We start from the raw sequence: 72,089 nt of genomic DNA, 5'->3' as shown, positions 1-72,089 counted from the left end.
TAAGAGGGTTCCCCTTTCTCCACATCCCCTCCAACACATGTTGTTTCCTGTCTTGCTAATTTTGGCCATTCTAACTGGTGTAAGGTGATATCTCTGGAGAACAGTGTGGAGATTCCTCAAGAAATTAAAAATAGAACTTCCCTATGACCCTGCCATTGCACTACTGGGTATTTACCCCAAAGATACAGATGTAGTGAAAAGAAGGGCCATCTGTACCCCAATGTTTATAGCAGCAATGGCCATGGTCACCAAACTGTGGAAAGAAACAAGATGCCCTTCAACGGACGAATGGATAAGGAAGATGTGGTCCATATACACTATGGAGTATTATGCCTCCATCAGAAAGGATGAACACCCAACTTTTGTAGCAACATGGACGGGACTGGAAGAGATTATGCTGAGTGAAATAAGTCAAGCAGAGAGAGTCAACTATCATATGGTTTCACTTATTTGTGGAGCATAACAAAGAGCATGGAGGACATGGGGAGTCAGGAGATGGGAGTTGGGGGAAATTGGAAGGGGAGGTGAACAATGAGAGACTATGGACTCTGAAAAACAATCTGAAGGGTTTGAAGAGGTGGGGGAGTGGGAGGTTGTGGGAACCAGGTGGTGGGTATTAGAGAGGGCACGGATTGCATGGAGCACTGGGTGTGGTACAAAAACAATGAATACTGTTATGCTGAAAATAAATTAAAAAATGATTAAAAAAAAAAAAAAGAAAAAGAAAATAGTACCTAGGGGCGCCTGGGTGGCTCAGTCGTTAGGCGTCTGCCTTCGGCTCAGGTCATGATCCCGGAGTCCTGGGATCAAGCCCCACATTGGGCTCCCTGCTCCACAGGAGGCCTTCTTCTCCCTCTCCTACTCCCTCTGCTGTGTTCCCTCTCTGTGTCTCTGCCAAATAAATAAATAAAATCTTAAAAAAAAAAAAAGAAAAGAAATAGTACCTAAAATATAATCTTCCAAGAAAGATATTGGCCTTTCTACATGGCAATAAAATCACCCAAAGAACAAAATGAAATTACCTAGAAAATAACTTTAAAATATTACTTGCTACAGAACAGGAAACATAGGATTCTATCAGAAAGAATCCAAATGTGCCCTAGGGTGCATACTTAGTATCTCGTTCCGTTAGCCTTCTGTGAATTAAAACACAGGACCATTCTTAAAATTGAGAGAATTTCCCCGTGTTCTCAAGGTTCTCTCTCTACCACTCTACCCACAGAAGGCTACCAGCTACCAGTCAGGAAAAGGCATATAAAAAACATTAGCTCATTGTAATGAAAAATCAAAACTAAGAAAACCCAAATATGTTTGTATCTATCCTAAGAATAAAAGTAAAAGATTTTGTTTTAACTTTGTCTATTTGTTCACTTTTGTTTCTTTTTCCTTTTCAATGATTTCATGAAAAACTCAGGGTTTATTCTCCCTAAGCCCTGAATCATTTTATATTTAGACAAGCTGAGTCTGGCTATCTCAGGAAAAATCATGCTTTAGACTTTTGCAATATTTCTAACTTCAAAAAATTACCAGTGTTCCTGGAGTCTAAAATGACTATACCCAGAGGAGCTAATTTTCATCTGTGCTTTGAACTTATACAAAACCACAGCTGCCTTTATCTATCTGGCTTATAGGTTAATTTACCACAGGGTGTTCTGTTTGGTTCTCTCTGGTGTTATTTAGCTGATAAAAACTGGGAAATATTGTGACTATCTGTGTCTTGCCCTTATTATACTGTCCAATTTGGTTCAAATCATCTCACCTCACCCTCCTTCTCTCTCTCTTTCTCTATCTCTCTGAAATTAGGTTTTGCTGTTGCCAAGAATAAATTGTTCCTTAGGGAAACCAGTAAAAGTCTTGACTGTGTGTCACCTTGAGCACAAGTGTACCAGGTAATTTTCGTTTTATCCTCAGTTTAAAATCACTGCTTCCAACTCTTGCATATCTTTGAAGGGAGGTGGGGAGCATTGGGATCATTATAAAGTCAGTTATTAGTCACACTTTCAACCTTAGTGTATCTACTACCATGGAAAGAGACTATCCTCAATCGGCAAGAATTAATATTTAATAGAGCCATTGGAAATAAAGCATATATCCCCCACTGACGATAAATAAACAAACAAACCCAAGAGACAAATCTTCATTTCAAAGGGAGAATACGAGACTTTATTTGCTGGATTAGGGTTAAAATTTTAGCTCTTTCTGGATTTCATCTAATTTCTGGATCCCTCATGAAACCATTCCTTTATTACTTGCAGCTGTAATGCCTCCCTAGGGCTGCTCCCCTAGGTGCGGTTCCTTGCAAAGGGCTCAGGGAAAACATTTCCAGTTAGTATAAGCAGAAGAAAGGACAACCTGCTTTTTTTAAGAAAAATAAATCTCAAAATTTCAAAATGGTAAACTATGGTAGACACCATAACACTAGCAAAGTTTACATACCCTTCACATTGTCTAAGCCACTCCATCAAGCACTGTTTTCTTCTAATGTTCCAAATTCAGACACATAATGAAGGTGGAATTGTCAGTGAGGAAATAATTAAAGATCCAAGCATATAATTCAGAAAAGAATTTGAATAAAACTCTATGAGAAACATTTAAACAGGCCAAAGAGGGGCACCTGGGTGGCTCAGTGGGTTAAAGCCTCTGCCTTCGGCTCAGGTCATGGTCCCAGGGTCCTGGGATCGAGCCCCGCACTGGGCTCTCTGCTTGGCAGGGAGCCTGCTTTCCCCCTCTCTCTCTGTGTGCCTCTCTGCCTACTTGTGATCTCTGTCTGTCAAATAAATAAATAATCTTTAAAAAATAAATAAATAAAATAAACAGGCCAAAGATGCACCAAGGTATCGCCATTGTGTGTAGTTATTAACAAGAATGAGTTATGTCTGTTGGCTAACCTAAAAAAATCCCAGCTATGATCTATCAATTAAAAAAAAAAGTTACTGTACAACAATGCTTACAGTATGACCTCATTTTTGTAAAATGAAATAAACAAGCAAACAAAACTCAACATAATAGAAGGCTGTAAGTTTCTATAAGTATAGAGGAAAATACATTAAGTATACATAGTTAATGGTTAACACTCATTACCTCAGTTTATTATCTTAAAATTAAACAGAACAAAAAAAGTAGGAAAAAAAACACTACAAAGGAAGATATATGCATCATACATATGAAAGAATATTCTATTCAATTCAGTGAACATTCGTTGAGCGCTCAGGAACAGGCATATTGCTTAGATATGGTGCACTGGGCTACCACTAATAGAAAACCCAACTCAAATTGCCTGAAGTAAGAACACTTATTGGCCTGCATAACCAGAAGCCCACCAGTGATAAAGGTCTCAGAAGGGACATGATCTGGGACTCCAGCTCCATTTCACTAACATTCTCTTGGTTTTCCCTTTCTCTGCATATTGATCACCCACCGTCTGATAGGAAGGATAGGACTTATTTCCAAGTATCACATGTCCAGAAGGAGAGAGAATTGCTTCCCGAGGAGATGAAGTAAACGTTCCTGTCAAATCTCTCCTTGTGCCTCACTGGCCCAGTTGTGCCACATTCCCAATCTTGAAAAATTCATGACAAAGAAGATGGATATTAGATCAATCAGGGATAGTCTTGAGCGAGGCATGAAGACAGCCCACTGAGGAACATGGGCTGAGTTGGGGAGAGGACAGGAGTAGATATCAAAACAGGGTTCCATTAGCAAAGAGAACAAAGAAGTGACGACTATGGTCAAACATGAACAATAGCAGCACTGCCCTTACCTAGTAGAGTTTACACATTCCAAAAGGCAAGCAATAAAGAAGCAATTATGACTGGGAGAAGCATTATGGAGTATATAGTGCTATGCTTTGGGAACAGATAGCAAAGGATTTATCATTGATAATAAGAAGATAATTCAGGCATTATTCTAATGTGATTGCTCGATAAAAAATTATTTTTTATATTAATGGTCAGGATGTATAAAACATGAGACTTCAATATAAATACTCATCATCTGTAACACTGCTAAAGGTTTCCACCTCGCAAACACGGAAATTCTGATAAATTCTATTTCACATTATTCCCATCACAAAAGAAACATATATGTAAGCTGGGTTTTATACTGCATTAGTGAATATGTTCTTAACAGGAAGAAAACACCTGTTTTACTAAGTTTCAATGAAAATTTAATTTTCCACTTCTAATTTGTATTACATATATGAAGACTGGAAGAATTTTGCACAAATTAGTTTGTGGCTCCAAACATTTCAAACACTATATTTCTGGTGCCAAGCAAGCACTGAAAGATGCATTCAGACAGCACTTTCATGTTATTCCTGGAAGACATTCCTACACTAGATTTGCTAGTAATAACTTCACTGTAAATGCATCCCACTAAACCAGAATTAGTGTGTCCCCGATTCAATTTGGATCCCAAACTACCTACAAAATTCCCCAAGCATAAAGGAAGTATGACAAAGGTAAGTCAAAGTAGAAAGAGACAATGGTCTTGGAGTGAATGAAAAACTATACATAAATATTACCATTACGATATTTTACACTTGTACACTGCCCAAATACAGATGACCACAGGAACACATTGCTAAATTCCCACCCAAAGCTTTGAAAGGGGCTCAGGCAAGTGAGAAGCACTGAAGTTTATTTAGGCTTCATTAGCTTTATGGTAAAGCCAGCTCTGCCTGGGAGAGAAAAGTAGGCTGAGAGAAGACTACACAAATATAGGAAAGAGAGAGCACAATGATAGTTGAGGGCTTCCTATAAAGGAGAAGCCTGGAGTGTGACACACAGGAGCAGGAAAGGAGCACAAGTCATTTCAATATAGGCAAGTTTGCCTATGTAGAAACAATATAAGTTTGCCTATGTAGAAACAAGAGGTTGAGAGAGGTCTCCTCTTGTTTCCGTAACTTTCCATAGGAAGTAAAAGGCAAGGCTGTCTGCAGAATGTGAAAGGGTAGTTGTACCTAAGGAATAATGGTAAGGCTTATGAATAATCATTTTGGAACCTATAAAAGAGATGACAGGGCAATGGGGAAAATTTGCTAAATAGTGCTGAGGTCAAAATAAAATTGAAGAACATAATCTTGACATGTCACCAATCTTTAGGGTTGTGTGATAGTTTCCAGTAGAATACAGCAGCTCAGCTGAGAAACCAAATGTAATGGAATTTTGTTGCTTTTTGACCACCCAATATTCATAGACCATCATTTTATTCATTGTACCCCAATTTCTCTCTAGAGAACCATTTAATTCTTCCCCCACTTTTAGCCCACATACTCTGGGCCCCAGTGTGGAGCATGTTCCCTAGACACAAACTAGATTGTTTTCTGTCACTTACAATGGAAGAAGTCCTCACTGAATTCCAGAAAGAAAGAAGGAAAGAGACAGAGAGGAAGGGAGGGAGAAAGGAAGGAAGAAAGAGAGGGAAAGAGGGAGAGAGGGAGGGAGGGAGGAATGAAGAAAGAAAAGAAAGCAACCATAAGTGGCATAGTACAGGTAATGGATCAACAGGATAGAACAGGAGAAGATAGAAGAGAAAGTAACTAAGGAGTATCTCGTCTTCTATTTGTACCTGGGGACTGAGACCATGTGCCTCTTGCACCTTCCCCAATAAAAGACTTGACAGGAAAAGAAGAATTCAGAGAGTATTATTTATTGTGGCTTTCTAGAACAGCCTACAAAGAAAAGATTCACTTAGGCTGAAACTGGCCCATCTGAAAGGAGAAAAGAATGAAAAAAGTATGGATATGCAAATGAAGACCACTTCTGTTTGTGGTCTACAATCCAAGATGGCTAAAAGTCCAGTGAAATGAAACCAGGAGTTGGAAAAATGGAATGCTTTCTTGTCAGCTAAGGTTCATGTCAGGAAAGGCAGGTGGGAGTTGTTCTAGGAGACCAAAATTGAGATATTTTTCCCACTCAAATATTTGCTGTTACGCACTCTAGACTGACAAAGAGAATTAACCTAATTGCAAAAAGCTGGGATGGAGCCTGCGAGCAAAAGGCAAATTACTGGACTCTTACCGCAGCTATGGTTTAATTTTATCCCTAGGCAGAGAGCAAAATGGAAGCCATTCAGCTGAGTCAACTGCATGAGCCAGTGTCTGAGACTAAGGCAAGGCCAGTATCTACAAGACTGAAATTCCCATGCCCAATTCCACAATTCACAAAAATTCACAATTCATATTCTGATATGCCATCTGACTTTGGAATCCTAGATCATGGAGCTCAGGGAATGAAAAGGGGAGTGGGAGGTGGAAACCTTCATAAGTTATTAAGGAAGTTGCTTTGCTTCAGTTCTAAATCAACTCCCAGGACCCCAAAATTTTACTAACCTGAAGGCGACTGCTCCAAGATGATACTATTAGATGGCTCATCCTCCCCATACCCATATGAGATGTAGCTATGGAAAGCAATGGACAAAGGAGAACTTCCTAAAGGGCAGAAAAGAGATCAGTCACACTGTTTATTAAACCTTTTGACTCAGTAGATCTTGGTAGGGCTTTGTACTTTCATCAGCTAGATGGGCTTATTGCACACACGCACGCACACACACACACTTGAAATATAGTATTTTAGGGGTAAAAGAATCTGAGATACAGGCAACTTTGGGCAATGACCTATATCAATGATTGTCACTCATTCTGCCTCCCCATAAATTTCACAACCTGGGGTACACAGATCATCAATGGCATAAGGAAACCAAGCACTAGCCTAGAAAATCTGAAAATCTGTGTTCTAAAATTATCAAAAAGGGGTCCCTGGGTGGCTCAGTCTATTAAACATCTGCCTTTGGTTCAGGTCATGATCCCAGGGTCCTGGGATTGAGCCCCATGTGGGACTCTCTGCTCAGGCGGAAGCCTGCTTCTCCCTCTCTCTCTGCCCCTCCCCCTTGTCTATGTGTGCTCTCTCTCTTAATAATTAAAATCTTAACAAAAATTAAAAAATAAAAAAATAAAAATAGAAGTATCAAAAAGGAAGCTGGGCCTGCATATGGGGTAGTTCTACCGGGCCACGATTAAATAGAGAATCCCATCATCTCAAGTGGTTTCCTCTCTTTGGGAGACTGGCCAGAAACAGGGGTCACTGCTCACTCTACTGTGGCAGAAAACACTGTTTTCACTAAAAATCATTTCTTCTTCATCTGGGCGAGCATTGAAGGAAGGTGTACACATGTGGCTGAATTCTATCCAATGGAATGTGGGGGGAGAAGTGATGAACACCACTTCCAGGCTTAGACCATAAAAATCTGCTAGGTTTCCAAGCATGGTACTTCATTAATACAGTCTGCAGGATGTTGGCACAATGGAATTCACATGCTGAAGATGGTAGAGCTTCTATCACCCTGGATTTCTGGGTGATTACTTACAGCCAATCAGAACATCTGAATTGGGCTGTTATATGAAAAACATCAACTATTCTTGGGTTAAGCCACTAATTTGAGGGATTTGTTGTCATAAAAACTAGCACTAATTTAATGAATATACAGATTGATGTTTGTGTCACATTCATGAGGCCAGAGTAATACATCCAGAATTATGATTGGACCAGGGGAGATGATTAACCAGGGTCACCTGAGGAAGCATGGCTAGAGAATTCTAGTTGTAATAGAAGGAAGCAAAACTAACTGCTGGAAAAGTATCCCCAAAAGTCAGGATCAAGTGAGGAAAGCATTCATAAGAGAGGAAATAACAGGCAGCAAGCCAGGAGGCCCATGAGTGAGTTGGGTTGCTAAGCATGAAGACGATCAGAGCATGTGGTGTAGTTGAAGGCAGAGATGTGAGGGCAGCAAAGGTCTATTTGCACAGGTGCCCTTAGCGGGAGGCCTGAAAGTATGAAGGAACTGTGCAAATCCAGACACTTTCAGCCCTATCTCTCACAGCCAGTTTTGCATCCCATTAGCTTGCTGAAGCCTCAACCCACTGGCTTCATTCCTCCAAACCCCATTTCTCAAAGGTTGGTTCACTTCTCAAGTTCATTCATTCATTTATTTATTTATTTATTTTTAAGATTTTCTTTATTTATTTGAGAGGGAGACAGAGAAAGAGAGAGAGGAAGCAAGAATGGGGGCAGGGGCAGACAGAGGAGAAGCAGGTTCTCCATTGAGCAGGGAGTCTAATGCAGGGCTCAATCCCAGGACCCCATGATCATGACCTGAGCCAAAGGTAGATGTTTAACTGACTGAGCCACCTAGGCGGCCCTCAACTTCTTTTATTTAACTTAGGTCTGTACCTGCCACACACTGATAACGTTTTCATGTTCCATTTCCAAGTCCTCAGCATATCTATGCTTCATAGTTGAACTTTTCTGTAAGCCAATAATTGTTGAGAAGGTTACTGTGGGTAATTGACACCTATCCAGAAGAGAAAGCAGCTGATGCTTTTCACTCTAGTGTTATTCCTAACACTCTCACTCCAAAATACCACTGTTTGTTAGCCCCTTCTGGGATTAAACTAAACGCACCTAGAGGAGCATCCATGGTGCAGAAGGGGGCAAATACCCATGAAGTCCCCTGCTTTGGGGACATCAGGACTTCATGACAAGTGCCACAAGCCTCTAGGCATTCCATGATCTCTTCACCAAGCTAAAATTCCTGAGGAAGGAGGCATCCAACTTTTTGTTAAAGGTCTCAATAGAGACTTTGGCAGCCTCAGTCCCTCTCCACTACCAAAATCTTTCCTATCTCTAGTGGTCCCCATGTCTGAACCCCTTCCCAAGAAGAACCCCAAAACAAAGAAACTACCATCATTTGGATTATTCCAAGATCTCAAAGGTCTTTTGTTTGCCCTGGCCTCTAGGAACTGTATGTCTGTCTTGCAGGATTTCTGCCCTATCTTTGTAAGTTCTCTAAGGACAAGAACCAAAAAATGCTTAATAAGAATCTTTGGTTCATTTTCTATGCTGCTTCTTTGCAAATGAGTAACACATGACTTTAGATCACAATGAGAATATTCACATTTATTTTGCGGGGTCCACCTAAGCAAATTATCGGCACTGAGTAGTGCTTAGCGATGCTGAAACTTGGATACTCCAAGATGAATATGTGATGAATAATGTAGACAGATCACCAAAGCTTATGGCCAGAAGATCATAGAAGAGTTGAGGACAAACTGAGGGCAGGCCCAGAGGCAACAGGAGGAATCACAAAGTCCAAGGTAGGTCAAATAGGACATTCACATTCTAAAGGAAAATCCATTATGAATGAGGGAGAAATAAGGTGAAGGAAACAAGAAAGCCCAGGTAAGAGGATGGACAGATGGCACTGCAAGATGATAAAACCTGAATATCAGTGTCCACACAGATGAGGCTTTGAATTTTTGCATCTCTACTTTCTGTGTCCGATGGCCTCTTAAAATTCAGTTAACCACTTAGAGCCTTAAAGGACTTGTAAACTACAATGATAATATCTACATCCTAGAGTCATTCTAAGAATTAGAGACTATATATTTATACAGATATATTATGTGCATCATACAGCAGGCATCAATAAATGGGGGCTGTATGCATAAGATTATTGGTTGTGAGCTTTCTGTGGCATTGTAAGCAGTAACAGTCTCAGCCAGAAGCTGATGACTGAAGTTGGCTTTGTTTGTTTGTTTTTTTTTTAGTTTTAAGTAGGTTCCACGCCCAACATGGGCCCTGAGATTGAGTCTCTTGCTCTATGGACTGAGCCAGCCAGGCGTCCCAAATCATTATTTATAACACTTAACTTGCTTCAGCCAACAATGAATCTTTGTTTAGTATTTGAACATTTTAGTATTTACTCATTGAACAGAATAAGTAAACCCCTTTTCTCTGTAAAAGTCCAAGCTAACTGCCATACATGAACCATAATGTTACCTGTTTTTATGTGACCATCCATCTTGGCTTTCAATTGCCAGCATTTTTAAAGATTTGTTACTAAAAATAAGTCGTCTTCATTTCTATACCATCTTACCCTGATTTGGCTGCCTTTTTTTTCCTCCTAAATTCTTTTTTTTTAATTGAACCAACCCTTTGTTCTGGCACCATGTTAATATACCTTTTGGTCTATTTATACATGTCACATCTTGGGCTGACTTTTTATTCCAAGTTTCTTCCTGGCAAAGACAATGTTCACAGTTTGCATACTTAATAAATGTTACATAATAATAACCATTAAATGTTCCTTTAAAATCTTAAGCAGCTTTTTATCTTTAGCTTCTACTTTGAGATAATTATATACTTCCCCAAAACTATTTATAGTTCCCATCAGGAAGAACAGCTGAAAAAAAAAAAAAAAAAATGTGTTCCCAGTCCTGCCAAAACTATGGTAAAAGTGATTTAAACTCTGAATTTCTGTTGCAAGTGTTCAAATGGCATTCAACATATGGGTGTCTGAATCCAACAATAGAAAACTTTTCCTAACCAAACTCTTCCTGATGGAGGTGGTTATTGGACACATTTTGCCCATACACCATCATCATTCATTCACCAACAAACAGATATGCAAAACAGTTACAGAAAAACACCTTGTCCTTGCTGTTCTCAATCCATCTGGATCTGGGCTCCTCAACCGCACCGTGAGTCATGACCTCCTCCTTCCCTTTGAAGCCTGAGCACCAGCATATTTAGTCAAGACCACAAGATGTAGTCAGAGATGACCTTACAAATTAGAGGAACAGAGGACCTCCTCCACGACATGACTTGCACATCCCAGGGTCCAAAAAGTATATACATATGTTTACTACTCTTGGGGTTGCCAGGTTTAGCAAATAAAAATTTAGAACCCTTATCCATTCTACAACCATCCCTACATCCCTATCCATTCTACAACCAACCCATTCTACAAACCAGCCTAGCCACAGTGTCTGAAAACCCCCAGATGAGAATCTTCAGTCAGGGAAGCAGGTCTAGCTAGTGGGATGGTCACTGGGTTTGGAGACTGAAGACAAGGGCACTGGTCTCAGGTCTTGTCACTTAGAAGCTGTTTGGTTTAAGTAAATCCGTTATGATTTTTACTGCCAAGACCCTATTCTCAAAAGGTCCATTTCCTGACTTTTGGGAACCACTACGCTTTGTGAGTCCCCATGCTAGGTGCTGGGGAAACAACAGATGAGCACAGTGCTCTGGCCTCAGAGAGCTTCATGTCCAGTGGGAAAGAAACCTATGAACTCAACAGAGAAACGTGGGGCTGGAAATCAAGACCTAGCGCATGTCTTCTTTTGTTTTTGTCTTTTGGCTTTCATTGCTTCTAGGCCAGATTACGTTTCCCTTCAGGGTGCATAGGGTGCATCTAGTTTTACTAGGTGTTTGTTTTCATGAGAAGCCTTTTGCCCTCAAGAGGTCAAATAGAACCCTCTGCTTAGCAATAGTAGCCTCCACACAGATGAGCATGACACCATGATGTCCTAGCATCTAAGTCAATCATCGTTTCTGAGATTACAGATACCTCTGGGGAGTCGTACAGGAAAATGTTATCTTTCTTCCTGTCAGAAAGAAGTGTCTTCTGTGCCCTTTGCAGTTACCCCGCTCATCAGATGATGGTCCTGGAAGAGGAGATGAGAGCAAAAGGAAATTCTCTGGCTACTGATGGTTTCCGAAGGGGTCTCCAGCATCTACAAAGGAAAAGTTCTTGCAGCATAGACCCAGAAAGACAGAAAGGACAGCAATGCTTACCAAAGCAAATGTGGGGTATGCAGACCCAGCTTAGGTTCCCTCTGAAGTTTAAGTCCACACTGAGAACAAACTTCTGGCCCACATACCGGGAAGCAGCAATTCCTGGTCTCATCACATTGACCTGCGGGTTCCTTTGTCCATGAGTTCAAGTTCAGCGTTTTTTTAGTGGGAAAGCTTGGATGATAAACTAAAATAATAATAATAATAATAATAAATTTTTTAAAAAATTTCTTTAAAATGTAAACATTCTATTATTCTCCTTTCTACTAATAAACATGCACCTATGCAATTAAGGTACTGTCCAGGACCACAAATTACTCAATCACTGGTTTTTCCAAACCTTGCAACTTCATTGTCCAGCCCTTCTCTCTGTAACAATGAAATCTCACTGACTGGAAGTGGAAGGAGCTCTGAAGTTGGAAGCTGTCGGCTTGGTTTGAATCCCAGCTCTGCCTCCTTATTGCTGCAGGAATTTGGGTAAGTCGTCTAGTTGCTTCAAACTGTTTCTTCATCTGTTTATTGGGGTATAATGTATTTGACAACCTCTAATAGATGTACTATCACAGATGGTCAATAAGATAAATTACGCTATTTAAAACATACTTTCATAAATACATAATAACAAAGTACAGTGATGGGTTTGGGTAGTTTCTTTCTCTGTAAGAATTCAGTTGATTAAGCAGTTCTAATTACTATACCAATCCTTAGTTAATGGGCATCTTAAAACACTGCCATCTTATGTCAGGCTGAGAGAGATCTGGTGACACAGGAGGAGTGTCCAAGTGGGAACAAGGACCCTGGAGCTCTTGATTTTATCACCTCCACCTGCTCACCCCCAGTCTTAGCTACTATACCTAAATGCTGGTACATTAGACAAATCAGTACATCATTGAACCCAAGTGGTGCACCAAGGTGAAAACCTTTCCAAAAGGGATTCTGGGATCTATGCAATTTAAGGGAAGTACTGGGCATCAAAGTGTCCCCAAAATTTCTGCCATAGTCAGCAAATTCCACGAAGGTTCTGTGCAATGGGAGATGGTATGTCCAAGGCTGCCAGGGGCCCGGTCAACTTACCAGTCTCTTTTCTGGTGTAGCCAAATACAGTTAATGACTGTATTTGTTCCTGTACCAGGAACAAATCAATCTAGGTTTTATGTTAATATTCACAACTTTGTGTGTAGGTTTTGCTGCTAAATTATTCATTACCTAGGGCATGCAGAGTAATAATCATCCAGTATGATGCTCAGTAAGCTCTTCTCACTAAGGACTCAGTTCTCTCATCAGAGAATAATAGAAGCAAGGTGACGTAGAAAAATGAACTCTGGCATTTGGCCAAAGCTGTGAATCTAAGCTATGCCTGAAAAAGTTACTTTATCCCCTGGCAACAGTTTCTTCAGTTGGAAAATGGAGAAAACACTGTGAATTAAAATAGATAAAGTATATTTTGATTTAAGTGGCCAAAAATGGCACCCATCATTACTATTAGTACACTTCTATGCTAAGAGTTAGTACTGTTATAATTGTTTTCAAATTCATGGGGTGTCTGGGTGGCTCAGTGAGTTAAAGCCTCTGCCTTCGGCTCAGGTCATGATCCCAGGGTTTTGGGATGGAGCCCTACATTGGGCTGTCTGCTCCACGGGGAGCCTGCTTCCTCCTCTCTCTCTCTGCCTGCCTCTCTGCCTACTTGTGATCTCTGTCTGTCAAATAAAAAAATAAAATCTTAAAAAAAATTTAATCCTTTAAAAAGACGTCATCCTGCACAGTATCACAAACATAGAAAGGAAGTTGGTTTACATAATCTGATCAATTGACTATTTTCCCTTTTGGGAAGTTTCAAAAGAGATACAGTGAAAATCAAAGATAAATACTGTGCCCTGTGATTATGTGGATTTGAATCTAGTACAGTCAGAATGTGCACTCCACCCTCTGCCACAAGCTTATCCCAATTGTTTCACTAACCTCAACACAGACTGAATTTTTTGGACTAGCAGTACAACATCATAGGAGGATTTTATTATGTTTTAAATTTGGATTTCACCCTTGTAATGGTCTTTTGCTGCATCAGTTTGGCTAGGCTACAGTCTCCAGTTCATCCATCAAACACTAATCTAAGTGTTGCTGTGAAGGTATTTTGTAGATGTGATTAAAGTCCATCATTAATCCACATTAACTAAGAGAGATTATCCTAAATTATCTGAGTAGGCCTGATTCAATCAGTTGAAAGGCCTTCAAAGCAGAACTGAGGTTTCTCCCAGGAGGAGAAAATTCCATCTTGGTCAACAACTTCAGCTAGTACCTGTGAATTCCAGCTTGCCCTACCTGAACACCTGCCTTTGGGATTCAGATTTATCTAGCCAGTCCCACAATCAGTAAGCCAATTCTTGTAATAAATCTCCTAAAAAATATCTTCTACCAGTTTGGCTTCTTTGGTTAAATGTTAACTGATATAGCCATAAATTTTTTCTTTTTGCATTAAATCTAATTGACTGCACCTTGATATCTCAATTGTTCCTAAAGCTTCTCTTTATTATATATACATTAAGCAGGGTTCATGGCGGATAAGAAATTTTTTTTTTTTCTATTTTCATGGTAGATATGAATATGTTTTTAATTCACATGTTCCTCTACTTTGCTATATCTTTCTTTCCATTTCAGGGAAAAAAAACTATCAAATGTAGATTCAATGGCAATCTTCTTTTGTAACTTAAAATGAAATATGTTTATTGCATAGGCGTGAAAAAGAAGAGAAAATACAATGCTCATATCTAATTTGCAAGAAGCTGAAACTCATATACAAAAACTGACATTTCCTATAGATTTAAAGGTGAATTTTAGAAAGAACTTGGGTTTTACACATGGAAGTGCAATCTGAAATCATTTTATCAAAATAGGAGCAGACATTGTCATAACTTTGCCAAGTGACAAACCAATTTTAAATAATTCAGGAGTAAAATTTCCATAATTCTCCTAGAGAGAATTCCTTAAAACCGTTTCTTAATACTAGTAGTCTTCTGCCAAGTTTCATCTCATCTTTAACTTCTCTAAGAACTTCTAAAACTAGAATATAATTATATACATACAGGCTTTGAGATCTAATTTGAAAATAAAAACCCAAAGGAAGCAGGATTTGAAACTCAACTCAAATTTTAATTTAACAGAAAGTATTACTCATGACAAATCTTTCTAAGATAAGATGAAGTAGTCCTTTAAAAAAAAAAACTCTACTTTTAGAAATGTTAAATATTTATTCATTTTCTTAATGGGAGCTCTTTTCCTGGTTGTAATAACAATATCCACAAATAACCATACTTTATTCCATTCTTGAATTACAACTCAAAATCCAAAGTGGTTTTCTTTTTCCATATGAGTCAGATACTACTGTAAAATAAATTAATTTTAATTACAAAGGACTAGTACCATTATATAGTTAAGAAATGTATTACCATTGACCTGTAATAACAAACATGTGCTTTGATACTTTTATTATTTGAAAACTGAGTCTTCAATGAAGGCAGTTTAGCAGGACTATGGTTGTGAAAATAAATTTGAATTAAGCAGTCCTTTAAACTTAAAAACCATAGTAGAATAAAATGTCAAGCAAGTAGAAATTTTTCTATGATATATACATAAATATTTTCATGTAAACAAAAGCAAAGATTAAGAACAAATTAAATATCTTTGTCAGCAACTGAAATCATACAATGAGTAAAAAGATTATTTTATTTTCTTCATGCTTCCATTGAACATGACTGGCATAGGAAGAGCAATGGGAAATTCAATGAATTTTACATTCCCCTCATACTCTTCTGGAGATTATATACAATAAAGACATCTCTCTAGAAGAAAATAAAACATTAGCAGAACTAGACTCTTGAAAGTCATGACTTTCAAATACTAAATGGGCTCCCTTTGCTCTAGCATGAGACAACATGGCCTATCAGTATTTTGCCAACTGAGAAAAGATACAGCTAATACCGGCGAGACTCAGCACTAACACATGTGACAGCAAATTAGGCACAATGATGTGTAGATTTTCCTCTCAATGTGGATCCCCCATGCTCTAGGAGATAATGGCTTCCAATACTAACATTTTTGTGTAAAACAGACAATCTTAAAATTGGTATATTTTCAACAGGAGTGTTTCTTGAAGCACCCCAGGACCCAGGGACCTGCATGGAAATCAGAGTGCTCAAAGACATAGTGTGCATTCTTGGGCCCAACCCCAGCTCCTCTGGGGAACCCAGACCTCTGCATTGTTAACAAGCTCCCCTAGGAATACTTGGACACAAATTCCTATTAAAGTTTGAATATCACTACTCCAGGCCACTGGGGATTTCTTTTGACTCTTTCCCTTGATCGCAGATATTTCATGATCTCTCTCATGCCTCTTACTTATTCACCAGAAGGAAAAGGAAAACAGAAATATTTCTGATTATATCTGTCAGTGGCAATAATCAATAGTGGCCTTTTTCCCCCTCAAGAAAACACAGGGGAATAGGCAAAATAGGATTCTGCACCTAAATTTTGCAAAGGTACATCAGAGTATATTTTTTTAAAGCTTCCAAAATGTATACATAACAAACACATTCAAAATGGTTTGTGAACCGCCCCCTATCAAGAGTCTCCGGTGCAAACAGAACCACTGCTGGATGGTGGTGCTGAGGTCCCACTAAGGTCCCGCACAGTCTTCTCTCACAAACAGGGAGCATCTCAGCAGGCATCTCGAGTTCTCGCTCTTGCTCTAGCCCAACAATGCACTGCCTACCGGGAAGCACAGAAGTACCCAAGAACTGCTCATAAAAAAGGACAAAGGAAACAAAGGTTAGTGTCAACTCCTATCACTAAAGGAGTCTCAAGACCCACTGCCAATATGGGAGATGAATACGGATCATGCTGACTTTCCTCAAACAAAGTCTCATTTCAAAGAGACTTATTATCTGCTTGCAATCCAGTTTATATTGAAAGTGGAAAGCATGATACACTTCGCAGGTGCACCTATGTATCTACTACTACAGTGTTTATATTCTGTAAGATTCCCTAATGGACAAAAACAATTTTAACCTATGAATAATACAAATTAGAATCCAAAGAGGTAGGTGACTGTCAGCAAAGGCTGATCCCAAGACAACATGCTGAGTAAGTCCTTTGAGTCCCAAAAGAGTTCTTTAACAGGAAAATGAGTTCTAATACCATGACAACTGCCTTGAGAGCAGGCTTCCCCAGGTCACGATGTCATTGATCTTCCAAAGTCCTAATTCCTGATACTGTGCTATGTATGGGCTCTTCCGACATTCAGTAGACATTCCATTTGGAGAAACAGCTAGTAAGTAAACTGCAAAGAAATAATACTGGAGACCAAAGATTGATGCTGACGTCAGCCGAGCTCTTCACAAATCTCTACTCTCACATGGAGGAAAGCACATTAGAGTTGGGCAAGATTCATCAAATCCAACTCTGTAGTTGTAAAACTGAAGAAAGAAAGGCTCATTTTTCCCACTGGCTCACACAGTACTAAAATGTTGAAAAGATGCTATAAAAAATCCCAAAAGTGTTCACGTTAACTCAGCTACTTGGCCACCATGATGTGGCAAAAAGGCTATACTTTCAACCCTTATGACTTTGGTCTGCAGCCCCATCGCCATCAGCTGCTTTATAAAGTGTGTCAGTGGCCACAGAGCAAGGGGACAAAAGACTCTGGATATACCTGGGGCAGGGGGTGGGGGAGCGTAGGTGGTCAGCAAGAGAAAAAGAACTTGAAACCCCAGACCTGCCCTATTAAAACTTGCTCTATGTTCGGACCAGAACTTATCTTTGCTTCTTTGTAGAAGACACACTCTTGAGCACTTTCACAAACTCCAGCTCTGTTATGGGCAAGCCCTCAGGCAACAGTGCTATTTTGTCCAGAACATTTAGACATAGCTGGACAACTGGAAACCTTGGACCCTGAAGGCCAAGACCTACATACAGCTGTATTTAACTTCTCTGTAATTGTCAGTCACTTATTTTGCAAACCAAAAAAAAAAAAAAAAAAAATCACTGTATTTCTTTATAGCCTTACTTGTCTAAGATTTTTAAGTTCCACTGTAAAAGGGTTGAGTGATTTTTTTCTATTTTCCACACTTCCTGTAATGTTTTCATTTTTTTCAGTAATACAAAAAATGAATCTACTTTTAAAAGGAAGATTTTAGTGCTAATAAAAAATGCTACACAAAGTTCCCTCTTGACTATGAAATACTTAAATCTGAATGACATGTCCACGTGGCAGAGAAGACCAGCAGTCCCAGGATGCTGACAGACTTTTTTGGATTCCAGCTCTACCATTAACCTTGGGCGGGATTTTCATCTCTCTGAGACTTACTTCCTTTGTAAAAAAGAAAAAAAAAATACCTACCTCACAAGATGCTGTAAGGATAAAGATGCACAGTGCCTGGAAGATGGTAGAGGTCTAATGGTAGGTCCTTCTCCCCACTGGACTCTGTGAGAATCATGGAGTGAAAGGAAATACCACAGCCCACGCCAGCTACACCCTCACTGCATCCTATTTAAATTCGCAAGGATGCTCCGTCTCCTCGAATTGGCTCTGAAGCATCACTATTGTGCTTAGAAAAATGTCTACATTTTTATGTTTTCTCCTTTAAAACTGGACATGCAGATAAAACATTTCTTAAAAACCTATCTTCCTAGAAATGATAATGCAGTGTCCCCTAAAGCACAACATGTCATGTGTAAAAACAATTCTGAAAAACATGACTGAATTAGTTTGTACATTATTTCTTAAAGTGCACCAAAGTAAATATTAATGACCTTTAAAATGTCACTAACTCCCTTGGGTTTTTTTTTTTTTTTTTTTTAATAAAAGTGAATATTTATCTACTGAGATGTGTGTGGTTTTGGCTCCCATGTGATGGCAAAAAGCAGCAATGTCTTCCAGGAAAAAAAAAAAAAATGACAAACTCAATTAAGCATACCTTAGCAGCATACAAAACACCTACAATTCAATGTAACCACAGGCTCAATAAAGCACAATCTTGATTCCTGCTTCAAAAACAAAATCAGTTAAAGAAACAAAACACCATCTCCCCACCCTAAATCAAGGATTTCTCTTGAACCCTGGAGGTAACATTTGTGATCATTTCCCTATTGTGTATCCTTGGTAATAGAATTATAACTAATCACCATTCTTCCTTTACACTGCGCACACACACGCACACACACACAAACCCTATAAAAACCGGTAAGGTATACTTGCAGAACCCATGGGATAGAAAGTTCAAAGTCAGATAAAGAGCAACCAACACCCCAAATGTCAGGCAGTGCCAATATTCACACCACTGTCCGGTGTTCCCCACACACATAGACAGCACTGGGACGTATCCGCCGCCTCGTGTGACCAGGAAGACGTGGCAAAAACTTGAAGGACTTGGGCATCATGTCCAGGCAGGCGTCGTGGAATTTCTTAATCCTCCAGTAGTAAATCAGTGGGTTCAATGCAGACTTGAGGTAGCAAAGCCAGAGTAGCCAGGTGCTAATCTCAAAAAAGTTGTGCTTATAGTAAAAGTGCTTACTGAACGTTGCCACAAGGCTGTAAGTGGTGAATGGGGCCCAGCAGACGATGAAGACAGCAAAGAGAATCAAGATGGTGGTGAAGGCACGCGTTTTAAAGCCCATGTCAATGCTCATCTGGAAGGGTCTCTGTAGACTCATGAGACCCAACTTGCTGGCCTGGCTGAGGCATATACCCTCCGGGTAGCTGTGGATCCTCAAGGCATTGTGCCGAAGGGTGTTGAGGATGCCCATAAACGAATACAGGATCACCAAGAAGGGAATGAAGAAAGAAACCAGAGAAATCAAAATCACATAAGCTTGGTAACCCGGATCAGTTGTATATCCAAACACACACTGCGGGGCTCGGGAAGGGATCTGCAGGTCAGGTTTTCCTACAGCCAAAGGAAAAGCTATACAAAAGGAGGCCGCCCAAGACACTGCAATCAGAATCTTAGCCCTATATGGATTTAGTTTATCCTGCCTCTGGACTATAATAAGGAACCTATCGATGCTAATAATGAGCAGGATGGCTACTCCTTCTATCACAAACAACCAGAAAAACATAGCAGACACCCTACAGAAGAATTTCCCAAAAATCCATCTCGTAGTAAGAATAGTTACCAAGGCGAAGGGCATGTTCAGCACGGCCAGCAACATATCTGCAAATGCCAGGCTGGCAAGGAGGATGTTAATTGCAGAGCGCATGGCAGCTTTTTGGTAAACCATCAGGCAAACGACCAAGTTCCCAAGAAAAGACACAAACAGAATAAATATCATTACAGCAGAAAGGATGATCTGGAGAGGCAAGTTTAGGCTCTTAAAAACTGCTGGTGTTGGGGGTACAGCTGTGCTATTCATGGTCAAAGAACTCATCCCCGTGGGAGCCATCGTTTCCATGCTGTATCTGAGCAGCGGGCCAAGGCCGGGATGTTGAAATGGTGGAGGGACCGTAATGTTCACGTAAGTGTTTTCATAGACTACAAATGTTGTGTTGGTTGCCCCGGTATGGGACACAGTCAACACTGCAGAGAAGACCATGGTTTCAATAGGATGGAAGGTGCTGGCAGAGTTATGGGTGTTCTTCAAGCATTTCAACACAGAGCAGCAGTATCATGTTTCATTGATGGGTTTGGAAACACATTCTGGAAAACAGAGAGCTCCATCTTCCACAGCAGTCCTTTTGCCTGAAAACAAGCCCAAAACACAAAAAGCCAATGAGAAATGGGCTTTGTAAATAACATTTGACTTCTTACTTTTCACCATAAAGGATCAGTTTTTTAAACCTTGAAAAATACTTAAGCCTCTGGCCTAGCCTCTGGCCTAGCCAGAGCTAAAATATGGTTGTACTGTTTTATATTTGTCAACCACGATGGAATTTTCATGACATTTGTCTATAAAGTGAAAATGAAGAGAATCAGAAATGTATTATTGCCTCAAAGGCAAAAGTTATAACCTTCTGTTAATTTTTCTTTTAAATTTCCAATGGCAGCATGGTCTTTCCACAGTCACTATTAATATAGTCTTTAGTACCTGGTTCTCCTGAAAGTACTAATATCCTTCCTAAAACTCTTCAGTACGGGTTCATATTCCATTTTTACATTAACACAAAACTATTCAGCAAAGAACACTGAACTCAGTTTCCCATTGATTGCATTGTAATCACACACTTTTGTTCTAACAGCCATATAAGAAGGCACTAGGTTATTCTCTATAAACGTCTGAAAGAAGTTCCTGGCTTTCCATTTTTGCATGTTTCTTCTCAGAAATCCCAACACCAACCATACAGGAGAAGTTATTCAAGAGGAGAAAAAAAATTGTATGTAAAAAGTCTGGGTCATATTTTCAAGACTTTTCTTTTCCTAAGCTCTCTTGTTTCTCACATTCTGTCTTCTGTTCAATGTCCACTCATTTCCATCCTTTAATTTCTGATTTACATATTTTATTGTCTCAATTTCTTCTCCCTAAAACCAACTTGATTGTGTGTTAGCAACTTGATAAAAGATATCAAACAAATAACAAAGATGGAGATTCTAAAGGAGATAACCAGAAAAACACTAAGATGTGGAGAATGTATTATAAAACCTTTCAAAAATATTTGGTTATCTTTTTTTTAAAACTTTATTTTTAAGTAATCTCTACACTCAACATGGGGCCCAAACTCACAACCCTGAGATCATGCATACTCTACCAATTCAGCCAGCCAGGTGCCCCAAAGATATTTGGTTATCCTGCTCCAGTTTTATCCCCTTTTTCTTATCCTTACCCTCAACTTATTATCAACTTTTGCAACCCTAGAATTTTCCATAAGGAACTTTCTTAATCTACTATCTTAATAACCCACTTTTATGGCAAAAGCTCTCTCTTCTTTCCTGGGGAGGCAACCTCTCTCCAAAGAAAGACCTCTCTTTGGGTTGATTAGTAGATTCCTTTAATAAATCTTGAAGATTGAGGGAAAAATAAATGCATGGAAACTTAAAACACCACTGTAATTTGCTCATTTTTTGAGCTTAGAATAAAGTCATCAATTTTAGGGTAAAATGCAAGTAAGTTCACTTTTTCATTTCTTGGGGTATGAAAGATGGAGGCATCCCATTTGCAAGACCCAAGATCCAGCACTCTAGCTAAATCACAGGCTGTCTGCCATACTTGTATCTCTCTACAATCCCCTCTTCATTGTCCAGGGCTGCCTTTATGAATAAGAATACTAATATGTTTGCTCAAATAGTAATTTTCTATTTACTCCTATTTTTATAGCTTAAGTTCTTTGTCCCTATTAGCTTTCATCCATCTTCAGATGTTCACTTTGAAATGCAAAATATACTTAAACAAGAGGACACACTAATCTATTAATTCTCAAACTTTATTAACCACAAAGGTCCAATGATTAGGGGGCAGTGGTAGCTGGAAAGCTTTACAACATAATCACAATAAGTCTCTTTAAAATTACCTAAATATAATAATTAACTAATTAAAATGATCTAAATATACATACAAATAAGAATAAAGACTGTGCTTGCAACATAAATCAGTTTCAACACAAGTCTATCTCTAAAGAAAAATTATAAATAAGCAAATGTGTATCGTAAGCCTAATAATTCTAATTGTGCTTGACCAAGTAAAACAAACATGTCTCCATCCTGAAGTGGTACACACTTCATAATTTATTTTTTCTCACTGAGGTATAATTGACATGTAATTTTATTTAGTTTCATTTGTACAACATATTCGATATTTATATACATACTGAGAAATGATCACAATAAGTTTAGTTCACATCCATCACCACAGAGTTATGAAAAAAATTTTTCCTGTGATGAAAATTTTTAAGATCTACTCTCTCAGCAACTTTCATATATGCAATACAATATTATTAACTATAGTCATCATGCTATACATTTTATCCCCATGACTTATTTAATTTATAATTGGAAGTTTGTACCTTTTGACCCCCTTCACTCATTTCACCCTCTTCTACCTTCTGCCTCTGGCAACTGCCAATCTCTTGTTCTCTTGTATCTCTGAGTTCGGGTTTTTCTTATTTTTTGCTTGTTTGTCTTAGACTCCACATATAAGACAGATCATACAGTATTCGTCTTTGTCTGACTTGTTTCACTTAGTATAATGCCCTCAAGGTTCATCCATGTTGTTGTAAACGGCAAAACTGCATTCTCTCTATGACTATTCCATTGTGTATATATACCATAATTTCTTTATCCATTCATCCATCAATGAACACTTGAGTTATTTCCATAACTTGGCTATTGTAAATAATGCTGCAATGAACATGGGGGTGCATATCTCTTTCTAATTTAGTGTCTTTGTTTTCTTCAGATAAATACCCAAGAGTGGAATTGCTGAATATATGGTATTCTATTTCTAATTTTTTGAATTTTCATACCGTTTCAATTTACATTTCCACCAACAACGTATGATGGTTCCTTTTTCTCCACCTCCTTACCAATACTTATTTCTTGTCTTTTTGATAGTAGCCATTCTAACAGGTGTGAGGTGGAATCTCACCAGTTTTGATTTGCATTTCCCTGATGATAAGTGATGTTGAACATCTTTTCATTTACCTGTTGGCCATCTGTATATCTTCTTTGGGAAAATGTCTATTCAGATCTTCTGCCCACTTTTTGTTAGGATTGTTTGGGTTTTTTTGCTATTGAAATTGCATGAGTTCTTTATAAATTTTGGATATTAACTCCTTATCAGATACATGATTTCTAAATATTTTATCCCATTCAGTAGGTTGCCTTTTAATTTTGTTGATGGCCACACTTTGAAACACTTGGTTGTTCAATCATGTTGAGGAACAAAAACAAAACCACAATTTAAATATGTTTTTTAGGTTGTTATATAAACATATATAGTCATAATATTTTTCTGCCATCAAAGCCCCCCTTTACTATAAAAACTTCCAACTTAATTCATTCCACTATTCATTCACTAAATATGTAAGTACCTAGTACGTCCCAGGCACTAAAGAGACAGGAATGAACAAATGGTTTGAACTTCTGGTTAAAAAGGGCAGACCAGGGGCGCCTGGGTGGCTCAGTGGGTTGACCCTCTGCCTTTGGCTTGGGTCATGGTCTCCGGGTCCTGGGATCGAGCCCCCCGTCGGGCTCTCTGCTCAGCAGGGAGCCTGCTTCCCCCCCCTCTGCCTGCCTCTCTGCCTACTTGTGATCTCTGTCAAATAAATAAAATCTTTTAAAAAATAAATTAATTAAATTAAATTAAAAGGGCAGACTGATCACAGACCCTGTATCTCAAAACCACACTGAAATGACAGGAAAGGGATTTTTTTTTAAACAAAATGTACAATCCTAAAGGACAAAAGGTATGAATGAAAAACACATCAACAATTAAGGAATTTTTTTTTAAGTGTCATAAGATAAAAAGCAGATGGAGTAGCTGACTGAACAGAGCAGAAAACTCTCTATCCTCAGTATTTTCAGGGAAATATGCTTAGAAGTAGCTGACACACCCTGTAGGGCAGCTGTGGATTGGAAGGCACCAGTTCCCACAGAAAGTGTAGGTAGCGCTAAAAACTGTTACACTGACTGAAAATCTATCTCCAGTGCCAGGAAGGAGAACAACCCTCCACGCCCAGGTCTCCCCTCCAATGAGCAACCACATGAAAGCACACACGCCATTACAGCAGCCCAAGTCTGTGGCACAACCAAATCTGATGAGCATAAACTTGAGACTATGAGTGCAGGGCTGAAAACAGGGAGACTGACTGAATGTCATTCCACAGGAGAACCTAGCCTTCTTCTCTACCCTGTTCCCACAGTGCCAGCAGCCTGGTATATGCTATTCATGCAAGGCTAAAATGTTTGTATATTCCAGTAACTAAAAAGCCCAGAGAAAACATTTCTAGATTCTAACATTTGATGGTACCCCAACAAAATTCTAGCATGGTGCCCAATCACCTTGTATACTGAAGCCCATCTACTCTCAAGCCCAACCCATGCACGCAGACTTTCTTTTTTTTTTTTTTTAATTTTTATTTATTTATTTGACAGACAGAGATCACAAGTAGGCAGAGAGGCAGACAGAGAGAGGGGAAGGGAAGCAGGCTCCCCGCTGAGCAGAGAGCCCGATGTGGGGCTCAATCCCAGGACCCTGAGATCATGACCTGAGCTGAAGGCAGAGGCTTAACCCACTGAGCCACCCAGGCACCCCACGCAGACTTTCTAATCAGCTTTTCGATGCCTATTAAATAGAACCTGAATTTATAGTATCAAGGAACATTGCATGCATGGATTTACAATGCCTTCTCCCTGGTATCTACAGTATTCCTCATTCATTACACTTCTGGCTCACCACAGTGTAAATGTAAATATTCTCTGGCCTTCTTCCTTTCTTAGTGGGAAGCATAACAACCAAAGCAAAGCTTTGAATAATCACAGCAACTACGTTAAAAGATTCTTTCCTCCAGGACTTCTCATCAAATACTACTGTGATCTGGAGTTTCTGTTGAATTTTATATTCGATTAAATAAAAGTTTTATAATCAAAATTTGCATTTCCAAAACATAAAACAAAATTTGCATTTCCAAAAGAAATGGGACAGTAGCAACATGAGAACTAGAAAAGGAGCGTAGTTTGATAATATCTGCATAAGAGTTTAATGTTAAATCTAATCTAGACTAGCCTTTATTTGTCATTTGGTGGAAACTCTTACTACATTTTCCGAATAAGAAAAACTTAAAATTCTGTGTGAATGTGTGCATACATGTATCACCCCCCATACGTATGTGCTCATGTAAAACTCACATATGGCAAAAGTAACTGGATTTATGATTCTTCCCCTTTTCTTAAGACATCTCCAGGAACAAACACAGAAACTGGGGTAATAGGTTAATAACAGGAGTATACTGTTTCATGTTTGGACTGTGCCAGAATGTCACAATTCCTGGGGTGTTGGTGGCTAGAATGGACAGTGGAGGTTGTAGTATTCTCTAGTCTCCCCGCTACTGCGGTGCTTTAGATACTTGTTTATTCTCTGCAAAGAGTATATACTCCTAGAAGGCATAGACTGGTTTTGTTAATTTCATGTTTCCCTATGACTACTATGCTTTACATACAACCTAATACACTTTTGGAAAATTAAATTCGTTTGTACCATGTTTTGGGAGATCAGGGAATTTCTTTACTCATTTTAGTATTTATTTATATGAAAAATGAACATAATTTTTAAAATGAATTATTTTTTAATTAATTAATTTATTTGAGAGAGAAAGAGAGAGAGAGCATGTGCATCCAAGAGGGGAAAGGGCAGTTGGAGAAGGAGAGAGAGGATCTCCAGGAGACCACTGAGAGTGGAGCCCAAATCAGGGCTGATCTCACAACCCTGAGATCATGACCTGGGCCAAAACCAAGAGCTGAATGCTTAAACAACCAAGCCACCCAGGCACCCCTAAAATAATCAAATGGGTTTTTAAATGAGAGTTGAACCCTATACCACCCTTCACCAATCCACTACCATTTTCTGATGTAGCCATTTTTCATTATTTTAAAGGACTTTCAAGTATTTATTCTTTATATATCTAAATAATATGAAGAAATTAGTACTTTTGATTATCAATATTATGTATTAAATCTTGACTTCCTATTAGAATAGATGAGAGTTTAGATGTCACAGCACCTCCAACTTATTTCTCCTCCCTTCCTACGACCAAAATCTTACTTGAAATTTTAAATTACAATAGATATGAATGTTAACATTTGCTGATAAGCCAAGCGCATATTTTCCTATCATGTATAAATTTTGGACTTCCTAGAATGAATAATTTATTTATTCTTATTTTCAACTTTTAAAAATAACCATCGACCATTTTTTTACCTGCTCTACAAGACAGATTTTATACTTAAACATATTTTGTTTGGAAGGTCAAACTTATCAACTACATTTCTTATCTTATAGTCATAGGTTTTGTCCTCTTAACCCTCCCTGGAGGAGTTACTTTCTGGATCTGCTACGCAGACAGCAGCCTGAGATACCCCTTTACTACCATCCTGGAAATCCTCCTGTCTGCCTATAGCTCTTAGCTTCCACATTTCCTAGGCCCTTTGTCTTCCACTTCACTGCTTCTTTTGTTTACTTCCTTCTTTCCCAGGAAATGTTTGTCCAATCATTTTCAAAGGAAGAATACAAGGGAGGTAACTTCTGAGTCCCTGTATGTTTGAATTAAGTTATTATTCTGTCCCTTCATTATCTTGGTTTAGAATTATCCAGTGAAAATAATTTTCTCTGAGAATTCTGAAAGTGCTCTCTATCAATGGTTCTCTAAGGTGAGGGTTCATAACCATCACCTGGAGCATTTGTTAAGCCACAGACTGCTGAATCCCAACGCCTGAGTCACCTACTCTGTAGTCTGGGGTGGGTCCCAGAATTTGCATTTCTGGAGGAAGGAAAAAAGTGAATAGAGAACTTTAAATTCCAGACTCAAGGATTAGTGAAAAACCAAAAAACTTCATTAACCACTGTGAAAGAAACTTCTATCAGCTATAGCCCCAGAGATGAAGTTTCCAAAAACTAAACCAAAGTTCAATCCTGTGGGTGTCTGATCAGAGAAATAAGAGAGAAATAATTAGAAGCTTATCAAGTCCTACTTGATATTTATTAGCATCAAGGTTATAAAATAGAAAGTAGCAGCCCCTCAATCAATTCCCAAACTTGAGCCAGTATACACACCTAGAGTCTCCTGAGTAAAAGGAAACCAGGCCCCTTGAGGAAGGACCTTGCTACACAGACAAAAACACTGTACTATAAATCTTCCTCCCATTCTTCCTTAAAACACCTGCAGCCAACTACCAGAGTGACTATACACTGGGGAAGAGGAAATAATCAGAATTTTGTGGGATTGTCCAATATGGCTCTGAACTGGCCCTCATTCCCGAAGACCCAAAATGGTACCAGATGGCACCATTCAAAAGGCTTATGGAAATCACATAATTAATGGAGTTTGGGCTCGGTTCCAACTCCCACTCGTGCCAGAACTCATGCCATCCTTATTTTCTGAAATATGGAGTTGGAACAGACATAACAATGGGAAGATTCCCTCACTGGTTCCTTGATGTGTAGGGCTACAATTGTTTAAAAAAAAAGAAAAGAAAAAGAAAAAAGGTCAAATACAAACTCCTAGTGCTGTCTCTACCTGTGAAAATAGTCAAAAACACTTCACTCTTGCAGAAATTGCAGATGTTAGGATCACTATCAAGGACCTGAAGGATGAAGGTGATCATTCCTGGCACATCCACATTCAACTTGCCTCTTGGCCTTATAGAAAACAGATGGATTTTGTAGAGAGCAGATGCTGTACCAGATGTGACTCCATTGCTGGAGTAAGTCAACACAATCCCCAGCTCTGGCACACAGCGATTGATCTGGCAAATTGTTATTTTTTTTCTCTATATGTGTTAGCAAAGAACACCTGAGCAGTTTGCTTCCAGCTGGCACCCTGCTGTCCTATCCCAGAGCTATCAACTCTTCCAGCATACTGTCATAATCTAGTCCACAGGGATCCCACTTGTCTCTCCATTCCACAGAACACTATGCTTACCATTACATGCTGAGTGAACAATAAACAGTATCTACTCTACAAATATTGGTTAAGATACATATGTGCTAGAGGGTGGGGAATGATTCCTACAAAACTTCAAAGGCCTGCCATCTTAGTACATTTTCTAGGAGTATTGTACTATGTCAAAATCTCTCTTCCTAGGTGATGGCTGGCTCTCCCTCTCACTAGAGAACCCCGCCCCTTAGTAGGCTGTTTCGAATTTTTTTCAAATTTCGAATTTTGAAGGCATCATATACCTTATATGGGTATGTTATTCTAATCCATTTATCAAGTAGCTTGAGAATCTGTCAGCTTTGAGTGGGACATCTGAGGTTTGAGTGGGCTGCCAGGGCAGCCAACTTTGCCACTTGGGCTATACGACCCAGATTCACTGATGTTTAACATCTCTGGGACAGATGGGGATTCTGGATGGCATTTGGCAAGTCTGCTATAGGTGAATCACAACACAGATCTCTGGGATTTTAGAACAAAGCTATGCAACGAGAGCACTCCACATGAATTTGGTGTTGACTGACCTTCTGAAGCCATAACGTTGGGTGTGCACAGAGCATTTCAACCTTAAGTAGAAGTAGCGTATATGAAATCAGGCCTGGCAGGTCCCAAAGGCACAACTAGGTAACATGAGCAAGTGGCTCTGATTCCCATAGCTTCTATTCTTGCTGCATTGATCCTCTCTTCAAACTTCATCTGTAATATTCTTAAAGAAAATAAATTCTTTTCTCCTGAGTTTTGCTAGGAAGTATAATGTCAAAGAATGCCTTAAGCTTTTTGAATACAAATTAGCTTTTTAAATATTTCACAGCACCTCTATGAGATTATTACTATTAAAATTCCCATTTTAAGGATGAGGAAACTAAACTATGACATGACAACAAATTAGATAACTTAAAAGAAAAGGATAGATTCCTTAGAAACATACAACTTATGAAGACTGAATTATAAAGTTAACAGAAAACCTAAACAGACCAATAATGAGCAAGGAGATTGAATCAGTAATCAAAAACCTCCCAAAAAACAAAAAAGCTCGGTCAGTTAAGCATCTACCTTCTGCCTGGGATCAAGCCCCACGTTGGGCTTCCTGCTCAACAGAGAGCCTGTTTTTCCCTTTTCCCTCTGCCCCTCCACCCCTACTTATGCACGCGTGCACGCTCTCTATCTCAAATAAATAAATAAATAATAAAATGCAATAACCACTTATAGCACACTTCACCCATGGAGAAGAAGTTGAGTAGCAAACCATCCAGACTGTGGGTTATATCAACAATGGGTCCAGCACAGGACTAGGCTCAAGCTTCTCATGGCTCCCATCAGAGACCTCTGACCGCTCCCGGTCTCGTCTCACTGTACCCATCCTAAGCGAAGGCCTTGAGTCCACTGAGCCCAGGCTACTGGGAAGAGTCAAAGAGCACCAATTAGAAACAACTACTGCTCAAAATCAATGAAACAGAAAGCAAAAAAATAGTAGAATAGATCAAAGAAACTAGGAGCTGGTTCTTTGAAAGAATTAATAAGATTGACAAACCTTTGGCCAGACTTATCAAAAAGAAAAGAGAAAGGACCAAAATAAATAAAATCATGAATGAAAGAGCAGAGATCACAACCAACACCAAAGAAATGCAAACAATTATAAGAATACATTATGAGCAACTATATGCCAGCAAATTAGACAATCTAGAAGAAATGGATGCATTCTTAGAGACATATGAACTACCAAACTACCAAAACTGAACCAGGAAGGAATAAAAAAACCTGAACAGATCCATAACCAGTAAAGAGATTGAAGCAGTAATAAAAAAAATCTCCCAACAAACAAGAGCCCAGGGCCAGACGGCTTCCCAGGGGAATTCTACCAAATATTTAAAGAAGAATTAATGCCTATTCTTCTGAAACTGTTCCAAAAAACAGAAATGGAAGGAAAACTTCCAAACTCATTTTATGAGGCCAGCATTATTTTGATCCCAAAACCAGACAAAGACTCCATCAAAAAGGACAATTACAGACCAATATCACTGATGAACATGGATGCAAAAATTCTCACCAAAATACTAGCCAATAGGATCCAACAGTACATTAAAAGGATTATTCACCATGACCAAGTGGGATTTATTCCTGGGCTGCAAGGTTGGTTCAACATCCATAAATCAACCCATGTGATACAATATATTAATAAAAGAAAGAACAAAAACTGTATGATACTCTCAATAGATGCAGAAAAAGCATTTGACAAAGTACAGCATCCTTTCTTGATCAAAACTCTTCAAAGTGTAGGGATAGAGGGTACATACCTCAATATCATCAACGCCATTTATGAAAAACCCACAGTGAATATCATTCTCAATGGAGAAAAACTGAGAGCTTTACCCCTAAGGTCAGGAACACGGCAGGGATGTCCGTTATCACCACTGCTATTCAACATAGTACTAGAAGTCCTAGCCTCAGCAGTCAGACAACAGAAAGAAATTAAAGGCATCCACATCAGCAAAGAAGTCAAACTCTCACTCTTAGCAGATAATATGATATTTTGGGTGAAAAACCCAAAAGACTCTACCCCAAAACTGCTAGAACTCATACAGGAATTCAGTAAAGTGTCAGGATTATAAAATCAATGCACAGAAATCAGTTGTATTTCTATACACCAACAGCAAGACAGAAGAAAGAGAAATTAAGGAGTCAATCCCATTTACAATTGGACCCCAAACCATAAGATACCTAGGAATAAACCTAACCAAAGAGGCAAAGAATCTTTAACCAGAAAACTATAAAGTACTCACAAAAGAAATTGAGGAAGACACAAAGAAATGGAAAAACGTTTCATGCTCATGGATTGGAAGAATAATTATTATGAAAATGTCTATGCTACCTAAAGCAATCTACATATTTAATGCAATCCCTATCAAAATACCAGCAATTTTTTTCAAAGAAATGGAACAAATAATCCTAAAACTTACATGGAACCAGAAAAGGCCCAGAATAGCCAGAGGAATGCTGAAAAAGAAAACCAAAGTTGGCGGCATCACAATTCGAGACTTCAAGCTCTATTACAAAGCTGTAATCATCAAGACAGGATGGTACTGCCACAAAAACAGACACATAGATCAATGGAACAGAAATGAGAGCCCAGAAATGGACCCTCAACTCTATGGTCAACTAATCTTTGACAAAGCAGGAAAGAATGTCCAATGGAAAAAAGACAGTCTCTTCAACCAAAAAAAGTCTCTCCAACAAAAGAAAATTGGACAGCCAAATGCAGAAGAATGAAATTGGACCATTTCCTTACAACACACACAAAAATAGACTCAAATGGATGAAAGACCTCCATGTGAGACAGGAATCCATCAAAATCCTTGAAAAGGACACAGGCAGCAACCTCTTTGACCTCAGCTGCAGCAATATCTTCCTAGTAACATCACCAAAGGCAAGGTAAACAAGGGCAAAAATGAGCTATTGGGACTTCAACAAGATAAAAAGCTTTTGTACAGCAAAGGAAACAGTCAACAAAAGCAAAAGACAACTAATAGAATGGAAGAAGATATTTGCAAATGACATATCTGATAAAGGGTCAGTATCCAAAATCTATAAAGAACTTATCAAATGAAACGGGCAGAGGACATGAACAGACATTTCTGCAAAGAAGACATCCAGATGGCCAAGAGACACATGAAGAAGTGCTCAACATCACTCGGCATCAGGGAAATACAAATCAAAACCACAATGAGAAACCACCTCACACCAGTCAGAATGGCTAAAATTAACAAGTCAGGAAACAACAGATGTGGGCAAGGATGCAGAAAAGGGGGAACCCTCCTACACTGTTGGTGGGAATGCAAGCTGGTGCAGCCACGCTGGAAAACAGTATGGAGGTTCCTCAAAAAGTTGAAAATAGAGCTACCCTATGACCCGCAATTGTACTACTGGATATTTACCCTAAAATGATCTGAAAGGGCATATGAACCCCAATGTTTATAGCAGCAATGTCCACAATAGCCAAACTATGGAAAGAGCCTAGATGTCCATTGACAAATGAATGGATAAAGAAGATGAAGTGTGTATGTATATATATATATATATATATATATATATATATATATACACACACACACATACACACACACACACACACGTATATATGTATACACACACGCAATTGAATATTATGCAGTCATCAAGAAAAAAAATGAAATCTTACCATTTGCAACAACTTGGATGGAACTAGAGAATATTATGCTAGGCAAAATAAGTCAATCAGGGAAAGACAATTATCATATGATCTCACTGATATGAGGAATTTGAGAAACAAGACAGAGGATCATAGGGGAAGGGAGGGAAAAATGAAATAAGACAAAACCAGAAAGGAACACAAACCATAAGAGACTCTTAATCTCAGGAAACAAACTGAGGGTTGCTGGAGTGGAGGGAGGTGGGAAGCATGGGGTAGCTGGGTGAGGGATACTGAGGATGGTATGTGCTATGGTAAGCACTGTGAATTGTGTAAGACTGATGAAACACAGACCTGTACCCCTGAAACAAATACATTATAAGAAAGAAAGAGAGAGAGAGAGAGAGAGAGAGAAAGGAAGGAAGGAAGGAAGGAAAGAAAGAGAGAGAGAAAGAGGAAGGAAGGAAGGAAGGAAGGAAGGAAGGAGAGAAAGAAGGAAGAAAGAAAGAGAACTATTGCTCTAGAACTCTTCTGTTCCTTAATGAGTGAAGTAAACACATAATTGGCTACTTGGAAAAACCAGGAGAGGACTCATGGAATAATCCAAGTGTTCTAGCAAATTCCTAAATGACAGAGCAGAATAAAAACAGGTTAGAATTTGAAATATTGGCCTTATTTAGACTGTCTGCCTCTGTCTTGAATGAAATATAAATCTAAAAGAAAGGGGAAAAAGACTTAAGAGAAAGGAGAGCGCTAGTCTTGACTTACAGAGCATCTCTTTCCCACTCTGGTACAGAGGCTGTGCTAAAGAAAAGGTCTCACACCACTGTATTTTTCTGATACTTGCCACACTTTTAGCCAAAAAAGGAATTTCACTCATCCCCAAAGCCTTCCACTCTTCACCCCTACCTTTCCTCTCATTCAAGAAAATAATTAAATGGAAAACAGAGAGGAAAGAAATTACATATCACACATAAATCCATATTCTTTGCCTTTATTAGACTCTGACTACGTATCTACAGATTCCCATTAGAAAAGAAGAATGGCAAACAGAGAACACCAGATGGAAGCAAATATTCTGAATATACTCCTGAGTTCTGTTACGAAGTAGGTGGAACCAGAAATAAAGAACCAAGCAGTTGACCTCAGAGGTAGCTCAAATTTTAACTTTATTTCATTAAAAACGACAGGAGCAGTCACTTTCATTGGGCAACCTGCTTTATAACTAAAAAGAATAGTCCAGAGATAAATTTATACCACTATAAAGATATCTACATTTTTTTTACTGGATTCTGTTATTTTTTGGTTTATCTGTAGGTAGAGTAAAAGGAAGCATTGAACAAACTAACCAGAAGAAAACATGGAGTGGAGTGGATGGGGTAGGAGAGGGCTTATTTGAAGTTATTTTTATAAAGAAAAAAAAATCATCACTGAATCAAAATTTCACTTATTTTCAAAGTATATCTAACTTAAAATCTATATGCAATAAGGCTAAAGGGAAAAAACACTGCATGCACATTTTAAATGTGAACTATAAGCAGTGTTCTATTTATAACACTGTTCCATTCCCCATATATTTCTAATTCCAACCAGAATATTCACTACAAAAAAGAACTTTTCTTACTAGTGTTCCAAAGAACATTTAGTTCTTCCATGGACATTTAAAAAATTAGATTAATAAGCATGAGGATTTATTTGCATTCATGTTACTTTTCCCCATAAACACTGAGAAATTAAACTAAATGTCAGCAAGGGTCTGTTTCAGAGAATATTCTAAGTGACTTCTGATGACAATTAAAACTGAAATTCAAGCAGCAAGAAAGATCAGCATTTAATAGAAAAGTAAATTAATTGTAATTACAAACTAGGAAAATATATTTTTATGTGGTTAATAGAAGATTAAGCTTCTGGAACCTTTCTAAAAATACACGAAGCAAAAAAAAAAAAATGATGAGCCCCATGGTGACAGGTTTTGTTCATATTCCTTTTGTCTCTTACTTCTAATTCGTATTCCTTGGCTCACATTTGTTAGGTCCTTGTTCTGCTGAGAATCTTTACCTGCCTTGAAACTATTATTGGGAAAAATGCAGGCCAATTTAATTTCATCAGCCTTTTTGAACAGTTCACAGATATGGTACTTACCTACCACTGATGTTTCTCACAATGGTGGTTTGTCTGCAAATTCAACATTTGGAAGAACATACCAAGGCTTATTTAATAATGAAACTAGAATCTTAAATCGTACTGCCTAGATCTATAACTGTGTCATTAAAACTTGAATATCTCCTCTTCTCACCTATAAATTATCTGCATAGGGTGAGGGGTAAAAATAAGTTTCATATCTTCAGGGAGTAGACAGCATTCTGACTAAAATCCACATGCTAATCAAAAACAATATAATTTCATCTGATTTTGAAAAACACAGTTTTTTAAAAAGGTTTAAAAGCTCGGTTCTTTTCTTCTGTGCCATAAGCAATCTCCTCTTTGCCTAGTGCCATTACCCCTCGATGCAGGTACCTGCCGAGTGTGTGTGTTTTTGTTTGTTTGTTTGTTTGTTTGTTTTTAAAGATTTTATTCATCCACTTGACAGACAGAGATCACAAGTAGGCAGAGAGGCAGAGAGAGAGGAGGAAGCAGGCTCCCCGCTGAGCAGAGAGCCCGATGCGGGGCTCGATCCCAGGACCTTGGGATCATGAACTGAGCCGAAGGCAGAGGCTTTAACCCACTGAGCCACCCAGGTGCCCCCCGAGTGTGTTTTAATGTCCCAAACCTGACCTCTGAATTCTGGCCTCATGTATCCAACTGCTACTCCCTTAGCATCACCCTCTGGACATCTCAAAGACACTTAAAACTCTGCATGTCCAATTAGATGTCGGTCCCTCCCCACTCCGAGTTACCCCACACCAGTGTTCTCATGCTCAGTGACAACTGCCACCCATCTGGTTATACATGCCAGAAACAGGAGTCACCTTGACATCTACCACTCTCAGCTATATAACTCAGTCCTTTCCCCAAGAATGATCAATTTTGACTGCTAAATATTATTCTTATGAAGCCACTTTTCTCCACGTCCTCTGCCATCATCATTCTGTTCCAAACTACCAAAGACTCTCATGAGGTAGGACTTTTGCCCAGGTTATTCGCAACTGGATTCCCAACACCTAGGACTGTGCTACCGCACAGTTCATGTTCAGTAAACCCTTGTCAAATGAAGAAACCACCTCCCGCTACCACCTAACCCCATTCCCCGTTCACTTTACGAATTCTTATCCTTCGATTCCTATGGAAGTCTCTGGATCACTGACCAAACTATCCACCACCCCCATCCTACTGTCTCATTTCAACATGTACTTCTCTATGATAACACACTCCAGTCAGCAGTCATTTTACAGGGATCCATCTCATCTTTTGATTCATACCTGTGCCTAAGCCTGCCATGCCCCTGTCCCAACTAGAGAGAAAAATCCACGAAAGCAGAAATGGGACATTTTTTCATCAGTACTGTATCCTTAAACTCTCTTTTTTCTTTTGCTCACTTTTTTTTTTTTAAGATTTTATTTATTCATTTGACAGACAGAGATCACAAGTAGGCAGAGAGGCAGGCAGAGAGAGAGGAGGAAGCAGGCTCCCTGCTGAGCAGAGAGCCTGATGCGGGACTCGATCCCAGGACTCTGGGATCATGACCTGAGCCAAAGGCAGAGGCTTTAACCCACTGAGCCACCCAGGCGCCCCGAGGGAAGACTGATTTTTAAAAGTAATTTGGGATTCTTTTGGATTCAATACACTGTGTTAGATATAAATACTCACCAAGTAAAACACCCATCTCTACGAATCCCTTCAATAAAGTAACAGAACTGTCTCACACTTGTCAAGATTTAGAGATAATTTTACACTTAGAGAAAAAAGATACCAAAAAAGAACAAAAGAACATTTCCTTTTCTTAATCATCTACGTTTGCTTCCCATTTCTATATATTTCAAATGCTGGCAACTCTTTAAGGAACTTTCAACCTACATGACCAATATTTAGAGACCTAGTTAACTCAATAAGACATGACACAGTCACTTTAAGTGCTACTGATGAAGACTTTAAAAACATGGAGAATTGCTTATATTGTAAAATCATAAAAAGTGGGATGTCATATTGCTTCTATAGTATAACTATAACTCTGTTTTACATACATGCACACACATACACACACACATACATACACAGAGAGAAGCTCAAGGGAAATAATTACCTAAATGCTGTGTCATATGTAAATTGTGGTAGGAATGTGGACTTCTTCTTTTCTTACTGCATTTTTAATGTGCTTTTATTATTTCTATGAGAAAGTAAAAATAATTAAATTGAACCCCATGGAATAATTTCAATATATTTGAAAGAGTGCATAAAGCCACGCCTCAATGAAATTCTTATAGTAAAACCTCAGCCTATAAGAATTATTCACTGGAACTGAGTAACCCAGCTAAACTGAGGTTAGTGAATGAAATTCACCAACCTTCCAACATATTTCGACAAGTACTATTTCCTAAAGCACACTTTCCTAGCCTCTTTAGTTACACTGCCATGTTATTAAAGAGGCAGATCAGATGTGTAGGACATAGGGCTAAAGGACCCAGCTTCAGGGCTGCTCTGCTACTGTACATCTTGAGAGCTCCTAAAAGGCTGCAGAAAGACAGGTTCGGGATGGTTTGCACTCCCTAGTGGGACAGAGGGTTGTTCCTGGGAGTCAGTGAACTGTATGTAAAGCCCACACTGCGGGACATGTCTCAAGGAGGTTCCCAGTATATGCTTTCAGAGGCTAAAGCAGCGAAGAGAAGGGAGCTAGCTATTCAGCTCCAGCTTCCACCACCCCAACAGAGCTATTCCAACATCTGCTTTTGATCACTCCTCTTGCTCAAAGTGTCTTCAGCCTCTCCCTCTCCAGTGCTGCTGTGTCCTGCAGTATAGGAGGCTGGTGCTCCATGGGGAAGACATCTCCACGGCGTTGGCTAATGACTCCTCTTTCCTCCTCCTTTTCCTATCATTTCACTCATATTCTTTGATGTGACTCAAAGAATAAGCCTTTACTATGAAGCCACTTGCTAACCTGTCCCTTGTATGTAAAATATCAAATGAAAAATAGGCAAATCTGAAATATTGGGACTTGTTACTCAAAGGAGAGTCAGCAGCATCTGTGTCACCTGTGGGCTTGTTAGCAATGCAGAACATCAGGCTCCAGAGCTGCTAAATGACAATTCGTATTTTAACAGGATCCTGAGATGGAAAAACAGGCATGTTCGTAAGGCCTCTTTGGGCATATTTTATAGTTTTGACTTCCGAACCATTGAGGTATTTTGTATATTCAAAAAACATTAAAGGGGTAAGAATGTAAAGTCTCAAAATTTAATACACACAGAAATAAATGAACCTGAACCTATATGACAAATTGATAATCAAACTGAAGAAAGAGTTTATCTTCTGTACATAGTACACTACTGTATGCCCCTAGAATACCCTGTTTTCTGGGGCACCTGGGTGGCTCAGATGGTTAAGCGTCTGCCTTTGGCTCAGGTCATGATCTCCGGCTCCTGGGGTCAAGCCCCACTTAGAGCTCTCTGCTCAGCAAGGAGTCTGCTTCTCCCTCTCCCTCTGCCTCTGCCACTCCCCCCAGCTTGTGCATGCTCTCTCTCACTCACTCTCTCTCTCTCTCTCAAATGAGTAAGTAAAATCTTAAAAAAAAAAAAAAAAAAAAAAAAAGAATATATTCTAAGGGCAAAAAAAAAAAAAATCTGCAAAGAAACTCTGGACTTTAATTAGCATAATTGTTAGTAGTGATACTGATATTTGGTAAAATTATTTTATTTATGTAATATAGGATAAAGCATTGTATATTTATATCCCCTCCCCACCTAGCTCTACTCATTGAAAGGGTCTAGAAGCCACCATATTCTGGATATACAATGAGCACATTCAAGTCTTGGTTTCCAAACACCCTGACCATCTAAAGGAACCAAGGCTCCTTAGGAAGATGGTGACCCCAGGTCTGGGATAGGAAAAGTATGAGATGGGGCTGAAGTGCCTCAGAGAAGTGCTCAAGACTAGAGAACCTGACAACCTCACTTCCCTCTCTAGAAGCTTTGAGGATCTTTTCTTTAGAACTTAGTGTTCTTAAATTTCATAAGAATTAGTCTAAACTTGAAATTGTCTTCATCTAGTTTGCTGAGCTCTCAGAACTTGTCACTGTGAATATTCAGATAGTGTCTCAGAGCACAAAATAAGTTTCTATTATTAATTTGATCTTTTCAACGCTTCATTAATTCTGTCATATCTTTCAGAATTCTAAGTGGGTAGATAGTGGACCAACTTGATAGAGCCTATCTCTGCCCTTCTTTTAAGTTTTCTGCCTCCTTTTTGCACTGCATTCTAGATTTCCTTATAATCGTCTTTCAAATTTCCCATAGTACTATTTTAATTTCAGCAAACAAATGTCTGATTTTCAAGAGTTCTTCCTTATTCTTGAACTGTTTCCATTTCCCTCCATCCTGTTATTTTTAAGATGTCATCTTCTTAAAACGCCCCTCAAGTTTCCTTTTATTTCCTCTCCTCAATTCCTTAATTAATCTGTATTTCTTCTAGGAACATTTGTTCTGTTTATGCTATCACTCCTTTGCTGCTGTTTCTTTTCACATATCTAATGCATATTTCTGAGTAAAGGCCAGGGTGACTTGTGCCTGCTGTGGGTTTCCTCTACTATTCTGCTGGTCTCTCCTATCATAAGGCAGTTGACAGAGAGTTCTGTGTGTGGAGATGTTGGGCTTGTCAAAAGACTGACTTTATTTTAAGATAAGCAGAAGTTGGGCCTTCAAATACCAAGAAGACAAGGACTTTGTCTGGGGCAGGTGCACTGCCCTTATCAGCTCCAAATCTCCACCAGGCACTTCCTCTGATTTCTTGGGAAAAGAAGACTCCAGTTTTCAATTCAGGGGTAAAATGATGAGCTGCTCTATTCCACACAGTAAGGTTGCAGGTAGAAGAAAAACATGCGAGTGTGGGGCACAGGCTTACTATTCATTCCACCTCCTTCATTCACTGCACTCGGCACCCTGAATCTTTCTCTTAAAATACCTATTATGGCCAATGGAAGTCTACAGAAAACAAAACGTGATGAACTTTAAAAAAATCCTCAGGGGTTCAAGTATTCTCAATATTCCTGCAAAGAAATTAATGAACCAACCCACCTGTTTTTATTCTTTCTCTTTTTAGAAATCTCCGTAAAATTTGAGATGGAAAGAAAAATCACTGTGCCATAAAAAGCATTTCATTTCTCATTTTATAGACATGACACATTCTTGAGTTTCCCCAACAAGTTTGTTTTACCTTTAAGATGTCTTCTATTCTTTGATTTATCTCTGGGCAGTAGCTATGGCTTTTTTTAATATAAGCATGAGCATTAAGGACGGCAAACATATGAGCATCTGCATAAATCTACCAGATACTCCATTTGTATTAAAACAAAGCCTTATGTGAAGATTGGCATTAGCTCAAATGTAGGATATAAAATAAAATTATTATAAAAATTCAATGAAAAAAGAAGACAACTCTGGTATTATTTATGCTAATTCAAAGTAAATTTAAAAAATTTTATGCACAATGACATCCAATGGTATTCAGAAAATAATCCAGACTTGTTCAGCCTCCAACCTTCTATCTGAAACATAACAATATAAAAATCTACTTGTATATATACATATGCCAATTATCTATATACACATGTGTATTTTTTTCAACCAAAGGAGATGTATGGTGTTCTGGAGTGCTACATGGAAGTATCTCCTACCCACCCCACATTCCTTCTCCTTTGCTCTCTTTCCTGACAGTGGCGAACACAGCAGAAACCATACTTGTGATAACATTTCTCTTCAGGCTGACGTCAGAGTGAGCTAAAAGTAAGTATCTCCACCGCTCTGATATTCCTACTGATCCACAGCAGCCGTGGGAATCTGTGCCAGCTTCAGAGTGGTCGATTTCTAGCCCTCAAAATTTGTTTGCACCCGCTTCCCTTACCTGCAGGCCATCATTTATGACTCAGCACTGCTGTCTCTGGCCCCATCTCCAATCCTATTACCTTTACTAATAACAACAACCAGTTAACCTCGGCTTGAAGAGTTCACTTCTAGATGTCACATACTTAACTAGTGCTTACATATTAGATAAAAACTATTCTGGAACTCCACAAATATTAATATAGTTAACAACTCCAGAAGGTGGGCATCAGAACTGTCCTCACTAAAAGATGAGAAAGCTGAATTACAAACTAGGCAGCTAGCCCAAGGCTACCCAGCTGATGAAGAGCAGCGCTATGAGCACCTGCACAAACTGGCTCTAGTCTGTGCATCATCACCCCATTCGGGAGGGGGTAAAAAAAGTCTTATTCTAGAATGAGAGAAAGAATTTAAGATGTGCAATTACAGCTACCACTCCTTAAACACCCACCATGTACCAGATCTTCACAGGTATTATTGCTAATCCCAACAAACCACCCTTAACGCAGAAGTTATTTTCCCCATTTTGAAGACAGATAAACTGAGGCTCAGAGCTTGACATGCTTCCAGTCATACAAACAATGGGAGAGCTGGAATTGGAACCCAGGGCACCCCAACTCCAAAGTTCCTGCTCTTTACGAAATGCTTTATCCTCGTCACCCAAGGAAAGAAAAAGGAGACTTTTATTCCATTTAATACAGCAATTTGTGATGTTAAAAATGCTGTCCCTAGGGCACCTGGGTGGCTCAGTGGGTTGGGCCTCTGCCTTCAGCTCAGGTCATGGTCTCAGGGTCCTGGGATCAAGCCCTGCATCGGGTTCTCTGCTCAGCAGGAAGCCTGCTTCCCCCTCTCTCTGCCTGCCTCTCTGCCTACTTGTGATCTCTCTCTCTCTCTCTCTGTCAAATAAATAAATAAACAAACAAATAAAATCTTAAAAAAAAAAATGCTGTCGCTAGATCTAGTCTATTCTTCTGGTCTAACACCTTGGGGATTTTATTTTTAGACCAGCCTTCCCCAAAGGCTTCAATTTTCTTTTCAGAACACCACTCCCTGAGGGCCAGAGGCAGCATGAGAGCAGACACTATGTTTTATGCAGAGTTGATGAAATGACCAAAAAAAGAAAAAAAGAAAGGAGAACAGTAACTAAAACAAGGACATTTCTGGGAGTAAAATCCTAACTTCCACAATTAATAAAGCCAAAGGATCCCTGATGTGATAAGGAAAATTCCACTATCCCTCATCCTCAGACACCACTTTCATAATGTTGACTAAAAATTAAACTGGATGATTTCTTGAAATCCAAACACTTGGTTAAAATTGGATAAACTATGTGAATGGAGAATGCTTTAGATTTTTAAAATTTTTATGGGCATGCTTTGGAACTCTGCAGTCTAAAACTGCCTTACCCTTAAACTCTTTCAAAATGCAACCAGTAAGGTCGCCATTCAGCACTTAGATGGTACTTCCAGGAATGACACTAATTTAACTTCATGTGATTGGGAGGTAAGACATTTAATCCCCACCTTTTACATTTGTGGAGGTTTATGAAGAGATACTATACTTATCCTTAAGGGATGTGGTATATCACAAAGGAGAATGTGACCCCAAGTTAGTGATTTGGATGGATGTGAAAAAGAAGGTAATAACTCAAAAATGGGATAACTCATGACCTAGACTTGAAGCCATGCTCCTAGATGAAATGATATAAACCAATAACTGAAGAAATTTTTCACCGTGATCAAGCACTGAACACAGCATGACACAGCAAACAATCTTCTAGAACTCCTGGCTCCTATCTCTACAGGACTATTTAATATAATCTGTTTCCCCTTATTATCTGGTGTTACACTGTACACCAGATACCAAGAAAGAATACAAAAGAAAAGGAGATATAATCCTTACCTTCAAAAGTGTTGAAACATTATATAGAACAATGAAAGGTCGATTATTAAGTCCATTAGAGATAAGCTTGTGGCTGACCAATACTCCTACCAAGAACTGAAAAAGCTGGATAGTTTTTAAAGAACTTCTTTGAAGCATCTAAGAACTAGCAAAGCAAGGAGAACTTGAGGGGTCAAGATCTCAGAGAGAAGGAAGCATGGCAATGTGAGGTAGCATTGCATTTGATGAGACTTTTCCCCTGAGATGTGAGCCAGCTCTGAAATGCCAGGCTCAGAGGTTTTTCTCGAGGAGGCTAAGAGGCAGAGAGCCTGAAAAGTGGCAGCTGAAAGGCTTAAAAGCAGCTGAGAAGCTTAAAGCTGAGTAAGAGAGGCAGCTGGGAGGCTGAGACACTGAACAGAGCTCAGTCTGTCAGTGTCCAGCAGCCAGAAGCTGGTGTCCAGGGCTCATGGGAGGGTGGTAGGAACGACTTCCAAAGGGCTTCATTCTTGGACTAGGCATGGACAGGAAATCAAAGGCTCTCATAACAACCAACCACCAACCTAATTAATTAGCTCAAGTTTAGGTTTCTTAATTAAGTTTCCAAATGAAGTTTACTTTTTGAGACAGACACAAATGGAACATCAAAAGCACTAACTATGAGGAAAAGACTGGTAAGTTGGCCAAAAAACATCATTTGAAAATGAAAGGCAAGTCAAAAGGAAGATATTTGCAATCACATAACTGACAAAGGACTCATACCTTGAAAATATATACATTTTTTTCATGCTGATACATTTTTAAGAAAAACACAAGCAGGGGCGCCTGGGTGGCTCTGCCTTCGGCTCAGGTCATGATCTCAGGGTGCTGGGATCGAGCCCCACGTCGGGCTCTCTGTTCTGCAGGGAGACTACTTCCTCCTCTCTCTCTCTCTGCCTGCCTCTCTGCTTACTTGTGATTTCTCTCTGCCAAATAAATAAATAAAATCTTTAAAAAAAAGAAAAACACAAGCACATCCAGTTGAGAACTGAGCAGAGGAACTAAACCAAAACTTCACAGAGGAAGATACCCAAACAGCCACACACACACACACACACACACCAAAAACAGGTGCTGTCCCTCATTATTCATCAGGGAAATGCAAATAAAAACCACAAAAAGACAAACTGAACAGAATGGATAAAATTAAAATGACCACAAACAGTGAGTGTGGATCACCATGAGGTACAAGTGGAACTTTCATACATGACTGTTGGGAGCAGATACTGGTTAACTGTCTGTGGAAAACAGTTTGTCATTTATTATAAATTTGCAGTCATACCTGCTCCATGACCCAGCAACCCCACTCCTGAATATATGCTGAACAGAAATATTAACATTTCTGCACCACAAGTCAAGTACAAGTATAATCCTAGTAGCACTCTCCAAAATACCCAAACATTAGAACAGCAAATACGTCCATCAACAGAAATGTGGTATGTCTGTATAATGAAATGCCGTACAATCACGAAAATGAACAAGCTACTGCCATGCACCACATGGATGGATCTCACAAATATAATACTGAGCAAAAGACAGAGACAAAAGTTCAAAACAGACAGAAATTCAAAAACAGGAAAAATTAGTATTTGGTATTGGATGTTATTGGTTATCTTTGGGGAAGAGTAGAACTAATGACAGGGAAGGGCCTTCTAGAAGGTTCTGCGGTTCCTGGGATATTGGTACATCCATGGTGGTTACACACATGTATTAATTTTTTTCAAATTTCACTAAGCTATGCCCTTGATTTATACATTTTCCTGCTTATATATAATATTTTTTAAACGTCCATTAAAAATAATTAAAAGTTTATAGAAATTTTACTTCTCAGGACCCATTCTTAAGAAATATTTTTAGGGGCGCCTGGGTGGCTCAGTGGGTTAATCCGCTGCCTTCGGCTCAGGTCATGATCCCGGGGTCCTGGGATCGAGTCCCGCGGTGGGCTCGCTGCTCAGCAGGGAGCCTGCTTCCCTTCCTCTCTCTCTGCCTGCCTCTCTGCCTACTTGTGATCTCTCTCTGTCAAATAAATAAATAAAATCTTTAAAAAAAAAAAAAAGAAATATTTTTAAATACCCTCTGAAAGTCCAAGTAATGAAAATATATATAAAATCTTCCAGACCTTAGGTTAGGCAGAGAATTCATAGATAAGACACCAAAAACAAACCAATCCATATGAAAAAAAAACTTACAAATTGGCTCTCATTAAAACTCAAAATTTGTGCATTCAGATAACATAATTAAGAAAATGGAAAGCCAAGAAACAGACTGAAGTATTTGCAAAACACATATCAAAGACTTGTATCCAGTATGTGTAAGGAACACTCACAAGTTAGTAATACTCAAACCTGAGAAATGAACAAAAGATTTGAATAAACATTTCAATAAAGAAGACATACAAATACCTAAGAAGTGTATGAGAGGATGTTCAACATCATTGTCATTAGGGAAATGTATATTAAAACTACACTGAAATATTTCACATCCACTAGAATAACTATAATAAATATGACAGACAACAACAAACATTGGTAAGGATATGGAGAAATAGGTACCCTCAGATATCACTGGTGGGAATGTCAAATGGTGGAACCATTTTGGAAAAGAATCTGGCAGTTTTCCAAATAGTCAAACACAAAACTCCCAGTACAACTCAGTAATTCCGTTCCTAGGTATTGGCCCAAGGGAAATGAAAATGTGTGTCCACACAAAGATTTACCCATGAACATTCATAGCAGCATTCTTAATAGCACAAAGCTGGAAACCTAAATGTCCATCAACTGATGAACAGATGGACAAAAGGATATAATTATCCCTACAATGAAATAATGTTCAGCAATAAAAAGGAATGAAGTACTAACATATGCTACGTCATGGATGAACCTCAAAAATATTGTGGTAAGCAGAGGAAATCAGTCACAAAAAGCCACATACTACATACTTCCACTTAAAGAATCGTTTAGAAACGTCAATTGTATAGAGACAGAAAGCAGATTAGCAGTTGCCTGGGACTAGGGATGGAGGAGGAGATTAACTGTAAATGGGTGTGAGGGACCTTATCTGGGGAAAGAAAATGTTCTAAAATTAATTATGGTGATGGTTGTACCACTTGGCAAAATTACTGAACACCACTGAATTATGCACTTGAAATGGCTGAATTTTATGAAATGTTAAATATATCTCAATAAAGCTGTTAAAAAATTTCATGTACACGATAGCAAGAAAATAAAGCCAACCTAAAGGTTCACATTTGTGAAATAGTTTGAGCTAATTATGTGATTTATCACAGAGAACACTGTACAGCCATTAAAACGTTTTTGAGGGACGCCTGGGTGGCTCAGTGGGTTAAGCCTTTGCCTTCATCTCAGGTCATGATCTCATGGTCCTGGGATCGAGTCCAGCATCAGGCTCCAGAGCCTGCTTCTCCCTCTGCCTGCCACTCCCCTGCTTGTGCACCCATGGTCTCTCTCTCTGACAAATAATTTTTTTTTTAAATCTTTAAAAAAATAAAAAAATTAAAATATTCTTGAAGAGTATTTAATGACTTAAGAAAATACTATGCAAGCATGCTGAGTGAAGAAAACAAACTACAAAGCTGTATATATAGTATGTTCTTGCTATTTTTTTTTTAATTTTTAAAAGGGGTTGGAAGGAAACACATCAAACATGAACAGAGGTTTCTGACCAGTAAGTTTTTTTTTTTTTAAAGATTTATTTATTTATTAGACAGAGATCACAAGTAGGCAGAGAGGCAGGCAGAGAGAGAGAGAGAGAGAGAGAGAGAGAGAAGCAGGCTCCCTGCTGAGCAGAGAGTCTGATGCGGGGCTCGATCCCAGGACCCTGGGATCATGACCTGAGCCGAAGGCAGAGGCTTTAACCCACTGAGCCACCCAGGCGCCCCTGACCAGTAAGTTCTTAAATAATACTTTTTTTCTGTACTTTTCTGTATTTTCCAAATCTTATGAGTTTTCCTATTGTCCAGAAAAAACTCTAAAAAAAAAAAAGAAAAAATTCTGCTTGAACAACACTTCATATATTGTAAATATATATATGAACAGGTCTTTTCAATGATCATAAGACATATTTCTTTTTTATTTCTTAAAAAAAAAAAAAAAAACCTCTACTCCCTTAGAAGATATTAAGAAAGCAAAATAAGCATCTTCTTATCTCATCATGCCTACTGTCCATGGTTAAAACATAATACAATATTTAAAAATATAGAAACTGGTAGGAATTACTCAAGTGTTTCTGCTGCTATGCAAGAAATGTATTCTCATCGATAAGGGTATAACAGACTTATGAACAGAATTTTGTTATCCCCAAAACCACAAATTTTAAATATAATTTATCTAGTCACTACTTCTAAAAAGTAATCCCATATTTCCTCCAATTATTTACCTACTAAACTGTATTAATCTTTAGATCACCTTTCTGGTTCCCTCAAACATCACCTGGGAATCAGTGCAACTTCAAAGCAAACAAACAAAAAGCCTCCCTATTTTTATTTTCATCCTATTCCACAAAAGGTTTGTTTTGTTGTTGTTGTTTTTTTAAATCCCTCTTTAGCATAATCTGAATTTCTGGGTACAGCTCAACTTGCTCTGTTCTTTAAAACTGTTCTCTTAAGTAACTCTGTTTCCATCTGACCCCATATGCCTATCTGCGTGAGAATTAGACATTTAAACTTTTTTTTTTTAACATTTTATTTATTTGACAGGAAGAGAGAAAGCACAAGCAGGGGGAGTTGCAGAGGCAGAGGGAAAAGCAGGCTCCCCGCTGAGCAGGAAGGCCAAAGAGGGGCTGGATCCCAGGATCCTGAGATCATGACTTGAGCAGAAGGCAGACACTTAACCAAATGAGCCACCAAGGCGCCCCTAATTTTTCATTAATAGTCGCAAAGAGGAATAAGAGTTTGTTTCCAAAGCCTTCAAATAACTTTATCAAATCAAAGTTCAGTGTTTTCCAGCATCATACCGGTATCTCTTCCAAAACTGCTGGTACTCTCTTCTCCACTGTCTGTTACTACAAATGATTCCGGCATGTCCTTCAGAGGTAAGAAAAGGTCAGTCAACGGCCTCCGTAAGCTTTCTATTGAGCACTTCCCTGCCCTTCCCCCAGATGCCCACCATGTCCACATCAGCAGTGGTCAGAGTACCTGGAGTATCGTCAGGCAGGTTACCTGATCTCTCAGTTCCTCAGAAAAATGGAGGTGATCATAATACACCCTAGTTCACGAAGCCATGACAAGCATTAAATGAAACCAAATGTAAAGTACTGACATAATCAGTGCTCAATAACTATGGCTACCAGTTCTACTTTGCCCAAAAAAGAAAACCATGTCCTCCACAACACCAGCACTTCAGCGACACTTGGGGAACTCCTTCCTCCATCACCCTTGCAAATGACTATTTTCCATATCTCACCCCAAACTGAATTTAAATCTGTTTCTCACTTCAAGATTCTGCACTGTGATTCTGACATACCTTTGTTTCTCTTCTTCTGACCTTCTCCACTCCAGCTTCTGCCTCCTTTATTCAGAACAGTGAGTTGTAACAGTCTCTTTCACAGCAAAACAGATACAGCTTCTCTTGTTCTTTTCATGTTAGAAGTCTACATATTCCTTCCTAGACCTTTCAGAAGCAGTCACTACAACCATGTCCAGTTTATTCCTATATATCTAGGTACAACTATGATATAGCCTATTTGTTTTTCACAACTTTTTTCATGACTGTGACTGCCCCTGAGAGCTCCAGCCAAGTCAAAATTCAACAAAAAATGTCAAGGGCATCAACCATGTGCCAGGTACTGTGGTAGCTGGTAGAGATTCATATGGCATGCTACCTATCTACTAAAAACAAGAAGGAACAAACATCTAAGGATGTTTGACATATACCGTTTGACTATACCATAGTCTCTTTCTTTCTTCCTACATATCTGGGCAATGTCACTGCCTAAGATAGCTCAAACATCATCTCTGGGCTTAAGACAGTTTATGAATATACTCCCTACCCTACCACTTACAACCTCACCTCACCTGCAATGACTGGACATTATGTTCTCGTTCAGTATCATAGAAATTTCATAGAATATAGAATCAGAAGACCTAAATGATATCACCAGAGACCTCAAATAACCTCTCGACTGTATAGATAATGGTCAACTGTCTTATTTTTTTTTTTAAAGACTGCTAAAATCATTGTCCCTTGGTCCTGTCATATGAAGATATAATTCATTACCATAACAAATTCCAATAATGAACATAAGGGAAAATATGCAATCACTAACTTTTTTCATGAGTGGGAAGCTAGAAGATAACACAGGAGTATCAGCACAGAATTAAAGATCATTCTGCTCTTAGGATGCCATTTCAAAATAAGATTGCTGAAGAGCAGTGTTGACTCATCCTCAAAAATAATGGCAGATCTGTTTGACCTTGATTCACTGCCACGATCAAAATAATTCTGGTTAACTTGGAAAGATTCTGAAAAATCTAAAGGTCATACTTAAAATACTTAGAGTTCAAAAAATTTATGAAGTAAGACTTTAGTTTTAGTATTCAAAGTAGCTACAAGATAAAGACAAAGAAAACGTCAAGAGCGTCATTATGTGCCAATTGAAATTACCTTCACCTGCATATTTTGCCCTGATGTTCAGTCTTCCACGATGCTACCCATGTATTTTAAAGATTTTGTTTTTAAGTCATCTCTATACCCAATGTGGGGCTTGAACACACAAGCCTGAGATCAAGAGTTATGTGCTCCGCTGACTGAGCCAGCCAGGGACTCCACTACCCATGTACTTCATATAAATCCTTGACATATTTTTTCAGCTTGACTTATACACGTCTTTAAATGAATTTCTTGTTTTTTTCCTTTAACAAATAGTTATTAAGCACCTGCTTTAAGCCAGCTTCTGACTAAGCACAGCATACAACAGAGAACAAAACGTCTCCTGATCTTATGTAACTCACAAGTCTAGTGTGGAGACTCATTGTGATGGTTAATTTTATGTGTCAACTCAACTAGGACAGAGGGTGCCTGATTTAAACGTTATTTCTGGGTGTGTCTCTGATGGTGTTTCTGGATGAGATTAGCATTTGAATTGGTAGACAGAGTAAAGCAGACTATTCTCCCCAATGTGGTAGGGCATTATCTATCCATGGAAAGCCTGAATAAAACAAAAAGGCAGAGGAAAGGGGATTTTGCACTCTGCTGACTGTTTGAGCTGAAATACCAGTCTTCTACCCTCGATTTATATTTACACCACTGGTCCTCTAGTTCTCAGAACCACACCATCAGCTTTCCTGGGTCTCCAGTCTGCAGACGGCAGATCATAGGACATCTCAGCCTATATAATCATATGAGTCAATTCCTTATAATAAATCATATGGCTTTCCTACTGTCTGTTTCTCTGGAGAGCCCTGACTCATACCAAACACACACAAACACAAAATAACCAATGGAGTATGTGTGCTGTAAAGGAAAATTCAGGAGTCTCAAAGAGAAGAAAACAGAAAACATAATTCCTCATTTACATGTGTACATATATTCTTGCAACATCCTCTAAATCTCATGTTCTGTGACAGTGTGATATTATCCACTATGATGAACCCAAAAGTACTAGGCTAGAGACTAGTATAGTTTAGTTTTAAAGTTTCATTTATTTTGTATTCTGTTTTATTTCTTAGTGGGTACAGGGCAGGAGAAAAAAAGGTCATAGGGAATAAGAAGCAAAATAAAATAAAGACTAAAAGCTGGAATCTTTCATTGAAAGAATAAATAAAACTTTACAAAATGCATGTGGTCCTGAGAAAGTTTTCTAAAGCCAAATTCTTGACAAATACTTTTTTTAGGGGATGTGTCCAAACAGGGGCAGGGAGGGGTAGAGGGAAGTGGGGAGAGAGAGAAAATCTTGAGCAGGCCCCCTGTGCTGAGCGCAGAGTCCAACACAGAGCTCCATCTCACAACCCTGAGATCAGGACCTGAACCAAAATCCAGACTCCACTGCTTAACCAACTGAGCCACCCAGGTACCCCTTGACAAATAATTTTAAATTCTTGGTTCTTGAAACCTCACTAGCCAAAGAACTCCACTAAATCCTACCATAAAGCAGAATTCATGCATCAAAGTGACTATCTCCTCTAGCCCAATCTATTTCCATTTCTGTTATTTCTAAGTTGAAATTCTCAATCAAGTTTGCTATACATCCAACAATGGGAGAGGATCACTCTAACCAAAACGTGTTACATAATTGTCATTCTAAATTCAAAGTACTGCATATAACTTCCCAACATCCACCCTGTTCCTTCCCACTCCCCCTGCAAAAAATCATGCCACAGCAAAAAAAAAAAAAAAAATTAAGATTATTTTATTTTAGAGAGAGAGAAAGCATGCAGTGGAGAGGGGCAAAGGGAGAGAGAATCTCAAGCAGACTCCCCACTGAGTACAGAGCTCCATCCTGGACCCTGAGATCATGACCTGAGCATAAATCAAGAGTGGTACACTTAACCCACTGAGACATCCAGGCACCCCTTAGCAAAGAATTTTTTAAAGAAAATCTTCAATATTCATTTTGAATCTTTAGAAATAAAAAAAAAAAAATCAAGGTGGTAAAATGGTTGTATTCTAAACTCCAAAGAACAATTTCTTATCATGCATCACAAAATCATAGGGAGAAAGGATCTGGGTTGTAGTGTTTGCTTCTTAGTGGGTTCCCTACTGATAGGGTACCAGTGATGCTGCCATTCAATAAGGTGCCTGTTGCTAGTCCTCCAGTCCTCTGCTCAAAGATCACAGCATCAGTAAAAGCCTTACAAGTTCACAAGGTGCTGATGCAATTGACATACAGCTGGTAAGACCAAGTACCATAGGGAGTTCACTAGCCCAATGTCAACTGCACACACAGAGTCAAAACTGCAATTTCTGGATTTGCTCTTACACACACACACAAAAAAAAAGGGGGGAGGAAGAAGAGCACTAAATACTGCTGTACAAACATCACTGCTTACATTTATGTGGGGTTTTTCAGGTTGTATTATACTTTATTCATTCCCACATCTCACTTGATTTCCCCCTAGCAGATACAGCCTATCAAAGAAAGAGTGATGCCCAGAAAGTAGTGTATGTGTGCGTGCATGCAGGTGTGTGTGTTCAATATTTCAATAACGGCAAGAACCATTGCATTAGAATGGCCCAAAAGTAGAGTCTGCCTAATGGTTGATAAAACAAATGTGAAAATTCTTCTTAAATGCAGAATACTTTATTATGCTGGATTTGAATAGAATATGCAGAATTTAACATAGATTCTAGAAGGGACAGCATTGAGTGAAATGATCAATGCAAGTCTCAAGTTTATATTAGATAAATTGAAAATGCCCTTTCACAGGGCCACAAACTAAATGGATGCTTTATGTAATATGGCTTTTTGTATGACTATTCTCTGTCTATTCATTTAAAAAAAAATTAACTGAAAGATCTTTCCATGGAACTTTATTCCAACTTAGAATCTAGATACAAGCAAAGACCCCACCAGAACAACGGGGCACCTGGGTAGCTCAGTTGATTGAGTGTTTGACTCTTGGTTTCCACTTGGTTTCAGGTCAAGATATGGACCCTTGCCTCTGGCTCCACACTCAGCAGGGAGTCTGCTTGAAGATTCTCTCCCTCTGTCCTTCCCCCCACACACAAGATACACTCTCTCGCTCCCACTCTCTTTCAAATAAATAAATAAATCTTAAAAAAAAAAAAAAAAGACCTTACCAGGGATAAGACTTTAATATTCAGGCTTCAGAAATCATTTCTGTACTGGTGCCTCATTATGCAAGATGAAGAAAATTAGTAGGACAAAAAGATGGTCTTTAAAACTCAGAAGGCAAAAGAAAAATTATTTCATAAAAAGAGCACAGAAAATAATAAAAGCTAACTTGATGACATGGATAATTAGCCCTTGATGAATGGAATAATTATCCAAAGGTAATCGAGTTAATTACTTTAGTCTTCTTTTTTTTTGCGGGGGGAGGCTTCATTTTATCACTGTATCTAAGTTTTTATAGCTAGTCCACAATAACTGAGTATGGAGAAATAAATGTAAGGTTCTTAAACTCCTTCGACTTTGTTCATCACAACCAACACTGTGCCCACGCATCTAGCCCACGTAGGGTTAAAAGGAAAAAGGTGAGTAGTTACAATAACAAAAGGAAAATCTATACTCTTCTTAAAATATTTACCAAGATGTAACCATGAAATAGGCACAGAATAATTACTCCCTTTTAAAAGTGAGCCACCCAAAAGAACCCCATAGTTTGCCATCTTTCACTTACCGCTTTTGAGAGTATAAATAAGGGCAATGTGGACCATGGGTGGCTTTTTAACTTTCCCTACTACCATTTTAAAAGCAAAAACCTAGAAATCTGAAGAAATAGAAAACTAAATGTGAGTGGCAGTGTTTTTCAAACTCAAAGATATAACTAGATATAACTAAATAATTTAAAGTAAGATGCCTACACTAACTCCCTAAAAAACAAAATCCAAAACTAAAGTTAAAGTGACTGTAAATGAGATGCAGTTTACAGCTTAGGAAGAGAAAGTGTTAATACCAATATTTCAAATTTATCAGCAGAGGAAAATAAATTATAAAACTGGACTTAAGGGGGAAAGAAAAGTAAGCAGCTTGCCATCATATCTTGACACATTAGTGTCTACTTTTTCTTTTCAAAAGCAAAACCCTCTAGTGATTAGTTAAGGTTTACATACTAAGCTGAAAAAAAAAAAAAAGACATCCTATTTTGGACATGTCTACAATCTCAGAAACAAAATGGTTTCTTTAATATAGTCATATTTAAATCAAATTTTGAGCTGGGATTATAGGATTATAATATTTGTCAAAAGATCTCAACAGCAACCAGGACTTCAAAGGGCTACATTTGCTATGTTAGAAGTGAAACTCCTCCATGTCAAAAGGGCAAAAAAAAGAAAACTGCATATCTTGCTCCTGATGTTAGATGGAGGAGGGAAATAATTCCCCAAAGGATTGTAACCACAAATTAGCACTGAGATTTAAAAAAAAACAAAAACCTGGGGTGCCTGGGTGGCTCAGTGGGTTAAAGCCTCTGCCTTCGGCTCAGGTCATGATCCCAGGGTCCTGGGAACGGGCCCCGCATCGGGCTCTCTGCTCAGCAGGGAGCCTGCTTCCTCCTCTCTCTCTCTGCCTGCCTCTCTGCCTACTTGTGATCTCTGTCTGTCAAATAAAATAAATAAAAATCTTTAAAAAATAAAAAATAAAAAAATAAAAAAAACAAAAACCAAAAAACCCGTCAAGCAGAAATCTGATTTAAAATGTGCCCAGTTACCCACACCCTGTGCCAGTTTACTAGCACCCAAGCTAGTAGCAGAAGCAAAATATATTTCTCCTCTGGAGGAACCCACCTTCAACCCAGGCCTGACACAATTACCACAAACAAAATTCCAAAGGAAGTGAGCAGCTCATAGTCAAAAATCACAAAATCTTGGGGCACCTGAGTGGCTCAGTTGGTTAAGTGTCTGCCTTTGGCTCAGGTCATGATCTCAGGGTCCTGGGATCAAGCCCCACTTTGGGCCCTGCTCAGCAGGGAGTCTGCTTCTTCCTCTCTCTTCACCCCACCCCCTGCTTGTGCTCTCTCTCTCCCAAATAAATAACTAAAATCTAAAAAATCACAAAACCTTAAAATAATAAAAGCAACAATAAAAGCAATAATAAAAGAAGGGGCTCCTGGGTGGCTCAGTTAAGCATCTGCCTTCAGCTCAGGTCATGAGCCCAGCGTTCTGGGATGGAACTCTGCAGCAGCTCCTTGCTCAAAAGGGAATCTGCTTCTTCCCCTGCCCCCACCCCCCAATCGTGTATGTGCACGCTTAGGCACATGTGGGCTCTCTCTCTCTCTCTCTCTCTCTCTCTCGTGCTGTCTCTCAAATAAATAAATAAAATCTTAAAAAATAAAAAAAGAAGCAAGAGGAAAAAAGGAACTGACCCACCAAAAGACTTGTTATAGAAGTTACTAAAATATGAAATAGTCGAAATTATGAGGTAAGCAAATGTGAAAAAGAATCAAACAAAGTTCTATAAATTAAAATACAATAACCAATACTAAAAATCAACAAAATGAAACATTAGGCATAGCTAAAGTGAATTAGTAAATTGCAAGTTGAAACATAAATTTTCCCAAACGCAATCAAGAGATTAAAGAGATAAGAGACAAGGAAGATAATATAGAATGTCTAACAAACATGCAATTAGAGTTCCAGAAGGAGATCATTAAATTACTAGAGAGAGGAAATATTCAAGAAATAATAAAGAGAGGTTTTCAGAATTCCTAAAAAGATGCTGGTTCTCAAATGTAGTCTCTCTAATGCCAAGCAGATTTTTAATTCATAACTAGAAATATCAGATTGAATATTCAGGAACAAGAGAAAGAGCAGAAGAATATCTTTAACAAGGGAGAGAATAACCTAGTATCTTTAAAGGATACTTCTTCTCAGGAAGGAACCAGAGGGGGAAGATGGATTCCCCTACAGAGGGGGGAAAAAAAATCTCTTGACTGTTTAATTCTCAATGGCAACAGTAAAACTGAGAAGACAAAGGAATTATGTTTTTTGATGTACACAAAGAAAACTGTCAAAATAGAACTCAATACCAAAGAGTCTCTCTTTCAAGAAACAAGGTGAAATAAAAGGATTATCACACTCAAAAATCTGTCTCTGCCTCTCTCTCTCTCTCTCTCTCTCTCTTTCACACACACACACACACACACACTTAATAAAGGAATAGAAAAGCATGTATTTGGGGCAGAAAAAAATGATCCCACATAGAAGGTCTGACATCCAAGAAGGAATGGTGAGAATAGATATTGATAAGTACATGGTTAAACAGAAAGATGCTATATACAACAATAAAAGTAACATCTGACTTATGAGAGAAAAAAAAAAACAGGCTAGAACTAAAATACTCAATTGCAATAACACATAAGCTGGATGTGGTTATCATAAGAGTTAAACAATTCTAAGAACTTGCATTTTTTTAAAAGGACAGTGTATTAGTTTGCTAGGGCTCACATAAAATACCAAAGACTGGTGGTTTAAACAACAGAAATTTATTTTTTAATAGTTCTAGAGGCTAGAAATCCAAGACCAAGGTGCTGTCAGGATTGGTTTCTGGTGAGACCTCTCATCCTGGCTTACAGACAGCCAACTTCTCACTGTGTCATCACATGACCCTTCCACTGTGCATGTGCAAAAGCAGGAGAGAGAGCTCTAATGTCTCTTCCTCTTTTTTATCTGAACACCAATATTCTTGGATTAGGGCCACACCCTTATGACTTCATTTAACCTTAATTGTCTCCTTACAGGCCCCATCTCCAAATAAAATCACATTGGAGGTTAGAGCTTCAATATATGAATTCTGGGGAGGTACAATTCAGTCCACATCAGAAGGCAAAGATATTAACTTAGAGAATATTAATATGAGTATGCATAGTAAAATTATCTGGGTACCCACTAAAAAAATAGAACTGAGTGTATAACAATCTCCTAACCGTCAAAATAAAAAGAATACTAAAGGGGTGTCTGGGTGGTTCAGTCGGTTAAGCATCTGCCTTCAGCTCAGGTCATGATCTCAGGGTCCTGGGACTGAGCCCCCTCACCTCACCACATAGGGAATCCCAGCTCAGCAAGGAGCCTGCTTCTCCCTTTCTCTCTGTAGCTCCCCCTGCTTGTGTGCTCTCTCTCACTTTCTCTCAAGTAAATAAATAAAATCTTCTAAAAAAAAAAAAAAAATTAAAGAAAGTGGACAATCAATGTAGCCAAAAGAAAGCAACAAAAGAGAGGAGAAAGACACAGAAAAAGTAGAATAGAAAATGTGTCATAATATAAGAATAAATGAATCCAAATATACCAGTTTTCATTCTAAATATAAAAAGCCTAAACTCTAAAGCAAAGATCCAGCTATATGCTATTTATAAGAGACATATCTAAAAACATTACTATATCAAGTTGATCACAGAGAACCCTACATCATTAATATCAAAGAAAAAACATTAAGTCAAACAGTGGTATTAGAGCTTTAGAAGGTCGTTACATATGATAAAAAGTTTCACTTACCATACAGTATTTAAAAATCCAATCTTAAAAGCATCTAATAACAAACTTCAAAATATGTAAAGCAAAGGTAAATTATCTAAATGAAATCCATTATTATAATTTCTCAGTAAGTGAATGATCAAAACTATTAATAAGGATAAAGAATATTTAAACAACACAGTTAAAACTTTCATCTTATGGATACACATGGACCTACATGGAACACTGCACCCAGAAATTGGAGAATACACGTTATTTTCAAGTTCCACACTGAGCATTTATTAAAAAGAGGACATTTGCGCTAGCCCATGAAGCTTACATCAAAAAGCATCAAAGACCTGGTATGATAGAGACCACGTGCTCTGACCACATCACAAGTAGGTTAGAAATCAGCAGCAACAACCAAGTATGTTTAAAAATTAGAAAATGCCATTCTCAAGAAATCACAGCAAACAGCACTGTATGATAACAAAAAACCCTATATAAGAATTTCTGAGAAGCAGCTAATATAGTGATTCAAGGGAAATTAATTGTCTTCTAATAAGGTAAGACTCAATGAGCTAAGTACCCAACCTAAGAAATTAGAAAAACAGGAGAATAAACCTGCAAACACAGAAGAAAGAAAATAAAAGTACAAGAATCAAAGAGTTGGAAAACAAGCTTATAATAGACATGATCGGCAATGCCAAAACCTGGTTCTTTGAACAGATTAAGAGAAATTATATACCTCAGGATTGAAGGAGACAGAGAATTTAGCAAATCAGGAGCTTTAAAAAAAGTGGGACATATCACAGTTCAGCAATGATTAAACAGTAAAAGAATATCATGGAAAATTATATGATAATACTTTATGCTTTTGAAAACTTAGTTACAATGACAAATGTTCCTTGACAGTAGAATGGATAAATTATAGAATTCACACACTAAAACACAAACAAAAATGAAAACAAATTATGGCTATAACAATAACAAATCTCAAAAACATAACAGTGAACAAATAAGCAAGCATAAATGTTTATGTACTACACAGTATAATTCCCTTTACTTAAAGTCCAAAATAACCAATTCTAAAGAATATGCTGCTTTGGGGATAAAGCAAGCATTGCCATTAGGTGGGGAATAAGGAAACAGAGGGATTCTAGATATATCATACTCTCTAATCTTGATAATAGGTCATGGGTATTCAATTTTTTTTAATTTACAAATATGTTCTATGCACTTTATACATACAACTTCACAGTAAATATTCTTTTAAAAAATTTCATAGTAAAATCAGTTTCATAGTGTTATTCTGAACTTTCCCATATGAACAGTGGCCATTCACATGATCTCCTGAAAAAAATTCAATCTTTACATGCCTGTGACATTCCATGCCAAAATACAAAGACATGGTTCTTGTTCTCTAAGATATTACAAAGGGAAATAATACTCCCCTAAATAAAAAAATTCATACTGAAGTACATACTAAGGAAACGAAGAACCTCAGTCCAGCTTGCAGAAATGAGGAAAGCAGACTGTTTCACAGTGGAGAAAACAATGTCTGAAAAAAGAATAACTGGCCCGGAAAACATGTTTGGTGTGTATGGTTTACTTTCTCTTTCCTTTTACATCTAGGACCAAATTCTGAAAATGAAAAATATGCATAAAAACACAAATGTGACTGCATTCACCAGGGTCATGCTTGATGGCTAAATATAACTATGGTCAGAAAAATGAAGGGGAGAATTTCTACATTTAACCCTCCGTCCTTAAGTTTCCACACATGACCTTTTCCTGGTTTTTGCCCATTTTTCCCCCATTTTTATCTCTAGTTTTGTTCCTAGAAGTGACTATGTTTCTGTGATAGCCAGAGTGATACTTACCTGGTTTCAAAAGGTAATTTCTGGTTAAGATGAGTTTTTATATTAATGACAGAATGGGAAAAAGATATAGATAAAATATAGATTGCAGAAATAGACCCATTTACTACACAGGACATTAAGATTCCCAGAGTTGGCAGCAAAGGACAGAAAACAGGACATTATTACACCTTAGAGATGATTACACAGGAGACAATATCTACTCTTTCTACCACACAGCAATTGTGTATGCATCAGTATATGTGGGCAGCAGGTCAGATGGTAATATAGCAAGGAGATTGAAAATGAAAATGGAGAACATTCTCAGGGCACATGATAATTGCTGTACTTGTTAAAGAGGAAATAGCATTTACAGCTATGTGTGAGCACTAGTGAATGGGTTGGTATGGAAGCTGGACCTTATAGTTGAGTCCTCAGAAATATCTAGGTTACTTCATTTGGATAAAGTAATGTCTGGGTTCAAATCCTATCTGACTTGAGCATTTCTTATTAGACTGACAAAAAAAAAAAAAAAAACTGCAGAAGGTAATGAAGGAAAGTATAACCAGTCTACAGATTAGATATTGAGAATAATAAAGTGCCTTAAGGTCAAAAAAAAAAAAAAAATCAACGCCCTTTACCCCTACCAAAAAGTCTACTTCTAGGGCTTTACTCAAATGGATAATCATAGATGTCTACAAAAAACTGAGCTTTAAGACATCTATTGCTGTATAGTAGCAAAAAACAAACAAAACAAAACAAAACAAACAAACAAAAAAACCTGTCTGATATTATGGTATATCCCCAATAAATTATGTTACATTCACAGACTACAATATTATTTAGTATTCAAAGTATGTAATGAAAGATCATTCCATGATATGCAATGTGGCTCATCCTTGCGTGAAAATTAAGAAGAAATATATACTGGGGCATCTGAGTGGCTCAGTTGGTTAAGCTTCCAACTCTTGATTTTGGCTCAGGTCATGATTTCTGGGTTATGAGATCGAGCCCCGCTTTGGGCGCTGTGTTGGGTATGGTGCCTGCTTAAGATTCTCTCTCTTGGGCGCCTGGGTGGCTCAGTGGGTTAAGCCTCTGCCTTCGGCTCAGGTCATGATCTCAGGGTCCTGGGAGCGAGTCCTGCATCTGGCTCTCTGCTCCACAGGGAGCCTGCTTCTTCCTCTCTCTCTCTCTGCCTGCCTCTCTGCCTACTTGTGAGCTCTGTCTGTCAAATAAATAAAATCTTTAAAAAAAAAAAAAAAAAAAGATTCTCTCTCTTTCTGGCCCTCCACAAAAAATAAAATCAAATTAAATGTTAAAAATTAAAATTAAAGAAATACATGGCACAGTATCATTTTTAGAAACCGAAATATTATTTTTCTATATTATACAAAAATATACACCAAAATGTTAACAATTGTTATCTGTGGGCATAATTTTCCTTCTTTTCTGGGTTTTTTTGGGAGAGGGGTTGGTTTTTTGCTGGTCTGAATTTTCTAAAATTTTCTATAATGAACATGTGTCACTGCCATCATAAGAAAAAAATATCTAGAGGTGCCTGGGTACAGATGGTTAAAGCACCTGTCTTCAGCTCAGGTCATGATCCCAGGGTCATGGGATCGAGCCCAGCGTTGGGCTCCCTGCTGGACGGGGAACCTGCTTTTCCCTCTGACTGCTGCTCCCTTGCTTGTGCTCTCTCTCTGTGTCAAATAAATAAATTGAAAATTTTTTTTTAAAAAAGAAATATCTATTACAGAATAAGGATAAAAAATAAAGATTTGAAACCTTACAATACCAACTAGTTACAAAATATGGAAACAAAAATGAGAAATTCCCAACATCACTACACCTTCCGTAGGAACAAATTTACCCAAAGCCTATTATGGACAATGGGGAAGCTTCAAATTCAAAACTCCTCTCATGAAAGAGCTCAATAATTCAAAAAAAGGAAAAATTTCTGAAGAAGTACTGAATGGGACCTTAGCTGAAAGGATTAAAGAAGAGACTTTCTGCTATTGTTGGACAGTGTATAACTTCAGAAGGTACTACAGTTGGGGCAAACTTTATCAAAATAAAGCAGGAAAATGGCCCACTTCACATCCAGCCTGGAGATAATGGCAAAAATAAGCTAAAATGATTAAAAGAATGGGTTTTTAGGGGTGCCTGGGTGCCTCAGTGGGTTAAAGCCTCTGCCTTCAGATCAGGTCATGATCTCAGGGTCCTGAGATCGAGCCCCGCATCAGGCTCTCTGCTCCGCAGGGAGCCTGCTTCCTCCCCTCTCTCTCTCTGCCTGCCTCTCTGCCTACTTGTGATCTCTGTCTGTCAAATAAATAAATAAAATCTTAAAAAAAAAAAAAAGAATGGGTTTTTATTACAAGTACATGTTTATAGAGTTGTGTGCAAAATGCAACATTTTCCCCTCTGGAAGGCAATGGATGCTACGCCAAGAATAGTCCCTTTGCACAACACCTCCCTTTGAATCTGTATCCTCCCAGGACCAACTTAGATCAAAAAACCTGCAGCAGACACCTTCAGCCAGACACTGTACTGAACACCTGATATAAATGTTAACTGATTCTTAGGTAACTTTCAGCTGAAACTCTTACTCTGACCCAAACTTCAAGCATCTTTAAATGCTGCAAATGTTCTTTCTCTAAAATGCTTAAAAAACAACAACAACAACAACAACAACCAGAAGAGGTGATAGCATCTCCCTTTGGAAGGTAACAGCTAGAACAAAGACTCATGTCCCTTCTGCACTGCCTCCTCAAGGCAGAACATTAGAGTTTCCACATAAAACATTTTGCCTAAAATATTTTTTAAATGCTTTAGTGATACAGACAGGACTTAGTTAATTGAGAGAAAAGAAGCTAATGAAGCTTTGGTCAAAAATCCCAAATGGTATGTAAAACTTATGGCTAAAATGACACATAAGGGTTTCAACTGAAAATTACCTAAGAATTGATGAACATATATGCCAGGTGACTGGTTATTTGCACAATATTTGGCCGGGAATGTTTTTCAACCTAAACTGGGCCTAGGAGAATATAATTTCTTTAGAATTATCCCTCAAAGGAAATGGCGATAATAATAGTGTTACTATTAATTTCAATAGGTGACCCCTAGATTACCCTCCTAACTACAAATATATACTCTTTTGCCCAAGTTCTGAAAGCTATATTAAAATCCAAGCTTCCCAACTCTCCCTTACATTTTTAATAAACATGAATGAGCTTTCCAGTATATTAAGCTAGCGTTTCATGCTTGAATTTTCTGAATCTTCTGTCATATAGACAGAAATGAGAAATTACTTTTACCAATCCTATCCCAATTTGCCAGCACAGAGGCTAAAAGGCACTTTATCCAATGTGTCAAACTCAAAGACTGAAACAGCTCACTGTCAGCTTCAAAAACCATTTTTTACAAGCATGGCACACTGCCTCAAGCCAACTAAACACTAAAGCATGTTGGGCTGCCCAAACTGCAAATTATTTGGAATGTTCTCCATGTTTTGTGGTTACAAAAGTACCTATTTTGTGGACCATCCAGTTAAAATTAGGGCCATATCTGACCTTAAACAAAAAATTCTCAGGAAACTGAAACTATAATTGACCAAGATCCCAAGAGTTCTGAAAGGCTGTGACCTCAGGCTCATAATCAAATATCTCAAATGTTACTTTTTGAAAGCCAAAGAGACACAACATAAAGTCAGTGAAACACATTACTGTCTGTTTTAAGTAAACACTAAAACTTCACTATAAAAAACACCTCATAGTTGCAAAAAAGGAATAAAATTGCCACCTGCAACCAACTAAAGTGTATATGTGGCAAATAAAAATGCATATTTTTAAAAAAAGGCCTAGCAAATAAAGCAAAAATCAGTCTAAAAGACTATTGCACTTCATTTCTAATTTTTACTCACATATGTTAAAAGGTAGCAGTTTCAGCTGTGAAGTGTGATGCTATACTCCAAAGCTTTGCTTGTAGTGATTAGAGCCCTGTATCATAGCTATTATTTTCCCAAGCATTAATGGATACCTCTTTCAAATCAAATACTTACTTAGGACATCATTCACAAATCTGAATGCCAAAAGTTCCCAAGGTTTGCCTCCCATGCCATCAGGATCTACTCTGAGTCTCAGACCTTTGGAGAATGCCCTGAAGATCATTTTTAAAGTGTGAAAAAAGAAAACGTAGTATTGACAAGCTAATTTTTTCCTAGGGATTCCTCTGCAGAAGATAAATTACTGAAGCATGAGAAATCCCTGGTTCAATCATCCACTGATGGGATAATTCAGTCCATTTTAATAAACATGTGGTTAAGATCGTTGGCATATGGCCCCCTGGTATAAGCCTTGGGCAAGAACAAGAACACAGGGGAAAACACAATACTCTTTTAACTTAACTGATATTGATGAAATTGATGAAAATGCTGAAGAGATGACAAGCCTTAATGGGAACTATTTTTAGCTTCTGATCTCTTAGACCTGTGTTCTAGTACATGTATATTATCAAGTCCCTTTATGCTTTTCCCTGTTACAGATTTACAGATATATAAATATGTAAGTATAGACATAGATAAATATGGATTTTGTAAATATATATGGATGCGTGTGTGTGTGAGAGAGAGATATATTTACTTTTTTTTTTTAAGATTTTATTTATTTATTTGACAGAGAGAGATCATAGGCAGAGAGGCAGGCAGAGAGAGAGGAGGAAGCAGGCTCCCTGCTGAGCAGAGAGCCCGATGTGGGCCTCGATCCGAGGACCCGGGGATCATGACCTGAGCTAAAGGCAGAGGCTTAACCAACTGAGCCACCCAGGCACCCCTATATATTTACTTTTAAAAAGAGTAATTCAGGGGTGCCTGGCTGACTGAACAGATAGAACATGTAACTCTTGATCTCAGGGTGGTGAGTTCAAGCCCCACATCTGGCGTAAAGAGTACTTTAAAAAAAAAAAAAGGCATATTCATAAAACAATCATTTCAAATCAAATAAATCATATACTAAATCTCAAAATTGCAGAATTTCCTAGAAAATTGTGTATTCTAGGAACTAAGTCCCATCCACCTTAGAACCCCAAATTCTCATTGAATGCAGTACTTCTTTGCCTGGACTCCAGCAACCTTAAGGTAAAACAATAACTGCAGTGAAGACTTTAAGTATGTGACTTTTTCTAAGCAAATTTTTTCCCAAGAACAGTCAGTGTGCTGCATATTTTCAGAAAATGCTTGGGCAGTGAGTTTTTTGTTTGTTTGTTTGTTTTCAAGTTTCAGTCCTGGTATATTTGACAGCAGAGTGACAAAATTTTGCTCAGAGAGAAAAATCTATATCCCAAACAAAATGTTATAATATTAACGGTTATTCTGGAATGGTTTCCTTTCAAAACTTCCTCACTACAAATTTTTCCTACAATACCCTCCTCTGTTTTGATAGTATTTTTTCACACAGAGATTATACATAATGCATATAACTGAGAATTTAAATACTTAACGATATTCTTTTCTTTAAACAAGCTCCCACATTCTGTTTTAATTGTTTAAAATAATCTGGATAATGTAATCAATTATGTCACTAAAACTCTGGGCTATGCAACACTTCACAAAATACAGGAACTTTTCATCAGCACCTTTGATTTGCAGCTGACACCAGATGTACGAAATGCCAGTGGAGAGAACAGAAACAGGATTAGACAGGTGTGGTAGAGACCTGGGGGTGTGAGAAAATGGGCTTCCTTCACCCACAGGACACATAAAAAAAGAAAACTTACCTATTTGTGTAATAAATGTACTCATATAATAGGTTTCATCAAATAATTACATATATTACGTACCTCATCCAAGGGTAAAACTGTCTGAAGTAATGTCAGATTATGCAAGAACCATCAGGGTTTGGTTCGGTTTGGTTTTGATGATTCTTAGAAATACTACCCTTAAAATTAGTTGGGGCCTTTTAATCTAAGACATAATGAAAACCATATTCACCAAGAAACAAATAAAGAGAAAATCCTATCTTAAAACGGTATAGGTAAAAACCTCACCTTGCCTCACCGAAAAAAACTGCTTACCTACTACGGGGGATACCTGTATTTCCTAAGCGTCCAGATCAAGTCTAAATATCTAATCAGAGACTATAGGATCACTTCGAAATTTTGGGTCAGCCTTAGGGGACATATAAACATATATTGGGGGGTGGGTGGGTTGTGTGTGTGTGTGTGTGTGTGTGTGTGTGTGTGTGTGTGTGTGTTTAGTACCTGAACCTCAAGGATATGGGGAGGAGGGGGCAGAATGTTTCCCAAAAGGGGCGGGGAAGAGAGGGCTTAAAATCAGGGCGACGCTGAAACCCGACCAGGGCTGAAAGGCAGACCCACAGCGCCGCAAGCTCATCCACATGTAAGAGGCAAGCTCTCAAACTGTTGGAGCTCGCAGGGAGCCTCCCGACTTGGGCAAACGAGGTGAATTTCACCCTTAAAGAGGGACGAGAGCACAGCGTAAAAGTTCAAGAGGATTCCATCCCCTTCCTCTCACTCCCGGCACTTAGCTTCTGAGGAGAAAGCCGGGCAGAGAAAAAGCCGGCGCTGGGTGCCAACCTGCAGCCGCCCAGTTTCCTAGAAGGCCTAACTGCTCCAGCGGGCAGGGGATGGCGACAGGGGGCGTCGGGAAGCGAGGCGGGCGGCTCCCGGGGAAACCGAGTCCCGACCGGGCCCCCGCCGCACGGCGCGGGCTGCCGAAATCACTCAAGTCCAGCCGCAAAACCTTCCCGAAACCCCGAGCTTCTCCTGCACAACTTCGGTCTAACCGGCTCCTTCTCCGCCACACACTCTGCCCAACAGCACAGCCTCCCCAACGCGGCGGATGGAAGCGCTCCCCGCGGGCGGCTACCTGTCCGGGGGCCGAGGACCCCAAGTCTCACCTCATACAAAGGGCTGCGCGCGGGCGCCTGCAGATGAACCCAGGGAGCATGGCCCCATCCAGTCCCTCCCGGAACTTTCCTGACATAGCACTTCTCTCTGCTGCAGAAAACAACGCTTCCAAGCAGAGGAGGAAGAGGAGGAGGCGGTGGTGGCGATCCAGACGGCGGCGGCGGCGGCGGCGGCGGCGGCAGGAGCTGGAGCAGAAAGTGAGGAGCATCGCGGGCGAGCGCCGCCGCCTCCCAATCTGCCGAGGGGTTCCCGCCCCCAGGGTAACCAAAGCTCCCTCTTAAAGGCGCCCGCCGCGTTTTAGGACCGGAGGTAAGGGGAGGAGGGGAGAGGGGGCGGAGGCAAATAAAGAGGGAGAGGGCCGGCTGAGACGGAGCGATTTCGGAGGCCACCGTCCAGGCTGCCGCCCCTCCCGGCTGCCGCGCTCGCCAGTTTCTCGCTGCTCCCCCCACTCTCCGCCTGGTCTGGTTACCCCTCCGCCTGGGCAAAGGTGGGACAAGTGCTGGGACCCCGCACCGGGACGCCGCTCCCGCCTTTGGCTTGCGCCAGGATTGCCCCTGGAACTTCGCCCAGTCTCCTCACCGCCCCCATCCTTTTGGGTCCTTTCTTCCTGCCCCCACCGCAGCGCCGCTGTCGCCCTCGCCCCCAAAGCCCTTGCGCGCCGCTGGCGACTGCCCAGTGGAATTGCGTTTCCTCGCGTGGGTCCCACATATTCTTCCTCTATCTCCCACACAGTGATGAGGGTCTCCCCGGGAGCGCTGGAGACTGAACTAAGTAAAGGCCAGTGGGGGCCCCTAGACTGATTCCTGAAAGTGTCACTTGTGTAGGGCATGGGAGATTTGCCAAGTGTCCTGCTTTACCCTGTGCTCGTTTCTCCGATGGCCAATTGCCAGATGGCCTCCAACTGGATTTCTTGAACTGTTGACTTTGGCTTTCATCAACAGAGATTGGCTGTAAAGATCCCCAAAATGGACTCAGGAGGACGCTCCAGAAAAGTTACCGTCTTAAGATCTAAATGATGCAGGGAAATGCTGCGTTCAAGTAACATGTGATACTGTTTCCCCAGCTCTCATCAACACTTGTGATCGCTGCTGAGACCACGGTGAGGTATGTGCAGTGTGGAGATGCCGCAGAGACGCACCGCACCAGCAGCCATCGACACGTTAGGAACAGACCAAGGTAACAGTGGGTGTGGGCAGCAGCTTGTTTTTCTACCTCATGGTTCCAATTCTTACTTCTTTGGACTGTGGGTCTTCAAGATAGGCTGTCCTTTGGTCCCTGCACAAAAAGTGTCCTTTGGCTGAGGTGGAAATGGGCCCACAATTCAGGGTTAAGATACAGCCTGGGCTACCAGGAGCTGCCTCCCTAGGGGCAGTGGGCTCAGAAGGAGTGGTAGATTCTAATTCACACAAAAGCACTGGTGTGGTAGCCTGAGACTGGACCTCAGACCTACCATCGGTGTAACAGGGCAGCTGTGTAACAAGCACATGCTGATTTGTGGAGGAAGAGGCCAGGGAGACAATGTATAAAAGGTTGGAGCAATTTCTCTTAAAATGTGGAGAAGAAATAAGCCTTGGGGTCTATAAGAGCAGGAGATGTGGTCCTTCCTGGAGCAAACATGAAGATGAGAGAGGAGGTTGGCAGTGAATTAGGAGGGAAGAGATCTTCCTATTATGATAAATTCCTATATAGTCAGAATAATTGGAAGTACTAGGTACCCAACTCAAAGTGACTCGAGAAAACCTACAGTGGAGGAGGTTGGAATGTATTGGCTCATATGCATTAAATCCCAAGAGTAGATTTGGCAAAGAAGAAGGGGAAGGGGTAGGGGGGAAGAAGAATTATTATTTTTTTGAATCTTTTTTTTTTCTCCAGATGATCAAAGAATGTTAGGACTCCATTTTTCTCCATATTGTGCTGTGCTTTCATTGTACAGGTTTTATTTTCCCTAATCAGGGCCTAAATTGACAGCCCCAGACTTATTTTCTCCACTGATCTCCTTTGCAACTGATACTATCAGCAAAAGAGCAGGCCAAGGAATGAGTCTTATTGGACTAACTTGGATCCACTCCCTTCTCTGAACTGAGCATTGAATATGCAGTGCAGGTTGGGGTCACTTGACTATGTCTGAAAAAGATCAAGGGAGATAGCTTTAGTGCTCCCCGCCCTGTACACCTAAACCACATGAACTGAGTAGAAGAGAGGAGGTTCCCCAAAGGAAAATTAGTTTTGTTAACAAAGAGAAAATGAATGTTGAGTAGGTAAAGACCATAGATGACCCACTCCCAACAGCCCTCCATTCCCCACCACACCGAAGGGGACTGAATACCTCTCTAGCTTCTCCGCCAATAGCTTCAGGACCAGAAAAATGCCAGTGGTCTTGGGGTTACAGTTAGCCACATCGTTTGGCCTCAGAAGCCCTTGGGAAGGTGCTTGTGATATTTAACAACCACTTGCAAACAAACAGTATCTAAAATGTAATTGTATTCAATCATTTTTTTCCCTAAATCCTGATACCTCTGCTTCCACATACCCACAACTCCACATTCCTTTTCAAGCTCTGTGTTATTATATAATCAATTCAACTTGATCAGAGCTCATGGAAATGTGTCATTACCTATACAGTGTGTTCATTCAACTGGAGAAAGAAATGAGGCCTATGAATAATCACATTTCAGTATCCAAGTGACACAGGGCCCAACTTCATTTTCAAGTTTCAGTAAGTTCTTCCTTTATCTTTTCAGACATGGGCACAGAGGAGTTTATATTTTGCCTACCAAAAATGCCAGTTTCAGGCTTTTTTCTTCCCACACAAGAACTTTTCTTGTAGTTACTCACAAAAATGTTTCCTATTTTCTTCCTTCATTTCTCTGTTTTAGAGAAGTTTCTATGTATCATAGAAAAATAGACTTAACAACCTGGAGGAGACTTTAGAATGAACCTAAAACAGCCCCCTTTATTTCATGGAAGAAATGAAAGCTCAGAGATTGACTCGTCTGGGGTTGTGCAGCCATTTTTGGCATCTGTGATGTGCCCAGCTCTGTGCTCGGCATTTCAAAAAGTACAGAAACAAAAGCATACAACATGGCCACTATCCTCAAAGAAGTTAAATTTAGTCAAAGAGACATTAACCATCTAAGATATTATAAGACAATTATAGAGAATCACAATATACCATATAATTTAGTATTTTTAAATATGTGATGAGCTGTGTTACCTGTAGGCCTTGAAATACCTACCATAAACTGGAGTAGTCTGGGAAACACAAGCCAGGAACCACCCTGATGATCTTTAAAAAATGCAGAGGGGGACAAAAATGGGCTTTCCACATGAGAAAACAAACAAAATGAGAAGGCATTGATGAAGGAAAGATCTTACCATGTGTTTGGAACAGAATGGAAATCTGTACTGTCATGGTTAAGAAGAGTGTTTCTAAGTGCAAGTCATGAGATCAATTTAGTGGGTTTTGAGGAATTTTTTTTTTTAAGATTTTATTTATTTGACAGAGATCACAAGCAGGCAGAGAGGCAGGCAGAGAGAGAGGAGGAAGCAGGCTCCCCGCCGAGCAGAGAGCCCAATGTGGGGCTTGATCCCAGGACCCTGGGATCACAACGACCTGAACTGAAGGCAGAGGCTTTAGCCCACTGAGCCACCCAGGCGGCCCTTGAGGAATATTTTTTTAGTTAAACGGAATATCCATGTGCATCATACTTAACAAGATTAAGTATTGTTTGTTAAATTTGTGTGTCATTATATTATGTGTTCTTAGTTATGATGTAAATTTTTTATCTAACTTTGGATTATGTTCAAAAAAAGTTCAAAAGCCCCTAGTTCAGAAGCCAGACACACTGGGTGTGAAACTCTGCTTTGTAGCAAAATGTCAATTGAATAACTTCCCTCCGAGGATCCATTTCTTCATGTGCAAGAGATGTTCAGCACAGTCCTTTGCATGGAGTGTGACCTATAAATGGCATCTATTATTTGCTGGCCAGATTGGAGACGACTGCATATGAGAATCACCTGAAGAACTTTTTCAAAATCCCAGTACCTGGGACCCACCCTTAGAGAACCAGACTCAATTCTTTTTTTTTTTTTTTAAGATTTTGTTTATTTATTTGACAGAGAGAGAGATCACAAGTAGGCAGAGAGGCAGGCAGATTGAGGGGGAAGCAGGCTCCATGGCAAGCAGAGAGCCCATGTGGGGCTCGACCCCAGGACCCTGAGATCATGACCCGAGCTGAAGGCAGAGGCTTAACCCACTGAGCTACCTAGGCGCCCCAAGAACCAGACTCAATTCTAAGGGAGAGTTTGCACATTAGTGTTTAAAAGCTCCCCAGGTACAGCCACGGCTGTGAGCCCCTGGGCTGGACCCATAGCAAAGCACATCTAGCTCCTCAGCAGCATGGTGAAGCACTGTCTCTTTCTTCAGGTGACGCATTGATCATCATGATTTATGTTGCTGTTTCTTTACCAAGCAATAGGGAGCACGTTAGGTCGTCAGCAGAATTCTAACTAGTTTTGGCTCGGAAAATCTTCAACTGTGCTGCAAACCACTCGTGGTTTATCTCAGTCAGTAACACAGCATGGATCCTGAGTCATAATCTCCTATGTATCTCTCCAAGTGTACAATTGGTGATCAGTTACCAGCATACAGTGATTTCTGGAGGTGTTAAAAAGCAGTAAAATAACCACCAAAAATTCCCTAAGGAGGAGGAAAAGGGTTAGAAGCAAATGGCATTGGAAATCCATAAGCTAAATAATTAGCAAATGACTCATTAAATTTCAGCTATTCTCATCCTGACTCTTAATAGTGCAGTTTCTAAATATACTAATTAGTGATGTGCTTTTTGTAATCTTACATTTAGTAATCCCTATGTGTTCATATCTTATGTCTTTCCCCTATACGTTCAATCACTTTTTGTATGAAGCAGGAGAAGCTTTCTTCAAATACAGATTGTCCAAGAGACTCAGAACCGGTTATTCTACCTAGTCATCTTGTCTCTGTACATTTTGGCTTTTTTTTTTTTTTTTAATTCAGTTGGGCAAGTATAATAACGTAGAATGGTTTTGTAATCTCACCAAAGAGACAGAGCATCTGAGATAAGAAAGGAATAAAAAACCTAAAACCTAAAATTCCAACAACCAGATCTTATGTGCAACATGATATAACAAAATCAGAAGTACCCAGAACCACTATCAGGTCTTCTTGCCTAAGATAGAATCTGAATCTAATCAAGCCTCTGGAAGGAATAGGAAATACAGGGGACCAAGGATGGAGTTTGAAACTCAAACCACCTCAAAAAAGCAATCAGTCAAATCCAGAATATCAAATGTTCAATTAAAAAAAAAATGACATGGTTTCTCTACCAAATCAATGGCATGGGGACACCTGGGTGGCTCAGTTGGTTAAGCGGCTGCCTTCAGCTCAGGTCATGATCCCAGCGTCCTGGGATCGAGTCCCACATCGGGTTCCTTGCTCAGCGGGGAGCCTGCTTCTCCCTCTGCCTCTGCCTGCCACTCTGTCTGCCTGTGCTCATGCTCTCTCTCTCTCTCTCTCTCTAACAAATAAATAAATAAAATCTTTAAAAAAAAAATCAATGGCATGAAGAAACAAGGGCCTGATTGAAGAATAAAAGAGATTTAAAAATCATGATCATGGGGCGCCTGGGTGGCTCAATCAGTTGGGCATCCAACTCTTGATTTCGGCTTGAATCATGATATCAGGGTTGTGACATGGAGCCCCGCATTGCACTCCACACTCAGGCGGAGAGTCTGCTTGGGATTCTCTCTCTCTGTCTCCCCCTGCCCCTCCCATTGAGTGCTCTCTCTTTTTCTCTCTCTCTCAAATAAATAAATGAATCTTTAAAAAATTAAAAAAAAAAAAGAAAAGATTCATAATCATGAAATGCAGTGTATGGACTTTGTGTCCTGTTTTGACCAAACCACCTATGAAAAGAACCCTTGAGACAATCAGGAAAATCAGATTATAGGCTAAGTATTAGATACCTTAAATGAATTATTCTTAATTTTCTTAGATGTGATAATGACATGACAGTTACATATAAAACAAAAATTTCATCAGAGGTGTATGCACACTGAAGAATTTTATAATCCTTCCCCCCAAAATGGAAGAGTAATAGGTGGAAAAATGACTGATAATTTTTGAAACTGGGGGATGATGCATAGAGGTCTATCATCCTATACTTCCTTTATTGTCTGTTTTTGGGAAGTTCCTTAATTTGATGTTGAGTTAACCTTTTATTAAAATCTTTCATTTACGGATGCCTGGGTGGCTCAGTCGGTTAAGCCGCTGCCTTCGGCTCAGGTCATGATCCCAGGGTCCTGGGATCGAGTCCCGCATCGGGCTCCTTGCTCTGCAGGGAACCTGCTTCTCTCTCCGCCTCTGCCTGCCTGCCGGCCGCTCTGCCTGCTTGTGCGTGCTCTCTCTCTCTCTCTCTCTCTCTCTCTGACAAATAAATAAATAAATAATTTTTTTTTAAAAATCTTTCACTTGGTTTGACTAATGGGACAATGATAAATATATGCAAGTCTGGGCCTGGTTACATCTTGAATATTTCTAGAAACAAGCTTCTAGACTCAAAAGTCTTTTCTTACAATATCTTGGGCCACTGTTTTCTAGTCACATTTAAGGCATAGGACTGGAGCAAAGAGTGATCAGTGAGGGCCTCTGTGGGAGGAGCCCACAGCCACTGGACACACAGTTGGCTATCTGCATCCCAGGTGCCCACTTTCCAAATTATCTCTGTGCCCCAGTGATTATCTCCAGCTACCAGCCTTGGCAGCTTCCACCATGGCATGTCCACAGTGAACTCTACCAATGAGTCCATAGGAACTAATT

At 39.2% G+C, this 72,089-nt stretch overlaps 1 protein-coding gene across 1 annotated transcript; it reads right to left on the bottom strand.

The window, feature by feature from the left end:
* Positions 1-18,839: 18,839 nt before the first annotated feature.
* LOC111158337 (G protein-coupled receptor 63) lies at positions 18,840-65,246 on the bottom strand. Its single transcript, XM_022520314.1, has 2 exons — positions 65,224-65,246; positions 18,840-20,362 (listed from the first exon to the last, which is right to left on the bottom strand). The coding sequence occupies exon 2, from the start codon at positions 20,214-20,216 to the stop codon at positions 18,957-18,959; it is 1,260 nt and encodes a 419-aa protein (XP_022376022.1). The 5' UTR covers positions 20,217-20,362; positions 65,224-65,246; the 3' UTR covers positions 18,840-18,956.
* Positions 65,247-72,089: the final 6,843 nt, after the last annotated feature.

The sequence above is a fragment of the Enhydra lutris genome, unplaced genomic scaffold (assembly GCF_002288905.1).
Source record: "Enhydra lutris kenyoni isolate GAN:26980312 unplaced genomic scaffold, ASM228890v2 scaffoldscaffold58, whole genome shotgun sequence".
NCBI lineage: Eukaryota > Metazoa > Chordata > Mammalia > Carnivora > Mustelidae > Enhydra > Enhydra lutris.
The sequence above is the reverse complement of the archived record's forward strand: the minus strand, read 5'-3'. Positions and strand labels throughout refer to the sequence as shown.

What these genes read in the sequence shown, in the direction of transcription:
- LOC111158337 (XM_022520314.1), bottom strand. Translation starts at nt 20,216, where the DNA reads ATGGTCTTCTCTGCAGTGTTGACTGTGTCCCATACCGGGGCAACCAAC.